Source organism: Ovis canadensis, chromosome 1, assembly GCF_042477335.2.
Source record: "Ovis canadensis isolate MfBH-ARS-UI-01 breed Bighorn chromosome 1, ARS-UI_OviCan_v2, whole genome shotgun sequence".
In the NCBI taxonomy this organism is placed as follows: Eukaryota; Metazoa; Chordata; class Mammalia; order Artiodactyla; family Bovidae; genus Ovis; species Ovis canadensis.
This window is the reverse complement of record NC_091245.1, coordinates 86,265,800-86,326,747: the sequence shown is the minus strand read 5'-3', so window position 1 is coordinate 86,326,747 and position 60,948 is coordinate 86,265,800. Positions and strand designations below refer to the sequence as shown.

Genomic DNA, 60,948 nt, shown 5'->3' with positions numbered 1-60,948 from the left:
CTCTCATTTCTGTGAACGGAAAACAGATCCAGAGACTGGATCTGTGGAGATGCAGGGAAAAAAGAGATGTGTGCGAAACAAAGCCGGAGAAGGCCCAATTTCCCTGCGGAGAGAACTGTTTCTGGGCAGTTCACCAGGGCTACAAACCGTAAAGGGAGGGAGGGCTTGAAGTTAAGTAACCTGAGCGTCTGGCTGCCCCCCGACTCCCAACCCCGACACACGCTCACCCTCGCTCCTCTTTAACAGGCTGACGCACAACCCCACAGTCTCTGGGGCATCTCCGGCTGCTCCACTCAGATGGAGCAGCGCTCACTCGCCGGGTCCCAGTGCCCCTCCCGGGCCCCACCCCGCAGCCTTTGCACTTCCTGCCCGTCCCAGGCTGCGCCTGGCCCGTCCCCCGCGCTTCTCGGGGAGGCCGGCGCCAGCGAGCTCCTCCCAGAGCCGCAGCGAGAGCGGCCACTCCCTGTGCGCCGAGGCGGCTCGTGGGGTCTCGGCTCGTCGGACTGCAAGTGGCCTTCCCTTAGCCGCCAGGCCTTGCCCGCCCTGAGCTCCCTCGGCTGGGCGGGCCAGCACCTCCGGGACCATGCTACGCTGGCTGCGGGGCTTCGTGCTGCCCACGGCGGCCTGCCAGGACGTGGAGCCGCCGACGCGCTACGAGACCCTTTTTCAGAAACTGGACCGCAACGGGGACGGCGTGGTGGACATCAGCGAGCTGCAGGAGGGGCTCAAAAGCTTGGGCATCCCCCTGGGTCAGGACGCCGAGGAGGTGGGTCCCTGCGGGGCGCGGCCCGAGGGCCGGGAGGGCTGCAGGGACTCTGGGTGCTCCAGGACTAGGGCGGCGGCCCGCTGCTCTGCAGGAAGAGGCCGGACTTGAGGCGGCCAGCCCGCGAATGGTTCAGAAGCTCGGGGATGGGGACCGCGGCCAGGTACTCCGGAACGGATGCTCGTCGAGATCTGAAAGGCTACTGGTGTTTTTCCAGAAAAATGAGTGCGGCCGTGCTCTAGCTCGCTCCTAACAGTTCAAAATCCTCCCAGTACTTTTGGTACCCCTCCACTCCCTTTTTGTAGCTCTCAGCCTCTGCAAACATTTAATGAAGTTTTTTTTTTTTTTTCAGCTCTCACACTTCAGTGGCTCCAAGTTGTGTAAAAAGGCTCACATTTTGTATCTCTCTTCGAAGCTGCTTTCTTACACCAGACATCTTGCAGTTTTAGAACTGTTTGAAAAACCATCGTATTTCCCTCCCAACTTCCCGTTGAGGAGGAGAGGCAACATTCCATTGTTTAAGACATTCTTAATACCCAAAGTCCACAAGTTGACCTGAAGGGTTGGCCCGTCGTCTGAGCAATTTCGGCTTCTCTGAGTCATAATTGTGAGCCTGGGAGCAGCTCCTATAAGCAGGGCGGAGATATTTGGAACCTCTCCAGCCCCTCTGAAACGTGAGAGGTCACTTTGGCATTCTCTATCCCGAGAGGGAAAGTGAATACGTTCTGAGAGCCGACAACTGTTTTATAGTAGTATTTTAAGCTACTCATCCAATGCCTGTAGTAGTTACAGGTCTCTTCAAGTGGCTGTTTCTTCTTGAGTCAGATTTAGTAAGCTACAACTTTTAGGAAACTGCCCATTTTGTCTAAGGTTCATAATACTTATCTTCACTTACGGTTTTAAAGAAGTTCTGACTGTATCTCTAGTCGTTTCTTCTTCCTCCCACCTTCAGTCTCACCAGATCTTTTTTTCTTGCCAGTCCTTCTCCCTGTGGTGGCCAACTTTGGTATTTTTTGCTGATTGTCTGTTTTTAAATTTTCTCCCATTAGCTTTTGTTTATTGCTTTCTACTTTCTTTAGGTTTACTCATTTGCCCCTTCTCTGATTTCTTGAGTTGAATGTTTGATTCAGTAACTGACTCTGTGTGACCCAATGGACTGTAGCCCGCCAGGCTCCTCTGTCCATGGAATTCTCCAAGCAAGAATACAGGAGTGGGTTGCTATTCCCTTCTCCAGGGAATCGTCCTGACCCAGGGATCGAACCTGGGTCTCCTGCATTGCAGGCAGATTCTTTACCATCTGAGCCACCAGGGAAGCCCATTTTGAGCTACAATATCCCTTTGATCACTTTTTTCGTCTCATCCCATAAGTTTGTATTTTTGTCGTAACGTAGCTCCCAGTGTTTTCTAATGTCCAATATGATTTCATCCCTGACCCATGAATTATTTAAATGTGTGCTTTAAGTTTCAAAATATATGCTTTCTTTGTTGGTTCTTTGAAAGTATGAATAAAATAGATAAAACCTCTGGCAAGACTGCTTAAGAAAAAGAGGGAACTCAGGAATAAAAAATGTCTTCAGTTTTCTAAAATTTCTATAAGAATATATTATAAAATAAGTTGTATAAAACTATGTGTATGCAAACGTATATAACAGGATGGCATGTATTTGTCACATGCCTAATATACATATCTTATACATATACATAAAATATATTTTACACATACATACATATACATACTATCACTGTCTGTGCTCACGCCAGATATTAACTATTCTCAGTACTCTTTTTTGATTCTTCAATAAAAGTGTAATAATGATTGCTTTTGGATGGTAGGAGTTAAATTACCTTTTTACTTTCTTCTTCATAATTTTTGTATTATTTCAGTTTTTTAAAATGATCATACTTTATTATTTTTATGATTAGGAAAAAATAGAGGATTTTTAAAAAAATTAAATATCATCTCTCTGGGATGAGCTTTTCCGGACCACCCTCTATAGACGAGTTCATCACTGGTCTCTCCAAAAGGTATTTTTATTTATTGACTGTGTCCTCCACTAATACCAAACATCCTGAAGATGAGGATCATGTCTCATGATCTAAGCACAGTGATACAAAAAGATTTAAGGCTTGTGATTTGAAATACCCTAAACAAGGCAGTGGCTCATTTGAAATAATTAAAAGTTGGTTATTAAAAATTAATCAATTAAATATTCAACTGCAAAGCAGTTGTTAATGGTTTTATTTCCAGCATATATAGGACAGAAAGCCCAAAGTTCTCCTGTTGCAAGATGCCCAAAAATGCTGTATGCTGCTGCTAAGTTGCTTCAGTCGTGTCCGACTCTGTGCGACCCCATAGACAGCAGCCCACCAAGCTCCTCTGTCTCTGGGATTCTCCAGGCAAGAATACTGGAGTGGGTTGCCATTTCCTTTTCCAATGCATGAAAGTGAAAAGCGAAAGTGAAGTCGCTCAGTCGTGCCTAACTCTTAGCGACCCCATGGACTGCAGCCTACCAGGCTCCTCTGTCCATGGGATTTTCCAGGCAAGAGTACTGGAGTGGGGTGCCATTGCCTTCTCTGAAATGCTGTATAAGATAAAATAAACATATAAAAGTATTTTTTAGAGCAGTTTTTGGTTTACAAGAAAATTGAGAGGAAGGTACAGAGATTTCCCATACACCCTCTGCCCCTAGACATCACATACATAAGCCTCCCCCACTGTCAACATCATTTAACAGAGTGGTACTTTTTTTTTTTTTTTTTTTAACCAAGGATGAACCTACATTGACACATCATTATCACTTTAAGTTCATAGCTTACTTTAGGGTTCACCCTTGGTATTGTATATTCTATGGGTTTGGACAAATGTATAATGACATGTATTCATTATTATAATATCATATAGAGTGCTATTACTGCCCTAAAAGTCCTCTGTGCTCTGCCTATTCATTCCCACCCCCAACCACTGATCTTTTGTTTCCATAGTTTTGCCAGATAAACATCTTTTTGCACACATAGACAAACTTGTAAGAAAAGTCTAGCCAAACTATCTGGGTTTAAATCACGATTGTGCTACTTACTTGGTAACTTTGGGGCAAATTTTAAAATCTCTCCAGCCTCAGTTTTCACATCTGTGACAGAGGTGATATCAGTACTTATTTCATAGAGTTATTGTGAAGTATAAATGAATTAAAATATGTTAAATACTTAGAATAATACCTGGTACCTAATAAACAATCAACTAATTATAGGCTTTAAATATCTAATACTGTTTTTATAGTCACTATTAAAAAGAAGTGTCAGAGTCTCTGTAATTGTAGATTTGCCAACTTTATAATTTTGTCAGTTTCCCCCTTTTATAGTTTAAAAATAGACTATATAGTGGACTGTACACCCACTCCAGTGTTCTTGCTGGGAGAATCCCAGGGACAGGGGAGCCTGGTGGGCTGCTGTCTATGGGGTCGCACAGAGTCAGACATGACTGAAGTGACTTAGCAGCAGTGGACTGTACTACTGGTGAATTCAGATTTAGCATTGTTATATCTTCTTGGTGAATTGCTCTTTTTATGGTTTCTTGCCTACCCTTGTAGCATCAGTTCAGTTCAGTTCAGTCACTCAGTAATGTCTGACTCTTTGTGACCCCATGAATCACAGCACGCCAGGCCTCCCTGTCCATCACCAACTCCCGGAGTTCATTCAAACTCATGTCCATCAAGTCGGTGATGCCATCCAGCCATCTCATCCTCTGTCGTCCCCTTCTCCTCCTGCCCCCAATCCCTCCCAGCATCAGGGTCTTTTCCAATGAGTCAACTCTCCGCATGAGGTGGCCAAAGTACTGGAGTTTCAGCTTCAGCATCAGTCCTTCCAGTGAGCCCCCGGGCACAGTGCCTGACACACAGGCCAGAAGTGAATGCACTACAGTTTCTTCTTCTGATTGACCCTGCCTTTACATGTTTCCAAATTGCCTCATTATGCAATTAATGTTTTAGAAGAGATAAAATTCACATTAAGTTCTTCTAGGGTTCAGGAATTGCTTGTAGAAGGTAGTATGAGAAACAAGGGAGTTATTACTAATATTCCCACAAGAATCTAGTAATTCTGTCTGCTTTTTTTTCTTAGAATATCCCTCCTCCCTTTCCCCCTTCCCCTCCCCGCCTCCCTCTCCTTTTCTTCCTTCTGCCCTTCCTCCTCCTCCTTGTTTTTCATCAAAGGCCACATTAAAACATTCTAAAAGGATATTAATATTTGGATATGATTTGAGATACTCTGAGGAAAAAAATTCAAAACATCAAAGAGGAGAAGAAATAATCTGAATTTTAATTTACTGAAATGGAAATCAGAAAAATAAACTGATGAAGAGTCAGCAATTTTACCTGGAAGTTCTTATGTTGATTCAATTTAGGCTTGGAAAGCTTTGTAATAGTATAGGACCAAACAAACAAACAAACAAATCTAGATTTAGAATGAATAAGGCAATATAATGAAAAAAGGAAGATCTTGACTTTTTTTATACAGATTTTTACAGATTATTTTTTATTTCTCCTCAAATCGTGGCACCATTTAGTAGCAATTCTTTTATTAATAGCGGAAGGGAAAATGGGGCAGACTGTGTAGCATATGAAGATATTCCTGTACCCATGTTCACAGCTAACTGATCTAACAGTTGTGTTCAGTTGGCCTCTGAAGTCATGGACAATTTTAAAACTTAAGTTGCCTGCCATGTATTCACAGGCACAAACTCTTCTCTTACTGTAACCTTCTCAGGACAGACTTAGAATCATAAGAGGCATAGGACTCTTACAGCTGAGAGGATTACCAAGAGCTAGAAGGTAAGCAGCTCAAAGAATTTCATATTTGTTCTGGAGCCACTGCAGAAACCCAGTGAAGATAATGACCTGGCGTAGGGGCATGGGGGTGATCACAGAAGGAAAGGCCCATGCTGGCAAATTTTCATTCAGGTTCCTAGCATTTTTACAAGGATTCCCAAGTTCCTTAACCTTAGAAGAAGTCTTAAAAAGTGTGATTAAACAACTTAAAAAAAAGAAAAAAAAAAGGTAGACCAACACCACTAGTCATTACGACTCCACAGTCCATGTCTCAAAATTCCCCTACCCACTTTTCTCTAAAAAGAAGTTCTACCTTTAGAGACAGACCTGTGCAGAAGTCTTTCAGGAAGCTTCTGGAGAAAAGACTCTTCCTGGAGTGAGGTGGAAACAGGCTTTCTGATTGGATGATCCGGGGGTGGGGCGGGAACTCAGCGACCTCGCACGCCAGATCTGGCCCCCAACGCCGCGTGCACCGTGTGCCTCTGCTCTGGAGCCGTTGCCTGCATGGTCGCCTTCCTGTTCTGTACCTGGCAGAAGGGCTTTGGCTTTGGTAGCAGAGAGACAGCTGCTACTTCAGGTTTCTTCCATCTCGGCCTGCGGTGGGCAGAGATTGCCATCTTGCCTTTCACATTCACCTCGAGACTCACAGGGTCACAGTGTGGACCACTCTAGTCGCTTCTCTCGCCAGAGACATCCCAGATGGACGCCTCCTATGAAAAACTGTTTTCTCACCTAGACCATAATGAAGACGGGACCCTGGACATCTTTGAGCTTCAGGAAGGCCTGCAGGGTGTAGGGGTCGTTCAGGATGGAGAGAAGGTGGGCTTCAGAGGGGCTGTGATCGGAGAGATGTTGGGGCTGAGAATTCTGGCGGAGCCTTGGGCAGAGAAGCCTACTGTCAAATTTACAGGTTCCTAAACTTGATCTGGGCTACCAGTGTAGTTTTCAGGTCAATTACCAACGTTACTGTAGGAAGAATAACAATGTTACTAATAGTCTTCTCAAGCATTTTTCTCAGTTTCCTCCCTGGCTCTAATATGATAATTTAGGAATATAGTAAGGAATACAATAACTAATCATTATTAAGTGTTCCAAAAGTATCCAGGGAAGGAAAAAGACTTCAAGGCAAGTCCTGAGACAAAATAACTAACTAGAGATGAACTCGGGCTTCTGAATTCAAATTGCTCTCAAGATATTGGATGCAGACTGGTTTTTGGAGTCACCTTGTTCAAGGTACTCACCTGTTATTAGTAGCCTATGAGCATCAGCCCCAAGAATGCTCCCTCCCCTCTTTAGGGAACTGGCATAATCACTATGTGTGTGTTTTGAGAGTTGTGTGGTAGTTGAAACTTCTCTAATACTGGACTTTGAAGGAGGACAATCAGTCTGAATGGCTTGTAGTCTTGGGGTCTCACCCAAGCTAATATGTCCTTATAACTTGCTTTAATCATCAGACTTTTAAAAATGAGCTTGGGCATTGTTTGCTTTGCAGATCTTTCCCCCAGCAACCTAGGTTAGAGGATCCTTCTCAGTATGTGATGCCACATGCATTTTTGTTATTTCCAAGAAATTTTCTGTTTGGAAGTTATTATTGAGTATAATTATTGTTTTCTAATAATATTTGCTCTTTGGATGTTTAACTCAGAAGACTGGGAGATCCATGAGAGGTAAAGATTGTCAAATTCATTTGAAAATTTGGCACTTCATGCTCAAAAACCTGTCAGTTGAGTTCTGTCATGTTAAGATTTGGTAAAACTCTTCTTCTAATAAGCTGTGTGAGCTTTGGAAGTCTATATTTTAATCATCCATTCAGTCATTGATCAGTTGTATTTTGAGCACATTTTATATGCCAAGCACTGTGTCTTGATTTCTTCATTTGTAACATCGGAGGCCTGGACTGCATGTTGTCTATAGACCAGGCCAGTCGAAAATATTCTCTCTGTAAATTGCACTTGGATTTTTATGTTTTTCTTTTTAAACCTATTGCCCTTAATGCTTTTTTAAAGCTTCTCTTGTACTTAGATTTTCAAGTGTGACTTTTATTTATTTATTAGGAATAAACTAACCTTTCATAAGAAATTCTAGATTATGCCATAAACAGGTTCAGTCTTTGAAACACTTTACTTCTTTATCAAAACAAAAATTTTGTTTGTTTGTTTGTTGTTTTTCTTGGTAATAGATGGTGTGAGCCATATAAAAAGGCTTTTTGTTGCTGATGAGGGCTTGTGTATCAAAACTCCAGTGGACTCTGCAGTAACCACATCAGTTCAGTTCAGTTCAGTCACTCAGCCATGTCCGACTCTTAACGACCCTATGGACTGCAGCACGCCAGGCCTCCCTATCCATCACCACCTCCCAGAGTTTACTCAAACTCATGTCCATTGAGTCGGTGATGCCATCCAACCATCTCATCCTCTGTTGTGTCCTTCTCTCACCTTCAATCTTTCCCAGCATCAGGGTCTTTTCAACTGAGTCAGCTCTTCGCATCAGGTGGCCAAAGTATTAGAGTTTCAGCTTCAACAGCAGTCCTTCCAATGAACATTCAGGACTGATTTCCTTTAGAATGGACAGGTTGAATGTCCTTGTAGTCCAAGGGACTCTCAAGAGTCTTCTCCAACACTACCATTCAGAAGCATAAACTTTGGCGATCAGCTTTCTTTATAGTCCAACTCTCATGTCCCTACATGACTACTAGAAAAACCATAGCCTTGACTGGACGGACCTTTGTTGGCAAAGTAATGACTCTGCTTTTTAACATGCTATCTAGGTTGGTCATGACTTTACTTCCAAGGAGTAAGCGTCTTTTAATTTCATGGCTACAGTCACCATCTGCAGTGATTTTGGAGTCCCCAGAATAAAGTCTGCCACTGTTTCCACTGTTTCCCCATCTATTTGCCATGAAGTGATGGGACTAGATGCCATGATCTTCGTTTTCTGAATGTTGAACTTTAAGCCAACCCTTTCACTCTCCTCTTTCACTTTCATCAAGAGACTTTTTAGTTCTTCTTTGCTTTCTGTCATAAGGGTGGTGTCATCTGCATATCTGAGGTGATTGATATTTCTCCTGGCAATCTTGATTCCAGCTTGTGCTTCATCCAGCCCAGTGTTTCTCATGATGTACTGTGCATATAAGTTAAATAAGCAGGGTGGCAATGTACAGCCTTAACATACTCCTTTTCCTATTTGGAACCAGTCTGTTGTTCCATGTCCAGTTCTAACTGTTGCTTCCTGACCTGCATATAGGTTTCTCCAGAGGCAGGTCAGGTGGTCTGGTATTCCCATCTCTTTCAGAATTTTCCACAATTTATTGTGATCCACACAGTCAAAGGCTTTGGCATAGTCAATAAAGCAGAAATAGATGTTTTTCTGAAATTCTCTTGCTTTTTCAATGATCCAGCGGATTTTGGCAATTTGATCTCTGGTTTCTCTGCCTTTTCTAAATCCAGCTTGAATATCTGGAAGTTCACAGTTCATGTATTGTTGAGCCTGGCTTGGATAATTTTAAGCATTACTGTACTAGTGTGTGAGATGAGTGCAATTGTGTGGTAGTTTGAGCATTCTTTGGCATTGCCTTTCTTTGAGATTGGAATGAAAACTGACCTTTTCCAGTCCTATGGCCACTGCTGAGTTTTCCACATTTGCTGGCATGTTGAGTGCAGCACTTTCACAGCATCATCTTTCAGGATTTGAAATAGCTCAACTGGAATTCCATCACCTCCACCAGCTTTGTTCATAGTGATGCTTGCTAAGGCCCACTTGACTTCACATTCCAGGATGTCTGGCTCTAGGTGAGTGATCACACCATCATGATTCTGGGTTGTGAAGATCTTTTTTGTACAGTTCTTCTGTGTATTCTTGCCACCTCTTCCTAATATCTGCTTCTGTTAGGTCCATACCATTTCTGTCCTTTATTGAGCCCATCTTTGCATGAAATGTTCCCTTGATATCTCTAATTTTCTTGAAGAGATCTCTAGTCTTTCCCATTCTGTTGTTTTCCTCTATTTCTTTTCACTGATCGCTGAGGAAGGTTTTTTTTAATCTCTTCATGCTATTCTTTGGAAATCTGCATTCAGATGGGTATATCTTTCCTTTTCTCCTTTGGTTTTTGCTTCTCTTGTTTTCACAGCTATTTGTAAGGCCCCCTCAGACAGCCATTTTGCTTGTTTTGCATTTCTTTTCCTTGGGGGTGGTCTTGCTCTCTGTCTCTTCTACAATGTCACGAACCTCTGTCCGTAGTTCATCAGGTACTCTATCAGATCTAGTCCCTCAAATCTGTTTCTCACTTCCAATGTATAACCGTTAGGGATTTGATTTAGGTCATACCTGAATGGTCTAGTGCGTTCTAAGGAGTTCATGATTTGAGCCACAGCCACAGTCAGCTCCTGGTTTTTGCTGACTATATAGAGCTTCTCCATCTTTGGCTGCAATGAATCTATCTTTCTGATAGATGTGAAATCTATCTGATTTCAGTATTGACCATCTGGTGATGTCCATGTGTAGAGTCTTCTCTTGTGTTGTTGGAAGAGGGTGTTTGCTATGACCAGTGCGTTCTCTTAGCAGAACTCTATTAGCCTTTGCCCTGCTTCATTCCATATTCCAAGGCCAAATTTGCCTGTTACTCCAGGTGTTTCTTGACTCCTGCGTTTGCATTCCGGTCCCCTATAATGAAAAGGACATCTTTTTTTGCTGTTAATTCTAGAAGGTATTGTAGGTCTTCATAGAACTGTTCAACTTCAGCTTTTCAACATTACTCGTTGGGGCATAGACTTGAATTACCATGATATTGAATGGCTTGCCTTGAAAACAAGCAGAGATCATTTTTGGCATTTTTGAGACTGCATCTAAGTACTGCATTTCAGACCCTTTTGTTGACTATGATGGTTAATACATTTCTTCTAAGGCATTCTTGCCCATAGTAGTGTATATAATGCTCATCTGAGTTAAATTCACCCAGTGCAGTCCATTTTAGTTCACTGGTTCCTAAAATGTCAATGTTCACTCTTGCCATCTCCTGTTTTTTCACTTCCAATTTGCCCTGATTCATGGACCTCACATGCCAGGTTCCTATGCAGTATTGCCCTTTACAGCAATACAGTAACCACACAAAACCTTTTATTTCAGGGAATGCTATCTCTGGTGACAGTCCAAGAAGCTAAACAATGACTTAGGTAACAGCCCCAAATGGCCAGGAATTGATTGATCACTGACAGCTTCCCCTATTTTTGTCCCTGCTTCCAATTTAGGACCAACCAGAGAGAGCTAAATATGTCCCCCAGCCAATCACACAGGGTGACCCACTTAAATCCAAAAGTTTTCCCAGGCCAGCAGTCTCCAGTCAGGGCACACTGGGAAACTCCTTTTTCCCTACTATAAAGTTTCTCACTCTTCTTCCTGCCTCTGAGCCAAGACACAAGTGCAAATCTCAGTGCATGTACTGAGTAATCAGAAAATGATTTCTAGATGAAGATCATCCTTAATCTAATTTTGAAAGTAATTAAAGATTAATAGTTATTTTTTAGTGACAATAAAATGTATTTGCTTTTAAAATGTAATGATTGGTGGCATTTGAATCAAGACTATTTAGGTTGCAGATAAGAGAATTCTACTGATACTAGTTTAAACAAAAAAGACCAGAATTCTTTGTAGATACCCTTTATTAGTTTGAGGAAGCACTACTCAGAGTTTTTAGTTTGCTCAGAATTTTTAGTCATAATGATGTAGAATCCATCAAAACTTTTTCCACATTTACTGGGGTGATCATATGACTTTTTTATTCTGTTACTGTGGTAAATTATAAGATTAAAAAAACAAAACAAAACATGTTAACCTAACCCTACATTACTGGTATACATTTATCTTTTGTATATATGTGTGTCCATATATAGTGTTATGTGTATACATATTATAGTATTATATGTGAATATATAGTATCCATCTTGTGTTGTATTCATACAATTATATACATAGTATACATATTTTATTATTGTATCCATATACATTGGAAAAGACCCTGATGCTGGGAGAGACTGGGGGCAGGAGGAGAAGGGGACGACAGAAGATGAGATGGCTGGATGGCATCACCGACTCTATGGACATGAGTTTGGGTAAACTCCAGGAGTTGGTGATGGACAGGGAGGCCTGGCATGCTGAGATTCATGGGGTCGTAAATAGTCAGACATAACTGAGCGACTGAACTGAACTGAACATTATATATATATATATATATGTATATATATATATATATATATAGAGAGAGAGAGAGAGAGAGAGAGAGAGAGAGTGTATGTATATTATTGTTTGTGAAATAATATTTCTCAAAACAAATTATTTTTCTTGATAGAGAGAGACAATTTGATATGACAGCTTTTTATAAGGATCATCTTTAGGAAAAGGTCATGTAATTTTGGGAATTCAAAGGGAAAAAGACTATTTTAAACATTTAAATTTAGGTCAAGATTTTGTCTTCTATCTTAGAATTTATAAAATACATTTCTTAATAGGAAAATAGCCAATTTGCTTAAAGTTTTTGTACAAAAAATTCAGTATTTTTAACCCATATAAAATATCTCTAATTTTTTTCTTTTTTATAGAAAATTTTCACTACTGGTGATGTCAACAAAGATGGGAAGCTGGATTTTGAAGAATTTATGAAGTACCTTAAAGACCATGAGAAAAAAATGAAATTGGCATTTAAGAGTTTGGACAAAAATAATGATGGTTTGTCTTTATTTTCTGTTTATCAACAGCTATGAAGAAGCACTTCTATGCTTCCAAAAGTCTAAAAGAATGTATATTTTAGTCTGTCTTTTTAAGATGATAATTATTGCTTATGTTAATATTTGTTTTCCTTAGTATATGATTTTTATATAGAATGTTTTTAGTGGGGAAAAGTTATGTGTAGTTTTTTCCAATGAATCATAAACTGTGAGTAGGGCCTTTGGTAAAATATTAATTATGGAACCTTATACTGATTTGACTTAAAGTTATGGTTTAAAAATAACAATTATGTTTTCTTGCTCTCTGAGCAAGAGAGATTTATTTTTATTCATACTAAGCACAAGTGTTTTCCCTGGAGAAGGAAATGGCAAACCACTCCAGTATTCTTGCCTGGAGAATCCCATGGATGGAAGAGCCTGGTGGGCTACAGTCCACGGGGTTGCAAAGAGTTGGACACAACTGAGTGACTTCACTTTCACAAGTGTTTTATATTCTAAACTTTAAATAACTTTCAGATTATCTTATATCTGATAAGTCTTTTTGAAAGAATTACCTGTGATCAGAGAAGATACTCTCTGATTGTGAAAGTTAGAAAAGAAAATAGCAAATAGATATTTAAATATATACCTTCTGATTGGGATTAAGGTTTTTCTATTTATTACTAGCTTGGAGTTAGAGTCCCAGTCATGTAGAGCAAAAAGCAAGGGCCACAGTAGGAGAAAGGAAGCAGCTATCAAACTCTTATCACCAGAGGCAACCTTTGATAAGAAGAGGGAGTTTATTTTAAAAATATATAATGTAGCTTCAGACCCCTCCCTATGTATAAGTGGTTGAGGCCATTCCATTCACAGATTTATTATTCAAGAAACAAGTTAAACAAATAAACAGAAAATATGGTTCATACCAGGGTAGGCAGACTTTTTTTTTTTTTTTTTTAATAAAAGGCCAGATAGGAAATATTTAGCCTAGTGAGCCATATGATCTCAGTTGCAGGCACTCATCTCTGTTGTCACCCTGCAGAAACAGCCTTAGATAATATGTAAATGAGTGGGCATAGCTGTGTACCAATAAAACTTTATTTGTAAAAGCAGGCAACAGGCCTTATTTGGCCAGAAGGTTATAGTTTACTGAAAAGTGAAAGTGAAAGTCTCTCAGTCGTGTATGACTCTTTGCAACCCCATCGACTATGTGTGTGTTAGTCTCTCAGTCTTGTCTAACTCTTTGCAACCCCATGGACTGTAGCCCACCAGTCTCCTTTGTCCATGGGATTCTCCAGGCAAGAATACTGGAGTGCATAGCTATTCCCTTCTCCAGAGGATCTTCCCAACCCAGGGATCGAACCCAGGTCTCCCACATTGCAGGCAGATTCCTTACCAGCTGAGCCACCAGGGAAGCCTGAAGTGAGTCCGCTCAATCAAGTCCGATTCTTTGTGACCCCATGGACTATAGAGTCCATGGAATTCTCCAGGTCAGAATACTGGAGTGGGTAGCTGTTCCCTTCTCCAGGGGTCTTCCAAACCCAGGGATCGAACCCAGGTCTCCTGCATTGCAGGCAGATTCTTTGCCAGCTGAGCCAAAAGGGAAGTGCAAGAACACTGGAGAGGGGAGCCTATTTCTTCTCCAGCAGATCTTCCCCACCCAGGAATCAAACTGGTGTTTGCTGCGTTGCAGGTGGATTCTTCACCAACTGAACCACCAATGAAGCCCTGGTTTATACTGAACCATAACTTTAGTTAGATTCAAGGCAAGTTCCTTCAAACAAACAACTAAATCCTTTGAATGGTTTTGATGATTGTTCAAATCTGTGACTCTCAGCTAGGAAGAACTGAGTTTGTGGTGGAAAGTAGTACTGTTAGAACATTTATTAGCACCCATAAACCTTACATTGTATGCCCCAACTCTACCTTAGTCTAATCTTACAGCAAAATTCAATTCTTACAGTCAACTTAGTTTCTTCCCGCAAACTTTCATCCTAAGACTGTCTATATAGTGTTAGGTCAGGCAGTTCCTGGAGATGAAGCTAACTAAGGATCATCTCCAGATAAGTAGAGGCTGATCATCCAGTGTGTATGGTGTGCACACATCAATGGTTAATTTCAGAAAGTTCTAAATGAACCAGAAGAAATAAAGGTGAAGTATTTCTATTTTATTTTTTAATTGAAGTATAGTTGACTTACAATGTTGTATTAAAGGTGAAACTTATGATACATTTGTAGTAGATCAAACAGTTTCCTCTCAATTTATCTGTTTGTATATTTAAAAACACTTTCTCATTATAGGTTCATATTTGTGTTTATTAGACTTTCATGAAGGAAACTGGGACTTCCCTGGTGGCTCATTGATAAAGAATTTGCCTGCCAATACAGGAGACATGAGTTTGATTCCTGGTTTGGGAAGATTCCCTGGAGAAGGCAATGGCAACCCACTCCAGCATTCTTGCCTGGGAAATCCATGGACAGGGGAATCTGGCAGGCTGTAGTCCATTGGCTTGCAAAAGAGTTAGACACAACTTAGCGATTAACAAACAACGAAGGAAAGCATATATAATCTATCCTAATTATTCATGAATTCTGTATTTGAGAATTTGTCTACTTGATAAAATTTAACTCCAGAAGTAACCCCCAAATTATGCTCACAGTACTTTTGCAGTCATTCATGGATTTGCATAGAGAAGCCACAAGCTTCATTTGCTTGGTGAGCACATTTCTAGCTGAGACAGAATAAGGTGATGCTCTGCTTCCCTGTTGTAGCTTTTGTACTGTAAATAAGTCCTTCTGCAGCCTATTTGGTGCCATGTCTTTTGCATTTTTGTGTTTTTTTGTTAATGATTTCACTATTTACAATGGCTACCAAGAGCAGTGCTACAATGTTGATGTGCATTCCTAAATGTGGGAAGGCTATGAAGTGTCTTTGGAGAAAAATATATGTATCAAAACACTTTACTCAGACAAGAGTTATAGTGCTATTGACCATGAGCTCACTGTTGATGAGTCAGCATTAACTTTTATATATATATATATATATATATATATATAACTTAATATGTTAATAACATATATATATCAGTTTTTATATATATATGTGTGTGTATATATATATATATAAAACAAGGTGAATTTAAACAGAAACACACAGCAAACAAGTTTTTGTATTGATCAGTTGATGAGAAAATTGATGAGAAAACGAGAGGCTTATAGGAACCTAACCCCATATTTCCCTTAGGAACAATGGTTCCGTTTCCCTTAATTCTGTGTTCATAGTGACCTTATAGGAAGTAACCAGCTTGAATAATGAAAACCAACTGTATTTCTTTGAGAGGGCAATTATAAATGTGATTATTCAGAACGGTGTTGGAAGACTTTCATTGCTAAAAAGGCTGGCTGTTTCTGAAAGCCTCTGGCTGTCCAGATTCTCATGCTGCTCCTTTTTTCTCCCTAGAAAGTTCTCTCCCAATCCTATCATCCCTTCAAAGTCCTTCTCTTAAATGCAGTCTTTTCCTCTCACCACTAACAGTAATTTTTGTCTTCCTCTTTTCCTGGAGAACTTTGCTATTAATCCTGGTTTGGCATCAGACCCTCTCTTGTTTTGTTTCATCCTTTTCTATTCATACTAGTCTTAGGATCATTATGAGTCTGTGAACTGCTTCAGGGAAATGCAGTCTTACAATTTACTGCTTGTATTTTCTCTTTCTTCTTCTCTGTTTCTCCTTTCCACAGCATGCTCTAATTGCTCTCATCATAATAATTTTCCTTCTTCCATCATCCTGCTATCCCTGCTTTCTTCATTTTTATTGCCAGATCTCTCAAAAGAATATTTCACACTCTTTGGCTTCATTTAGTCATTTTTCTACTTTCTTTTAACTCAGTGCAATACATCTTTATGCATAATAAATGCTTCATCATTTAATAAATGCATACTTTATATTTAAGAGATCCTACCTTAACTGAATTTACTTCAAAATTTGAGTGTCTTGATTTGTACTTCAATTCTGTTGCTTCTTAATGTGGTTTCTTTGTAGGGCCATGTAAGCTCAGTCTCTTCTTTTGATGGAATCATTATTTACCTACAAGGCTGTTATGATTTTTGAATGAAATAATATATGTGTATTTATTTAATATATTTGTTAAAATTTGAGTTGGTGTTGCAGTATGTATTTAAGCAAATCTGTAACTCATCTAAATTCATAATACTACCTTAATCAGTTCAAGGCTTTCCCTTATAAAGTAAGGGATTTGAAAGTCATATTTCTAAGGTCCTTGTCACTTCTGAGTTTATAATTTTTATTTTTTAAAGGAAAAATTGAGGCTTCTGAAATTGTCCAGTCTCTCCAGATACTAGGTCTAACTATTTCTGAACAACAAGCAGAGTTGATTCTTCAAAGGTAAGCTCTTCACGTATTGACAACAGTTTTTTTTTTTTTTTTTAATTTTAATATCCTGTGTTAGAGATCTGCATTTGTAAGCATGGCTTAAAACAATTCTCTGCACCTTATCATTCCTCACAATATCTTTTCCTGCTTTTCTCCCTTTTCATTTTGTGTGTGCTCATGCACCTAAAGTATAGGAATGAGAAAACTCTCTCAAGGCCTCCAAGACTGGTGGAATGATAGGAAGGTGCTAAATCTCTACAGAAGGAGCCTAAAAGTTTTAGTGCTATCTTGTTTCCTATTTGGTTTCTAATGTGACAGTAGAACTCATTGTTTCAAGATGAGGAGTCAAGCAGATGCATCACTTCTTAATCTTATGCGTGACATGACTGGATAAGAGAGAAATCCCAAAGGTCTCCTCACTGACTGACAAAGAAACTGATTTCAAAAGAACAAACAAGTCGAATAAAAAAATGGCAGAAAAACTGAACAGACATTTTTCCAAGAAAGATATACAGGTGGCCAACAGGAGCATGAAAAAGTGCTCAACATTGCTAATCAGCAAAGAAGTGCAAGTCAGAACTACAGTGAGATAGCACCTCAAACCTGTGAAAATGACCATCATCAAAAAGATCACAAATAAAGAATGCTGATGAGGACATGGAGAAAAGGGAACCCTTGTACTTTGTTGGTGGGAATGTAACTTGATGCAGCCACTGTGGAAGACAGTATGCAGGTTCCTCAAAAAACTAAAAATAGAACTATTTGATCCAGCAATTTCACTCTGGGTATATATCAAAAAAAGAGAAAAGACTATTTCAAAAGATGCATGCACCCAGAATTCATAGCAGCACCATTTACAATAGTCAAAAAGAAGCAACCTAAGTGGCCATCAACAGATGAATGGGTAAAGAAGACATGGTAGATATATACAATGGAATATTACTCAGCCATAAAAAGGGATGAAATTTTCCCATTTGCAACAACATGGATGGACTTAGAGGGATTATGTTTAGTGAAATAAGTCAGACAAAGACAGATAAATACTGTAGATTATCACTTATATGTGGAATCTAAAGAACTAGTGAACAGGCTAGTGAAACAGACTCATAGATATAGTGAACAAACCAGTGGTTACTAATCAGGAGATGAAAGTGGGGAGGGCAAGATAGGGAGACAAGAGGTGCAAAGTACTATGTGTAAAATAAATAGGCTTCAAGGATATATTGTGCAGCACAGGGAATAAAGCCAATATTTTATGGTCACTATAAGTGGAGTATAGTCTATAAAAATTTTGAATCACTGTTGTACACCTGGAACTGATATATTATAAATCAGTTCTACCTTGATTAAAAAAAAAAGAAAAAAAGAGAAAATATCCCCCCAACACACATAAAAAGAAATACCTATTTCTTTCAGAAAATAGAGGTACAGTTTGAACATTATTGCCCAGGGCAGTCAGATTTAGTGTGTTATTTCACAGGATAGAGTGATAATTTCTGAAGTCTAAGTGTCCTTGAAGGCTTTTTTGTTACAAATACAGTACAGGGACCAATTAAAAAAAAAAGTGTAACAGAAAATAGAAAAGGGTAGTTACATTATATTAGTATTCTTGTCAGTGTTTTCAGTCTTCAACAGTACCTAAAAAGTTTCTTCCAAATGGCTTTATTGTCACATTTATCTCCTTTTGTATCTGTAGCATTTTCCTCCCTTCTGTCTATTCAGAATTTCCTCTGCAAGCAGCTGCTTAATAGGAAGGCCCAAATCTCAGAGCTATGCATTGGCATCACTTTTGTTAACATTGGATCGGAAAGGCTTTCCTGAGGAAATGTAAAGCTAAAACATGAAAAGGAGATAAACAGCAGTTTTAAAATTTTAATTTTTGGCCTCGCTGTGTGGTGTATGGTTTCCCAACCAGGGATCCAACCCGTGCCCCTTGCAGTGGAAATATGGAGTCCTAACCACTGGACCACCAGGGAAGGCCCTTAAATAGCATTTTGAAAGTGGAATATGGGGTATGCAATATTCTTCCCCAAAGCCACATTTTTCCAGGAAACTGAGAGTATTTCTCTGATTTGCTGGCCAGAAATCCTATTCCTATATTCCTTTTGGTAGCTTTAGGACCAATGCAAATTCTAGCCTAAGCTGCAGAATATATCACAGGTAATATAGAGGGTGGATTTTTAAATGACACTATATAATTGTATATATAAATATTTTATGACAACCTTATTGATAAGTAGTTTACATACAAAAAATTCATTCTTTTAAAGTTTGCAGGTCACTGGTTTTTACTATTTTCAGGGAGTTGCGCAACCATCACCATTATCTAATTTCGGAACATTTTCATCAACCTCCAGAGTAACTCTGTATTCACTAGCAGTCATTCCTTACTCCTCACCCTGCAAGCTCCCAGCAGCCACTGATCTACTTTGTCTGTTCTGGACATTCATAAAAAAATGGAATCATTCAGCATGTGGCATTTGTGTCTAGCTTTTTTCACTTAGCGTGTTTTCAAGCTTCATCCAAATTGTAGCATGCATCACTACTTCCTTCCTTTTTTAGACCAAGTTATATTCCATTTTATGTATATATTACACTTGATTTATCCATTCATCAACAGATGGACATTTGGGTCGCTTCCACTTCCAATATTTGTTGCTTCCAATATTCAACTATCATGAATATTGCTGCTATGAATATTTGTGCACACAGTTTTATGTGAACTTGTTTATAATTCTCTTGGGTATATACCTAGTGAAGAATCGCTGGGTCATATGGTAACTCTGTGTTCAACTGCTTGAAGAACCGACAGACTGCTTTCTGTAGTGATTGCACCGTTTTACAATCCCAGCAGCAGTGTGTGGAGGGCCTGAATTTCTCCACATCTTCCCTGATGTTATTTTCCGTCTTTTGATTTTAACCGTGGGTATGTGGTTATGAAGTGGTATGTCATGGTTTTTTTGTTTCCCCAGTGGCTAATGTATATTCTTTTGCACTGTTAGGCTATTACTATTATTATTAGCATTTATACTTTTTCAGTACAAATTTTAGAATATGTTTGGATTAGAAAAGAAGCTCAATTTTCCCTTTTACGAGACTTCTTTGTTACTCCACAAAACACTTTACTTCTGAAGCTTCTGGTCACTGAATATGTGGGTTTCCCCCCCACAACAGGCACTTCTCAGCGATGCCAGCTGGATGTCATACTGTATAATTCAGTTCTAACATTGTCGACCTGGAGGTAGTGTCAGATCCCACAAGTTCAGGGCTCAGTTTCACAAGACTGCTCTCCACTTCAGATGCCAGTCACAAGGAGTAGGAGGTCCCTAGGTTACCCACATAGTCTGCCTGACTTGGCTACAGATCAGAGGCTCCCATGACCTTCTCCCCACTTGGTTCAGTTATTTGCCAGACAGGTTCACAGAACTTGGGGAAATGTGTACTTGTGTTTATCAGTTTATGAAAGAATATTATAAAGGATACAGGTGAACAGCCAATAAAAAGATACACACAAGAGGAGGTCTGGGAGGGTCCCGAGCACAGGAGTTGGGATATATCACCCTGCTGGTGTGTGGATGTGTTTATTAACCAGAAGCTCCCTGAATCCTATACTGTTGGGATTTTTATGGAGGCTTCTTCACATAGGCATCATCAGTTATTAACTCCATTTTCAGTCCCTTTCCCCTTTCTGGATAATTGGGGGCTGGGGTTGGGAGGAAGGGGCTGAAAATTCCAAGCTTCTGATCATGGCTTAATTTTTCTGATGACCATTCCTCATCCAGGTGCCCAGCCAGAGTTGCCTCATTAGAACCAGAGATGCCCTAGGGCTTATATCACTTATAAAGTAGAAGGGCTATAGGGACTCTGAGGCAGGATCAGTGAACAGAGACCAAATTATACATTTTCTATTATCTCACAGTTGTGTTTTCAGTAGTATAAATCACAGATTTCCCCTTGAGGGCTCAGCCATCAGTGTGACTCATATACCTCCAAATGTCAGTTTCTTTTCTGCCATTTCACTCTCTCTTACCATTTCCAAGACTGAATTCATGGAAAAAGAAATGTGAAAGGTGCTGTTTGAAACAGCTGTGGCTGAATCATCAGAGTATGAGACAGGAACCATAGCCTATTGAAATATAGCCTCCTAGTTCTCCTTTTTCCATAGGAGATATGGTGGGGAGTAGCTGAAATAGGTGTCTATCCAAATATGTATGCTCCATGTATCTTTTATCTTCTGCCCCCAAGTAAAAAAGCCACTTTCCTTTTAGGCTCTCATCTCCATCCATCTTTCCTCTCATTCCCTTACCTCTAGTTCCCTCTCTACATCTATTGAGGACATTGGCACTTGTCAAATGGTCATTCTCTCTTTGTCCAAAGTCCTAGGAAGCTGCAGTATTCATGCTGGTGGTTCCCCTTACTTTCTAGCATTAATGTTCCTCACTTTCCCCAACACCTGAGCCTTTTATTCCATTTGCTTCGGTAGCCCACTCTCTCTCCAATTGTATCATAACTTGAAGCTGCTCCTCTTCTGAAGTCTTAAATACCTGTATCCTACCTTATGACCCTTCTTCCTCTAGATTCTACCCTGTCTTGCTCCTCTGGTACTTGCATTTTGACTTACAGACCTCTGGCCCCTTCATTTCCACCAGTTCATCAGTCTTCTCTTGGTTCTTTCACCATTCCTACTTGCTTTCTCCCAATCCTGAACTATCCTCTCAGTTGTTCTCTTTGCCCCAGCATTTGGACTATGAAGTATTTCCAGAGAAAAATGAAACTGTACAGATCCAGGAATAACCAAGACATTCTTGGAGAGCCATAAGGAGCTGGGGGCCTGCTCCATCAGATTATCAAGAGTTGTTATAAGCTATAATTAAGATATAGTGAGTGGTGTTGCTACACAGATAGACAAATTGACAAATGGAACTTACCCTCCCAGTAACAGACACATCCATGTTTGGGATTTGTCACATGAGAGAAGTAGCTTTGCAAATCCCTTTGAAAAGAAGAGACTATGCAATAAATGGTACTGGTGCTTCTGGTTATCCATGCAGACAGAAATACAGTTGGATACCTGCCTTATGCCATGCATAGAAATCACAGAAACAGAAGGCAAATTATGGTTACCAAAGGGGAAAGGGTAAGGGGAGGGATAAATTAGGAGTATGGGATTAATAGATACAAACTACTGAACATAAAATAGATAAGCAACAGGATTTACTGTATACCACAGGGAACTATATTCAGTATCTTGTAATAACCTGTAACAGAAAATAATCTGAAATATATACAACTGAGTCTCTTTGCTATATACCTGAAACTAGCATAATATTGTAAATCAACTATATTTCAATTAAAAAAAAATCAAACTAAATGTGTAATACCTCTAAGGGAAAAATAAGCAGATGTCTATATATCAGTATAGGGAAGAGTTTATTTTGAAAAACATGGAAGTCAATAGCCATAAATGAAAAGATTGATAAATTCAGCTATATTAAAATTAAAAGCATCTAGGAGATCAGACCAGTCAATCCTAAAGGAAATCAACCCTGAATAGTCATTAGAAGGACTGATGCTGAAACTGAAGATCCAACATTTTGGCCACCTGTTGCAAAAAGCTGACTTATTTGAAAAGACCATGATGCTGGGAAAGAGTGAAGGCAAAGGAAAAGGGGGTGGCAGAGGATGAGATGGTTAGATAGCATCACTGACTCAATGGACATTAATTTGAGCAAACTCTGGGAGATAGTGGAGGACAGAGGAGCCTGGCGTGCCACAGTCCATGGTGTCACAAAGAGTTGGACATAAATTTAGCGACTGAACAGCAACAATAATTCATGGATACTATAAATAAAGTGAAAAGACAAAGTACTTGCTAATTTATAACTTGAAGGATTAAATCAATTATGTAAAAAACTATATACATTTAAGAAAAAGACACAGCCCATTAGAAAAATGGGCAAAAGATATGAACAAGCATTTCACAAGAAGAAAAAAATGAATAGCAGGTGAAAAGGATAAATTGGTCAGCTGCGTTAGTCATTTGAAGAGAAATACAGTTTAAACCCACCATGGGACTATTTTAAGTTTGTTGACACTGAGGGTTCTGTGGCTGTAAGCTAGAGTTTGAATTTCATTTATTCATTTAGTTAGTAATTTGCTCTGTGCCAGGCACTGTTTAAACACTTTGGCCATATCAGTGAATAAAATAAACAAACATCCTTGCCTTGTAGAGGATGTTTGCATGTGGAGCGTTGAGGGGTAGGATCAGACAATAAGCAATTGCATTAAAATGGAAAATGATACTAAAAATAGAGTAATAAATATGGCAACCCTGAAGAATAATGTTATAAACATCAGTAGTAACTAGGGCTTAGGCAAATAGGAAATGTTAATACCTGTGTGCTAGAACAAATGAAAATTTAAGTGTAATTTCATGTATGCAGATCAAAGATAAAAATGGAGCTGGGAAATATAAAAAATATATGAAAATAGAATTTTATTTGTCTGATGTCTTTATGTATCACTTTCACACAATTCATAGAATAAATAAAAGAGGAGATGCTTAAGCTTTTTTTTCAGAGATATTCGTTAATTAAACAAATAATTGAGTACATTCTTTTTGCTGACCACTTTATGTCCAGGATCTCACAGTAGTGAACAAAACAGTCAAAATCCTGGGCAGTTGAGTCACTTTCAGGGGAAAAAAACAGGTACAAATGACATTATTGCCAAGAAACTTCTAAAACAAGCAAAAAGTTAATGAAAAATATTCAAAGCTACAATATATTAACTATAAATATTGAAGATAAGGTACTAGGATTTCTTAAGACTCAAAAGGCCGAATCACCAAGTTTGATTTTTTAAAAATTCTGTTTCTTTTTAATTGATTGATGGTTGCTTTACAATAGATTTTTTAAATATATGATCACTGCTAGTTTCTTAGCATAGAGAAAACTGGAGAAGGAAATTGATAGCATATATTGAGTATATTCCAAAGTTACATCCAAATGTTAAAATAGAACATTAAGAACTATCTTCCTGAGCCAGTGTAAGAAAAATGAATCATTAGTTTATTCATTACTACCCCCCAATTTTTTTTTAATTTTTGAAAATTTATTTCAATTGGAGGCTAATTACAATATTGTGGTTGTTTTTGCCATATAGTCACATGAATCACCCATGGACTACCCCCCAATATTATCTTTGTTAGCTCGTTGACTTGGAGTTTGATGGAGCACCAAAAGTAGCTTTTAGTGAGATATATAAATGTGGAGTCCTTTTTGTTTAAAATGGTTAAAACTAACAGATCATCAAATGCTTGTTGCCATTTGCCATTTCCAAAAACCTTAGAAGAATATTGAGTTGGAAGAAAAACTGTCATTCTGTAACATGGCCAATAATGTTATTTTTATTTAAAAATTATATTTTATTTTTTAACCAGCTTCGTTTTGTTTTCAGCATTGATGCCGATGGGACAATGACAGTGGACTGGAATGAATGGCGAGACTACTTCTTATTTAACCCCGTTACAGATATTGAGGAAATCATCCGTTTCTGGAAACATTCTACTGTGAGTCCATTTTATGTATTAATTGTCAATTATTTGGAGCTGTAAACCATTGGCATAGTTATCATCCAGGAGTACTCTGCAACACTTGTGGGTCAGGTGCCTAAGTCTCTGTAGCTAGCTCATTGACTTATAAGAATTCTACATACTCTGTTAGGTGTGGGAGCTTCCCTGGTGGCTCAGACGGTAAATCATCTGCCTACAATGTGGAAGACCTGGGTTCGATCTCTGGGTTGGAAAGATCCCCTGGAGGAGGAAATGGCAACCCACTCCAGTACTCTTGCCTGGAAAATCCCATGGATGGAGGAGCCTGGTAGGCTACAGTCCGTGGGATCACAAAGAGTCAGACAGGACTGAATATCTTAAAAAAAAAAAAAAAGCCCAAGACTTCATAAAGATTGCAGATGTAGTTCCTATGTTTGCCATTCACAACACTTGGAAGAGCTACTGCCTTCTGGAAATCTTGTGAGGATAAGCTGCTCAGCTTTTATAGGCATTTAAAGATTCTGCCTTCAGTTCAGTACAGTTCAGTCACTCAGTTGTGTCCGACTCTTTGCGACCCCATGAATTGCAGCATGCCAGGCCTCCCAGTCTATCACCAACTCCCGGAGTCCACCCAAAACCATGTCCATTGAGTTGGTGATGCCATCCAGCCATCTCATCCTCTGTCATCCCCTTCTCTTCCTGCGCCCAATCCCTCCCAGCATCAGGGTCTTTTCCAATGAGTCAACTCTTCACATGAGGTGGCCAAAGTATTGGAGTTTCAGCTTCAGCATCAGTCCTTCCAACGAACACCCAGGACTGATCTCCTTTAGGATGGACTGGTTGGATCTCCTTGCAGTCCAAGGGACTCTCAAGAGTCTTCTCCAACACCACAGTTCAAAAGCATCAAATCTTTGGCACTCAGCTTTCTTCACAGTCCAACTCTCACATCTATACATGACCACTGGAAAAACCATAGCCTTGACTAGATGGACCTTTGTTGGCAAAGTAATGTCTCTGCTTTTTAATATGCTATCTAGGTTGGTCATAACTTTCCTTCAAGGAGTAAGCGTCTTTTAATTTCATGGCTGCAGTCACCATCTGCAGTGATTTTGGAGCCCCAAAAATAAAGTCTGATACTGTTTCCACTGTTTCTCCATCTATTTGCCCTGAAGTGATGGGACTAGATGCCATGATCTTAGTTTTCTGAATGTTGAGCTTTAAGCCAACTTTTTCACTCTCCTCTTTCACTTTCATCAAGAGGCTTTTTAGTTCCTCTTCACTTTCTGCCATAAGGGTGGTGTCATCTGAATATCTGAGGTTATTGAGATTTCTCCCGGCAATCTTGATTCCAGCTTATGCTTCTTCTAGTCCAGCGTTTCTCATGATGTACTCTGCATAGAAGTTAAATAAGCATGGTGACAATATACAGCCTTGACATACTCCTTTTCTTATTTGGAACCAGTGTGCTGTTCCATGTCCAGTTCTAACTGTTGCTTCCTGACCTGCATATAGATTTCTCAAGAGTCAGCATAGGTTTTATATATATATATGTGTGTATATGTATATATATATATATATATGTATATACAGCATATAGAAACTGATAGGTTTCTATACAGTCAGCAAAAACAAGACTGGGAGCTGACTGTGGCTCAGATTATGAACTCCTTATTGCCAAATTCAGACTTAAACTGAAGAAAGTAGGGAAAACCACTAGACCATTCAGGTATGACTTAAATCAAATACCTTATGATTATACAGTGGAAGTGAGAAATAGATTTAAGGGACTAGATCTGATAGACAGAGTGCCTGATGAACTACGGACAGAGGTTCGTGACTTTGTATAGGAGACAGGGATCAAGATCATCCCCATTGAAAAGAAATGCAAAAAAGCAAAATGGCTGTCTGAGGAGGCCTTACAAATAGCTTTGAAAAGAAGAGAAGTGAAAAGCAAAGGAGAAAAGGAAAGATATAAGCATCTGCATGCAGAGTTCCAAAGAATAGCAAGAAGAGATAAGAAAGCCTTCCCCAGCGATCAATGCAAAAAAATAGAGGAAAACAATAGAATGGGAAAGACTAGAGATCTCTTCAAGAAAATTAGAGATACCAAGGGAACATTCCATGCAAAGATGGGCTCGATAAAGGACAGAAATGATATGGACCTAACAGAAGCAGAAGGTTTTAAGAAGAGATGGCAAGAATACACAGTAGAACTGTACAAAAAAGATCTCCACAACCCAGATAATCACGATGGCGTGATCACTCACCTAGAGCCAGATATCCTGGAATGTGAAATCAAGTGGGCTTTAGGAAGCATCACTATGAACAAAGCTAGTGGAGGTAATGGAATTCCAGTTGAGCGATTTCAAATCCTGAAAGATGATGCTGTGAAAGTTCTGCCCTCAATATGCCAGCAAATTTGGAAAACTCAGCAGTGGCCACAGGACTGGAAAAGGTCAGTTTTCATTCCAATCCCAAAGAAAGGCAATGCCAAAGAATGCTCAAACTACCACACAATTGCACTCATCTCACACGCTAGTCAAGTAATGCTTAAAATTCTCCAAGCCAGGCTTTAGCAATACGTGAACCGTGAACTTCCTGATGTTCAAGCTGGTTTTAGAAAAGGCAGAGGAACCAGAGATCAAATTGCCAACATCCGCTGGATCATGGAAAAAGCAAGAGAGTTCCAAAAAAACATGTATTTCTGCTTTATGGACTATACCAAAGCCTTTGACTCTGTGGATTCTGCCTTAGGGAAGGGTAAAGGTTACAGGCTGTTACTTTGTACAGATAATATATCACTGAGATAATCTCAGTGCCTCATGTTTGATATGGCCAAAGATCCCTTCTGAAACTTGCTTGTTCAGATTTATCTCTGGAATAAAGCATCTATCATAATAATCATTGTAAATTAAATAAATGTTTGGCTCATCTGCTCAGCACTGCACACCTATCTCTCTGTATTCCTCAAAACTTTCCCATTTTAATTAAATTCCATTAATATCCTGCTGAAATATCTTGACCTAAATAAAAATTCATTTCAGTGTGCAATCTGTTCCTGGAAACAATGGAAACTCTTTGAGAGAATTTTAATTTTTCTAATAGGCTTGACTTCTATACTTATTCCTGGTTTTTAGTACATTTTATATGTACTCAGTGAAGCCTAGCATTCACATTGCCACTAGTAACAATGCCTAACCTCACCTAGAAAATTGTAAAATGAATGGTGACAAATGCTGGTAGAGGATGAGATGGTAGATAGCATCACTGACTCAGTGGACATGAGTTTGAGCAAACTCCAGGAGGTAGTGAAGGACAGCGGGACCTGGTGTGCTGCAGTCCCTGCGGTGCAGAGTCAGACATGACTCAGCGACTGAACAACAGAAAATGATGCCTTTTCAACTCTGAGTGTAAATAATACTATATTAGTAGTTCAGTTGCCTTGATAAAATTTATGTATGCTTATGTGAAATCATATTTACATAATCAAATTATTATTTTATCTTTGGAGATAGTTAATAGTTGAGGCTATAACCGTATATCCATTTTTTGATAGTAAAAATGAAGTAGAGGGCTTCTATCATAGCATAGCTTCTAACCCTGGCATTCTTACTTATAAAATCTTTTATACTAGAACCATTTAGATAATAAAGCTGTAAAAATATTATTATATGATTTTGTTTCTGTCAAGTTATATTTGTTATCCGCTGTAATGTTTAGAATAGATTGAAAGGTAGATAATTTTAAACAGTACCTCCCTGTTAGCTAAATTTTTAAATGGCAAGTTAGATTTATAAAAATATTTATATACAGGATATAAGTTTAGGGGCATTCACATTACAGTTTTAATTTAATTTTCATTTATATATTTAGTGCACATATCATGATATAAAATATAATGTAGATATAATTTTGAGATAAAAGGAGTATCTTTGAAGAACTGACAAAATAATTCTTTCTATAGCTAGTAAGATTCTCTACATCTGATAAAACACTGCTCTTTCATTCTAACTGAGACCTAGAAAAGTTATCCTGAATCTGTTAAGAAAATTTGTAATAGTTGGTATTGTAAATTTGTAATTACTGTTAATTTTCTTTTCTTGTGGACTGATACTGTACTTTATTTAGTGTAAATAGGCTGTTTATAATCATAAATGCTCAGATTGGTTCAGTATAATACTTTCTAAGGATTGAAACTGATCGTTATAAAATAACACGTAATTCTCTAAAAGAAACAAACCTTGTGGAATGATCTATCTTTAATTGAAGGAGCCTGGGGATTTTTCTTCCATTTTAACAGGGTATTGACATCGGAGATAGTTTAACTATTCCAGATGAATTCACAGAAGATGAAAAAAAGTCGGGACAGTGGTGGAGGCAGCTTTTGGCAGGAGGTGTTGCCGGGGCCGTCTCTCGGACAAGCACGGCCCCTCTGGATCGACTGAAAGTCATGATGCAGGTGAGCTTTACGACCGTGTGTCTAAATGTGAACGAAATATTCTGAAATAGTGAGAAATGTGGTACTTTGAAAAAAGCTAAAAGATATCTCAGTAATAATCATACCTTTAAAAAAGAGCCTCTCATTTTTATTGCTATTAATCCTAAATTCAGCCCATGTAAGTATTTACTTTAAGCTGTTGGTACATAGGTATGTGCTCAGTCACTCAGTCGTGTCTGAGTCTTTGTGACTCTATGGACTATAGCCTGCAAGACTCCTCTGTCCATGGGATTTGCCATGTAAGAATACTGGAATGGGTTGCCATTTCCTTCTCCAGGAAGGTGTGATGAACATGTGTTTGATGAACTTTTAATCTTGGCATCCTGTGCCTATTCAAATGTTTAATTAGAAAGGAAAATCTCTAGCCATTGTTGTAGTACTCTCCTTAAACTACTTATATTTTTGTTCTATTTTATATACTTTCTTAAAAGAGGGTTTTTACTGAAATCTAGACTGTTGGAACAAAGATGTAATTTTAAAAGTTATTCTAAATCTGAGGTTAGTAGAAAGGACCTGGTTTTATAGATTGACTTTGCTATTTACCAGCAGTGTAACCCTGGCTGGTCAGAGTGGAAAGAAAGAGGAAAAGGAAAGGATTAATATTTGGTTTTCATTATGGTAACCCATTTAATCTTCTAATAATGCAGCCAGGGGATTTTATCCTCATATTACTTGGCTCAGAGAGTTGAATAACTTTTCCTTCACAACAAATTAGACAAGGAATGGAGTGTTTTTGACTATATTTCTCATACTGCATGAAACCCCTGAGGCTCCATTTTCTTTCATTCTAGAATGGGAGCAAGACTATCTAACAAGAGTGGTAAAAACATTAAACAATGTAAGTTATGGGAAAATGCCTAGTAGGCTGGAACATCCCACTAGAATATAGTAGTTGCTTTAAGAAGGTGTTTGAAAATTGTGTTATTATTCCTGTGGTCAATACTTTTGTATTTGTCCTTAGATTTCTGTACAGAATGATTTCTGACAATGTTTTCAACTAGAATTCTAGAATTCATCTAGAATATATCTACATCTCAAAATATATTTAGGGGTAATGATACTGCTTTAAAGAGAAAGGAGAGAGAATTGGCTTGTATTTTGTTTTTAGGAATGGTAGTAAATTGACTTTGAGAAATTTTGAATAAGGATTCATCTTTCCTTTGTCGTATTTTACTGTGCAGTTTATTTAAAATAGAATGGATATATTTTGACTTTATTTCCTACAAGTTCAGGAAGTTTCTCAAAGTACCTTCAGATTCAGTAATTCACAGAACTCACTTTAAGCTTTTATACTTATGGTTATGGTTTTTTAGAACTAAAAATACATATTAAAATCAGCCAAGGAGCAAAGAGCATAGGGCTGAGTCCATGGAAGAATCAAATGCAGAATTTCTGTTGTTTTCTCCCCGAAGAGTCACAGTGTATTATTTCTTGGCATCAGCCTGTGACAGCATGCACAGAGTTGCACACCAGTCAAGGAAGCTCACCTAAGTCTTTGATGTTGAAGGTTTTTATTGTGACTACATCACATACTGCCCTCATGGCTAACTTTTAATCTTCAGCTCCTCTGATCTTATTATTATTATTTTTTTAATGTAGTAGTGACTCATTTTTTGTAAGCTGAAACAATCAGAAGAATAGCTGACTTTTGATAGAGAAGGAGAAATATTGTATGACTTCCCTTAAATGTGGAATCTAAAAAGAAATGGTACAATGAACTTGCTTACAAAACAGGAAGAGATTCACAGGCTTAGAGAACAAACTTATGGTTGCCAGAGGGAAGGGATTGTTAGGGAGCTTGGGATGGACATGTGGTGCACTGCTGTATTTAAAGTGGATAGCCAATGAGGACCTACTGCCCCTGGTAGCACATGGAACTGCTCAATGTTATGTAGAAACCTGGATGGGAGGGGGATTTGGAGGAGAATGGATACATGTGAATATATGGCTGATTCCTTTTGCTGTTCACCTGAAACTATCACAACATTGTTAATTGGCTATATCCCAGTGCAAAATAAAAACAAAAAAGAATAGCTTATTTGGGGTTTATTATATGTAATCAGTTTTAGATAGAGGCAAGCATAAGGTCTAGTTTATTTAAACAACTATGACATTGGTATTATGAGTCAGGTAATTTATCGATACTCACTGGGTCCGGAGTTCACACATGATACCTCAAGATAAGCCATAGAATTTATTTTTGGTGTCAGGCTATGTATATCCTAGTCTCTATGGTTCTGATAAACATAATATCCAAATTGTTTTCAGTCCCATTTATATTTTATGTCTGTCTTATTTCTCAGGGAGGAGGAATAATATATTGCCTTCACTATATTTTTCTAATTTTTCTTACATTGAACTTGCTCATATGCCAAAGGGTGTTTCATAGCCTAATAAGTATTAAGTTGGTTCATTTTATCTTATGGGTGTTGTTCATGATTTTAATTTCAATCATGTCTTCTCTGCTTTCCCAAAATGAGGATATCAATTTTTCTTAGAGTCAGGCTCCTACAATGGTGGCAATAGTTCTTCCCATCATATATTTTCTCAACCTTCTATATTTTCAAATACATCTTTTTGTAGTAATAAACAGTATTGAAGGAAATAGAGTGGTTGTATTGCTGCTTTAGAAATAGTAATGATAACATCTTACCAGTATTTTATATCATTTTGCTTTATTTTTAGGTCCATGGATCAAAATCAGCGAAAATGAACATATATGGCGGCTTTCGGCAGATGGTGAAAGAAGGAGGTATCCGCTCGCTTTGGAGAGGAAATGGTACAAACGTCATTAAAATTGCTCCTGAGACAGCTGTTAAGTTCTGGGCGTATGAACAGGTAATAGTTATCACCTATGGAATTTGTTAATAAGTAGGAGTCAAACTGATTCAATAACAATTAAAATATGATGCATTTTAGATTATTTATTTTAATACTGATAATTTTCCACATATACTCTATGAAAAATTTCTGTTACAGAAGGTTAGATTAATTTAGAGATTCCGCACTAAATTCTGGGATTCTGAATTTCATATTACTTATATCAGAAAGGTTTTTGTGTTTTCTAAGTAGCTCTTAAAGGAAATGCAAGATTTTAGCTTACTCATTTTGAATTCAGAATAGAAGTTGCACATGAACATAAGTTTTTATGAAAGGGTCCCCATCCAGAATTTGGAAGGAAAACTTTTAAGTTCAGATCCTTTGCGTAATCTGACATTGCTATAAAACTGAGTTGAATTTAGAATGAAAGCTCCATCTGTTGGGGGCTTGGCTGCTTCTCCATGCACTCCAGCACATGGACAGAGCCTGGCATGTGATAAGTCTTCAATAAGTGTTGAATGAGTGAGTGAATGAGTAAATGAATGAATGTGATTTACTTCTGAATTAACCTTTCTGTTAATTTGATGTTAAGAGGAAATACACTAGTGGATTTTAGAATTGGCTTCTCTTTATGGTCAGTAGCAGAGTTGTCTAGTTAAGCATGCACAAAATTATTCTTTCCATGATTTATTTTGTCATTGTTAACCATAGATAAGAACCTTGAAATTTAACTCCACCTTATATGTTGTATTATTTCAAATAGATTTTTGAGAGTGTTTAGTTTTTTTTTTTTTTTTTTTTTAGTGTTTAGTTCTTGAGCAACAGAATACTCTTGAGAAGATTACAAAGTCTAGAGGAGTCTTTTCTTGGCTTAAAAGAATAGAGAAGCAAAGAAAAAAATTGAAAAAAATCTAGCCTCTATGACTTAAATTACAGCCTGTCATTGGGAAGGATATTTTCCCTCTATGAAATCATGAGTTAGTGCTTACGTTTTAGATACCTGTAGGTTATTCTGACCACATACTGGATTTTATGATAGGAAAGCCAGAACCTAAAACAAATGTTGAAGTATATTAATAAAACCATTATTCCATAGGCAGGAAGTCAATGTTTGTGGAAGTTTGTATTAGTGTAAGCAGTTATGTGTATTACACTTTATGCTACTTGGCTAATTTTCACCTTGGACACCACCAACGGGCATCCTCTGCTTCCATCCAGCCAGACTCCTTTCTGGGTGCTCTTCACAGTATTCTAATTTCTGCATGATAACTTTTCTTAGATCAGGAGACAGCTCTCTGCACAAGGTGATGCAGTGTCCTTGTGGTAGTCTCTGGGGCCTGTTTTACCTGTTTATTTTCTCTCCCTGGTGTAGGTCTGTTTATTCAGGGCTCTGTTAAGTCCAGCTTCCTATTAGAAGCATTTCCTAAGCATCCCAACCAAAATTGGTGCCTCACCTGCCTGACTTCCTTAGAATACTATATTATGGAATATTCAGTTTTCCACTGGATAATAGAAAACCCTTTCTTTTTCCCAATGAATTGTAAACTACTTTGGGATAACTATTATTCTCAAATTTCCCAGAGTACCTAGCTAGCTCCCTTCTGGATTCAAATAGGTTTTGTTTCATTGAAAAACTAACAGTTTAGAAAAATGAAGACAAGGATAGTGTCAGCCTGGTAGGTAGATCTCTTAAACACATCAACAGAGGATAAAGTGGTGGTCCATTTTGGTTCTCACTGGTGTAACAGTGCAGTTTTATCAGGATCAGGGAGGCAGTGTGGTGTTGTGTTCTCATGGTTTCAGCTGCCATCTGTATTCTAACTGCCTTCCCTTCTAGCATTTTTCTATTCATCTTGGTACCTACCCATCCACCTGTGCACTGCATATCTGTGCATCTCCACCTAGATATCACAGGGGTACTTCACAGTCATCCCTCCACCACCCCAACTCTAGTCACACAGACAGACACACACAGACACACACACACATATCCCATTCCTCTTTCTCTAGGTCTTATGGTGGTAAACATGCTTCAGCACTTATACTGGAGAGTTATTTCCTCTAGGAAACCTTCCCTTTGTTTTCCTCTGTGAGCGCTTTCATCAGAATTCAGTATTGAATTCAGGACTGTGAGCTTCCTTAGGCAGTATTTGTTTTCAGTGTATGTTCCAGTTCCGGAAAATCCCTGTTGAATGAATGAAAACAAAGAACTGCCAGAGCTGGGTTTGGAGCCCAAGGTTGCCCTCAGTCTTAAGTTCATTAAGATGAAGGGAAAGGTATTTTGAACAGAAGTGGCAGCCTGTGGATAGAAATGTAGGCACAGGAGAGCATCGTTCACTAAGGAAGCTAAAGTTTCACTGGGCTCAAGTGTCACGGAGTGTATGTCCAGGAAGATGATGATGAAAACAGGCTGGACAGATAGGCAGGAGCCAGATGTGATGGGAGTCTGGATTTTATCCTGAATGTGGGGAGGACATTATTGAAATGTCCTATGTAGGGAAGTAGAATGAGTATATTTGTATTTAATATCAACCTGGGAAGTAGAGAGGTGTTGGAAGAGAGTGAGGCTCCATTGGAGGCAGGAAGACTATGTAAGGAAATGATTCAGGGATTCAGGTAGGAAATGATGAGTGTCAGTATAAGGCAGTGGCTGCAGTGATTGGAGAAAAACTGATGTGAACTGAAAAATATTTGGGGAAACAGAAATAACAGAACTCACTGAGTGGATGTGGAGGTGAAAAAGAAGAATCAAGAATGATTTCTGATTTCTAACTTGAGCAACCAAATACACAGAAAAGACAAAAAGAAGAATCAATTTTGAGATCAAATGACAGGTTGCATTTTGCACAGGCTGGGTTTGAGCTCTTTCTGTAACATGTGGAAGGAGTAGACCATAGGACCTTTAATCTCTGATAGGTTGTCATTGAGGTGAAAGCTTTGGAATGGATCACTCAAGAAGAGTTTATAAGGCTCGGAGAACCGCACTCTGAAAAGGACACTCAGGGACAGCCTCTAGTGGACTGATAAAGTTTATTATCTAACTGTGCAGTTTTATAATTCTTAGGGAATAGAGCATAAGGCAGACTTGCATGTAGCCATTCCAGATAAACACTAAAGCATTCAAGCATAAAATACAGTTCCCATTGCCCAAGACATAACATAGCTTTGGCGAAACTCTAAAGGGAGTCTTATCATGAAACAACAGTCCTTGCTCTCAGAAACAGGTGGTCAGAAGGAAGCCTTCGAACGCCTCAAGGCCGGGTGTATAACCCTTCGTTGTCCATTCCCAGCCTCAGGCACTCGGTGAACGCTCATAACCCTTTGTTATGCTCGTTCCAGCTTCCAAGCTTCGTCATGAGTGGAGCAAATACATTTTCAGTGTTTGCTCAAAGCCTTCCAACTCCTCCACAGACTTATAGAATGTGATGAGTTCTGGGGATAGGCCCAGGGAGTAGACGGAGAAACCTGCAAAGGAGACTGAGACGGAGCAGCCAAGGGGACAGAAAGGAATCCATAGAAAGTGATGGCCTAGAAGTCAGAGGAAGGAGAGACTTTCATGAAGGGTAGGAAATATGATAAAAAGTTTTATCTTTTAGGATTTATCACCTCAGGGCTAGTAAAACTTGGTATAAATGTTTCAGAGAAGTAATGAGGTGAGAAACCAATTGAGATGAGCTAAAGGGAATGGGAGGCAAAGAAAACTGGACAGTAGACACGTTTGTTAGGAATTTACCTTCAATGAAAGGAAGGAGAAAAGACAAGGGAGAGAGTGACAGAATGGAAGGATGTTGGGTTTTGATATTTTGTTTTCATGGCATGCCTGTGGCTGAAGGAAGCATGTCAGTACAAAGAAGGAAGTCAAAAAATATAAGTGAGAGAGTTAGACAAGTATTGTAAGTATTCAGGCCAAGTATGTGTGTGGGGTAGGGAGTGGAAGGGCAGAGGAAGAAATGTCATCCAGACTGTGACAGGATTTGCCATTTGACTGCGTGGAGAACTGTTGTCATGTCAGCTTAGGAAGAAGTGAATGTGGGTGATTTTGTGGGAAGTGGACAGAAATACCAAGATATCCTTGCCTGTTGGCCTCTTTGTTCTTCCTTGAGTTCCCAAGAAAGGACTTTTCTTTTTTTGTTAGAATAAGGGAGGAAGTGGTACTGGAAGCTGGAGGAGAATGGAATGGAGAAGGTTGAAATAGATATTCTGACAAAGGGAGAGAGAGTTGACATGGATGGGGTGGATGGAAAGAAAAACAAATTGGAAGAAAGAAAGGAAAGAAATTGAAATCCTGAAAAGGTTTCAATGGCTTTGAGAGCCCATCTAAGCCTCCTTTGAAAAAGTCAAATTCTGTGGCCTTGAGCAAGCCTCTTAAAGCCTCTTTAACCTGACACCACATCCCTGGGGTAGAAACTAAGCTTGGGTGACACAGGGTTAAGCCCTTGTCACTTTGCCTAACCCTGTATCTCTGTCCTCAACTCTTCCCTTTGTGCATGGTATGTTTTGGGGTGCAAAAGTCCCAAACCCATACTCTTAAAATGTTTATTTTCTACCAGTCACTAAGTATTTACTGAGTACTTTTGATGGGTGCTTTGGGTTGGGGTACAGTATGTAAAAGATATGTCTTCAAGGTTCCTATTCACATGCAGGATGGCTTTCGATAAATTGTATTTTTAATGATTGTGATGATCTAACATACAGGAAAATTAATAGGGCCTATGCAGAAGAGGAGTTTTGGTTATTAACATTATGATGTAGTTCAAGAAATAGAGCCCATAGAAACATTGACTTTTGGGGGAGACAGATATCTGCCATTTGGGGAACTTTTTGAAATTGTATTCAATTTTCATCATGAGCAGAGAAGCACAACTTTACTAGGACAAAGTATTCCTGTAATTTTGCACTAAGTTATTCTGATTTTAAGGACTTGAACTCTGGCTGGCTCAGGAAAGCCAGGTGGGGGTGGGGGTAGGGGTCGCTGCGGGGATGCCTGGGGCATTAAGGGGAGGAGCCTTAGGGAGTGCAGAAGTGGAACCTCGCTGACCTGTCCCTTCTCCATGTGTCTGCTGCTTTGTCACTTTGTCCATTTCTCCCTCTGATATCAGTGCCTAATTACACTTACAGACCCATGTCACAATTCTAGGAGAAAGAATCTGATTTGCTTGGCTTCTAACCACAGTCTAATTTGGGCAGAGGTTTTCTCGCCAAGCTGTATACAGATGATAATGATAATAATAACAACAACAACAATGTTTATTGAACATTTGCCCAGCACTGTGCTAACTGTGTTATGTGTATTACCTAATAACTCTTTCATCAAGCCCGTTTGGTATAGGTCTTGTTGTCACAGATGAGGCACCTGCAGTTTGGGTATGTTTGTGAACTTACTCAGAGCCATATAGTTCTGGGGTTCCATTTCAGGTCTGCCTGCCTTTGGAGCCCATGATATTAACATCCTGCCCCATCGGTACTTTGGCTGCACTTGTGCCAGACTTCCAGCCGTGGCCAGATCAGCCTTGTCACTTGCTTTAGTACTGGTGGGCCAAGGGGTCTGGGGTTGTTTTGTTAGTGTAATCATATGTATTATCTACAAAAACTGTTTTTCTAAGTTGTTTTATTATGTGTTTGATTCTGATTTATTTGTACTGGTGAAAACCATGGGGACAGTGTCTAAAAGCTGTGAGCACTTTATTAACCTGTGCATCTGGAAAAGAATGCTGTGATTCTGTTTCAGCAAAGGAGCTACAGGGTCACCTCTGTGGACCATCTGTGTTTTGTGGAATTCCAACTTGAAAATCACTCTCCAGTAAATGAGTCTATTAGCATTCAAGCCTTGCTTTTCTGTTAGATACTGTTAATGCAGTGTGTGCATTTTGAGAAACATCACATTGTCAATTAATTGATTTCTAGGAGCTGATTTGTATTTTGGTATTGTCTTAGCTTGGGCTGCCGTAACAGAGCACCATACGCTGGGTGGTTTAAAGTATGGAAGTTTATTTCTCATGGTTCTAGAGCTGGGGAATCTGTCATCAAGGTGCTTTGGTTTCTGGTGAGGGCTGTCATTTTGGCTTGCAGATGGCCACCCTTTCACTAACTGTTCACATGGCCTTTCCTTGGTGCATGCATGTTGGGTGAGGGGGGAGATAGAGAGAAAGGAAGAGGCAGAGAAAAGTGAAGGGGAGGGAAGGAGGATGAGATTGAACATGTATGTGGGAGAAAGGTAAAGAGAACTCTGATGTCTCTTGTAAGAACACTAACCCTGTCATGAGGGCCCAATCTCATGATCAGTCCATAATTTCTCCCAAAGGCCCCATCTCCAGATACCATGCATTGGAGGTTAATGCAGTTTCAAAATATGAATCGGGGCGGGGGGGCAGGTGGGAGGGAGAAATGGGGAAAGAACACAGTTCATTCTATAGCAATATTAATGTGCACATTTAAAACTTCATTCATACAGTACAAGAAGTTGCTTACTGAGGATGGACAGAAAATAGGAACCTTTGAGAGATTTGTATCTGGTTCCATGGCTGGAGCAACTGCACAGACTTTTATTTATCCTATGGAGGTAAGTACTATTATGAAGTCTATTGTATTAGTGGTGTTTGTATTTTTATCTATTGCTGCATAATAGGTTATCCCAAAATTAATAGTTTAAAACATATTTATCATCTCACAGTTTCTGTGGGTCAGTAATCTGGCCTCTGGTTCAGGATTTCTCACAACCTGCAGCCAGGGTGTCAGCCAAGGCTGCAGTCCCTGCAGGTATCAATGGGGGATGGACTTCCTCTTAAGTTTATTCCTGTGTGTATTGCCAGGGCTCCATAGCTATTGGTTGAAGATATCTCTTCCTTATTGCATGGGCCTCTCCATAGGATGCTTGTGTATCCTCATAAAATGGTAGCTGTATTTTTTTTCCAAATTAGTTATTCAAGAGAACACCCAAGATGGAAATTGCACTCTTTGGTCACATCTGCTCTACTTGTAGGTTGCACAGACTGCCCCTGATAGACTGTGGAAGGGGATACACATGGTATAAATACTAGGAGGCTGGGAGAGTTGGGCTTTATCTTCAAGGCTGGTTGCAATAGTGTTAATAAGAATTAGAACACCCAATTCTCTCTAAAGAGTTTCTATACCATAAATTTTATAATGGAACCTTAGAATTAGATTAGGTGATGGTAATCCTAACTGGACATCCTTCCATTAGGGCATAGATTAGCAAACCATGGATCTGTGAACTATTTTGTACAGCCTTTTTTTTTTTTGGTTTTTGCATTTTTACCTTTCAGAGGTGGTTTAAAAAACAAAACAACACAATACAAAACCAAAGAATTTGCAAAAGAGACCTGGTATTTTAGTCCTGCAGAAACTAAAATATTCACTTTATAGAAAAAGTTCACCAACTCCTCCTTTAGGGTAAAAATAATATTATAGATGTAGATATCTTTATTGATATGACAAAGGGTTTTTTAATAACTGAAAAGACCTAAGAAATACTTTTAATTTTCATCTTTATGGTATGTATGTTAATATAGCTTTCCTTTCAAGCATCTTAATATTATTGTTCATATTACTCCACACACCCCTCAAAAGATATCCTAATTAATATCTAAGCTTCCTCTTACATCCTCCACCTCAGTTAATAGCATCACCTTCCCTCTATCCTGCTGGCCACATCCTGAGTTCCATGCTAGAAACTCTTGAGTCATCCTTCCCCCACCCTCCATATCTAATTTGTCACAGTTTTGTTAAGGTATCAATAGATTACCTTCTGTTTCCTCTGCCACTGCCCTAATTCAGATTCTTTTTACAACTAAAGCATCTTCTTGACTCTGATCTTAGACCCTCCAGAGAGATACTGTGTAAGAGTTTCTTACACATCAACAAATTGGACAGTCATTTGAGTGACAATATATGCTAGGTATTTGTTCTCTGTAAAATTACTTCTTTCAAATTCTATGATGATAGCATTAGTGTTAATAATAGTATTTGTTATATTCTTTCATAACCAGGTTCTGAAAACCAGGCTGGCTGTAGGCAAAACTGGACAATACTCTGGAATGTTTGATTGTGCCAAGAAGATTTTGAAATATGAAGGCATGGGAGCTTTTTACAAAGGTTATGTTCCCAATTTATTAGGCATCATACCTTATGCAGGTATAGATCTTGCTGTATATGAGGTGAGTTTGTAGCAATCTTTTGAATCCAACAATATAGTTAAGTAGTTCTCATTGTTAGAATTTGACTTTATATAGAGAAGTACATGTCTGTCAGGAAACAGTTTGTAAACGAAAGTAAATTCAAGGGTGTATTCTTTGATCTTTCTGAGACCCCATATGCCTGTGATCTTTTGTGTTAGATTTCCCTGTTAATTATTTTTATTAATGAAGATAATAGACTCATATTCAGATACAGTTGTTTAATTCTCTAATACCATATACAAAAATAAAATAAAAATAGATTAAAGTGCTAAGGCTGGATACCATAAAACTCCTAGAGGAAAACATAGGCAGAAGAAATCTTCAACATAAATCACAGAAATATTTTTTTGGACCCATCTCCTAGAGTAAAGGAAATAAAAACAAAAACAAATGAGCCTAATTAAACTTAAAAAGCTTTTGCACAACAAGGGAAGCCATAAACAACATGAAAAGACTACATGTAGACTAGGATAGAATATTTGCAAACAGTGCTACCAGTGAGGGGTTAATTTCCAAAATTCACAAACAGCTTAATATCAAGAAACAACCCGATCACAAAATCAGCAAAAGGCCTAAACAAATGATTCTCCCAAGAAGACATATAGATGGCCAACAGGCACATGAAAATATGCTCAATATAACTAATTATCGGGAAAGTGCTGATCAAAGCTACAGAGAAGCATCACCTCACAGCAGTCAGTTGGCCATCATTAAGAAGTCTAAAAATAACAAATGCTGGACACAGTGTGGAAAAAAGGGAATCCTTGTACATTGTTGGTAGGAATGTTAGTTGGTACAACCATTATGGAAAACAGTATGAAAGTTCCTTAAAAAAAAACTAAAAATACAGCTACCATATGCTTCTGCAGTTCCATTCCTGGGTGTGTATCCAGAGAAAACTTTAATTTGAAAAGATACATGCACCTCAGTGTTCATATCAGCACTATTTAGCCAAGACATGGAAGCTACCTAGGGTCCATCAATAGATGAATGGATAAAGAATATGTATTTATACACAGTGGAAACTCAGCCATAAAAAATGAAATAATGTCATTTGCAGCAAGATGGATGGACCTTGTTTTGTTTGGTTGCTAAGTAGTGTCTGACTGTTTGCGACCCAGTGGACTTTAGCCTGCCAGGCTCCTCTACCCATGGGATTTCCCAGGCAAGAACACTGGAATGGGTTGCCACTTCCTTCTCCAGGGGATCTTCCCAATCCAGGGATCAAACCTGTGCCTCCTGCATTGGCAGGTGAATTCTTTACCACTGAGCTACTGTATAACACAGGAAACTATATTCGATGTCTTGTAATAACCTATAATGGAAAAGAATCTGAAAAAAAAAAAAGACTGTATAACTGAATCACTTTGCTGTATACCTGAAGCTAACACAACATTGTAAATTAGTTATACTTTAAAAAAATTATTACAGATGTAGTTGTTCAGCTTGGAAGATGATACTAGGGCTTTTAAAGAGAGAGATAATAAGCAAAAATGGCATATTTTCTTTGGTTTGTAAAAATTTCATTTTGATAAAGCCAAGAGACTGATGTGTGAGTAGCACAGATTTATTCTTTGTACTTGCCAGCCTGAAGAAACCTAGCAGGAAATAATCAAACACAAATCATTTATTTGGGATCAAAGAATTGCAATTCAGTGCACCCAGATTTGGGTAGCAATATCAACATTGCCTGCTAGGGAGTAAAAGGGGTTTTTAATGGCAAAGAAGGGAGGTTTTCATTACAAAGAATTTTAGAGGGAGCTGAAGGCAGAATTTAGTTGGCTAAACATGATTGATGGCTAAGGCTATCACTGGAGGGAGATAAGAATTCGTTACTGTGACAAGTTGTCAGTGTTCTTGCAGAGTCCTTGGACTATCTGTGGTGTGGCCCAGTTCTTAAGTTCATGGTTCCACCTGGTGAGATGTACATAAGGTCTAACTCTTGAATGGCCTTTTGGCTTCATTTTAAAAGCCCTTGGCATAAATGACTCCATTTTATTTCACATATCGCCCTTTGGATCAAGATCATTCTCTAAAAGCATTGCCAAACAGTTAAGAGGTTTACTTTGTCCCATATCTCTGGGATGGACCTGTGCCATAAAATCATGTTCCTTGTTGTGGAGAATTTTTAATCTCCAATGCTTATTTCAGAGAGTCAGTGTCATAGAGTTAGACCACATTTGAGCAACAGGGAGATATTCAGCAAATGACTCTTGGGCAGATTTGGTGACTCATAAGGAAGTTGTAAGTCACTGCTAAGGGTTGATAACTGACCAGTTAGGATCAGACAGTAATGAGTAGTTTTGCCACTATGTAAAGGGAGAAGAGTTGCAAGGTTGAGCTTGTTGTAGCAGGAAAGGGTTATGTCACAAGTTAGTAATGATATTTCATATGGGGTAAGACGGCTTGCAGAAAGGTATTGAGTGTGATGAGAATTGAGCAAGCCTCCTGTTGCATGGGGGAACATAGATGATAAGTGGAGAGACTGTAACCATTTTCTCAGTTATGTTGTAAGGGCTGCTGCTTCTGAAATAGCTGTTATGCATGGAGGCAGACCTCTGGCCACAGGTCCAAATGTTGAGTGTCATAGCCAAGGGATTGGTGTTGATTTCTGTGCCTTTGGGTAAGCAATCCTAATGCATTTCTCTGCTCTTGAACATGAGGTAGAAAAGGGGAAGCTGATAATTAGAATGTCCTAAAGCAGGAGACAACAAACTCCACTTCTCAGGTTCTGGAGCCATAAAGATGTCTTCTTCCTACTCTAAAGGATCTTGTCTTTGAGCTTTGAGCAATGAATAAAGAGGCTGGGCAACTAAAAGTGTTCGGTCAGCTCAAGATGTTTTATTTATTTATTTTAGGCTGGTGGACTTTATTTTTTAAATTAATTAATTTATTTTGATTGAAGGCTAGTTACTTTACAATATTGTGGTGCATTTGGCCATACATTGACATGAATCAGCCATGGGTGTACATGTGTCCCCCATCCTGAACCCCCTCACACCTCCCTCCCCATCCCATCCCTCAGGGTCATCCCAGTGCACCAGCCCCAAGCACCCTGTTTCATGCATCAAGCCTGGACTGGCAGTCTGTTTCACATATGATAATATACATGTTTCAACGCTATTCTTTCAAATCATCTCACCGTCACCCTCTCCCACAGAGTCCAAAAGACTGTTCTTTACATCTGTGTCTCTTTTGCTGTCTCACATATAGGGTTATTGTTACCATCTTTCTAACTTCCATATATATGTGTTAGTGTACTGTACTGGTGTTTTTCTTTCTGACTTACTTCACTCTGTATAATAGTCTCCAGTTTCACCCACTTCATCAGAACTGATTCAAATGCATTCTTTTTAACGTCTGAGTAATATTCCATTGCGATATGTACCACAGCTTTCTTATCCATTTGTCTGCTGATGGACTTCTAGGTTGCTTCTGTGTCCTGGCTATTGTAAATAGTGCTGTGATGAACATTGGGGTACACGTGTCTCTTTCAATTATGGTTTCCTGAGTGTGTATGCCCAGCAGTAGGATTGCTGGGTCATATGGCAGTTCTATTTCCAGTTTTTTAAGGAATTTCCACACTGTTCTCCATAGTGGCTGTACTAGTTTGCATTCTCACCAACAGTGTAAAAGGGTTCCTTTTTCTCTGCACCTTCTCCAGCATTTATTGTTTGTAGACTTTTTGAGAGCAGCCATTCTGACTGGCATGAGATGTTACCTCATTGTGGTTTTGATTTGCATTTCTCTGATAATGAGTGATGTCAAACGTCTTTTCATGTGCTTGTTAGCCATCTGTATGTCTTCTTTGGAGAAATGTCTGTTTAGTTCCTTGGCCCATTTTTTGATTGGGTCGTTTATCTTTCTGGAAGTGAGCGTAGGAGTTGCTTGTATATTTTTGAGATTAATTTGTTGTCAGTTGCTTGTTTGCTATTATTTTCTCCGTTCTGAAGGCTATCTTTTCACCTTGCTTATAGCTTCCTTCGTTGTGAAAAAGCTTTTAAGTTTAATTAGGTCCCATTTGTTTATTTTTGCTTTTACTGCCCTTACTCTGGGAGGTGGTCATAGAGGATCCTGCTGTGATTTATATCAGAGAGTGTTTTCCCTATGTTTTCCTCTAAGAGTTTTATAGTTTCTGGTCTTACATTTAGATCTTTAATCCATTTTGAGTTCATTTTTGTGTATGGTGTTAGAAAGTGTTCTAGTTTCATTCTTTTACAAGTGGTTGACCAGTTTTCCCAGCACCACTTGTTAAGATAAGATGTCCATAGGTGTGTGGATTTATCTCTGGGCTTTCTATTTTTTGTTCCATTGTTCTATATTTCTGTCTTTGTGCCAGTACCATACTGTTTTGATGACTGTAGCTTTGTAGTATAGTCTGAAGTCAGGCAGGTTGATTCTTCCAGTTCCATTCTTTCTCAAGATTGATTTGGCTTTTCGAGGATTTTTGTATTTCCATAAAAATGTGAAATTATTTGTTCTAGTTCTGTGAAAAATACCATTGATAGCTTGATAGGGACTGCATTGAATCTATAAATTTCTTTGGGTAGTATATTCATTTTCACTATATTGATTCTTCCAATCCATGAACATGGTATATTTCTCCATCTATTTCTGTCCTCTTTGATTTCTTTCATCAGTGTTTTATAGTTTTCTATATATAGATCTTTTGTTTCTTTAGGTAGATTTATTCCTGGGTATTTTATTCTTTTCGTTGCAATGGTGAATGGAATTGTTTCCTTAATTTTTCTTTCTGTTTTTTCATTGTTAGTGTATAGGAATACAAGGGATTTCTGTGTGTTACTTTTATACCCTGCAACTTTGCTATATTCACTGATGAGCTCTAGTAATTTTCTGGTGGAGTCTTCAGGGTTTGCCATGTGGAGGATCATGTCATCTGCAAACAGTGAGAGTTTTGCTTCTTTTCCAGTCTGGATTCCTTTTATTTCTTTTTCTTCTCTGATTGCTGTGGCAAAAACTTCCAAAACTATGTTGAATAGTAGTGGTGAGAGTGGGCACCCTTGTCTTGTTCCTGATTTTAGGGGAAATGCTTTCAATTTTTTACCATTGAGGATAATGTTTGCTGTGGGTTTATCATATATGGCTTTTATTATGTTGAGGTATGTTCCTTCTATGCCTGCTTTCTGGAGGGTTTTTATCATAAATGGATGTTGAATTTTGTCAAAGGCTTTCTCTGCATCTATTGAGATACTCACATGGTTTTTATCTTTCAGTTTGTTAATGTGGTGTATTACGTTGATTGATTTGTGGATGTTAAAGAATCCTTGCATCCCTGGGATAAAGCTCACTTGGTCATGATGTATGATCTTTTTAATATGTTGTTGGATTTTGTTTGCTAGAATTTTGTTAAGGATTTCTGCATCTGTGTTCACCAGTGATATTGGCCCGTAGTTTTCTTTTTATGTGGCATCTTTGTAAGGTTTTGGTATTAGGGTGATGGTGGCCTCATAGAATGAGTTTGGGAGTTTACCTTTCTCTGCAATTTTCTGGAAGAGTTTGAGTAGGATAGGTGTTAGCTCTTCTCTAAATTTTTGGTAGAATTCAGCTATGAAGCCATCTGGTCCTGAGCTTTGTTTGCTGGAAGATTTCTGATTAGTTTCAATTTCCATGCTTGTGATGGGTCTGTTAAAATTTTCTATTTCTTCCTGGTTCAGTTTTGGAAAGTTATACTTTTCTAAGAATTTGTCCATTTCTTCCAAGTTGTCCATTTTATTGACATATAGTTGCTGATAGTAGTCTTTTATGATCCTTTGTATTTCTGTGTTGTCTGTTGTGATTTCTGTGTTTTCATTTCTAATTTTGTTGATTTGATTCTTCTCCCTTTGTTTCTTGATGAGTCTGGCTAATGGTTTGTCTCTTTTATTTATCTTCTCAAAGAACCAGCTTTTAACTTTGTTGATTTTTGCTATGGTCTCCTTTGTTTCTTTTTCATTTATTTCTGCTCTAATTTTTATGATTTCTTTCCTTCTGTTAACCCTGGGGTTCTTCATTTCATAGTTGCTTTAGTGTAGAGTTAGGCTATTTATTTGGTTTTTCTCTTGTTTCTTAAGGTAAGCTTGTATTGCTATAAACCTTCCCCTTAGCACTGCTTTTACTAAATCCTATAGGTTTTGGGTTGTTGTGTTTTCATTGTCATTCATTTCTATGCATATTTTGATTTCTTCTGTGATTTGTTGGTTTTTCAGAAGGGTGTTGTTTAGCCTCCATATGTTTGTATTTTTAATAATTTTTTTCTTGTAGTTGACATCTAATCTTACAGCATTGTGATCAGAAAAAATGCTTGGAATTATTTCAGTTTTTTTGAATTTACCAAGGCTAGATTTATGGCCCAGGATGTGATCTACCCTGGAGAAGGTTCTGTATGCACTTGAGAAAAACGTCAAATTCATTGTTTTAGGGTGAAATGGCCTATAGATATCAATTAGGTCTAACTGGTTCATTGTATCATGTAAAGTTTGTGTTTCCTTGTTAATTTTCTGTTTAGTTGATGTATCCATAGGTGTGAGTGGGGTGTTAAAGTCTCCCACTATTATTGTGTTATTGTTAATTTCCCCTTTCATGCTTGTTAGCATTGCCTTACATATTGCAGTGCTTCTATGTTGGGTGCTTACATATTTATAATTGTTGTATCCTTTTCTTGGATTGATCTTTCTTTGTCTCCTGTCACAGCCTTTATTTCAAAGTTTATTTTATCTGAGTATTGCTAATCCTGCTTTCTTTTGGTCTCCATTTTCATGAAATATGTTTTTCCAGCCCTTCACTTTCAGTCTGTATGTGTCCCTACGTTTGAGGTGGGTCTCTTGTAGACAGCATATATAGGCGTCTTGTTTTTGTATCCATTCAGCCAGTCTTTTTCTTTTGGTTGGAGCATTCAACCCATTTACATTTAAGGTAATTATTGATAACTGTGATCCCATTGCCATTTACTTTGTTATTTGGGGTTCGATTTTATACACCTTTTCTGTGTTTCCTGTCTAGAGAAGATCCTTTACCGTTTGTTGAAGAGCTGGCTTAGTTGTGCTGAATTCTCTCAGCTTTTGCTTGTCTGTAAAGCTTTTGATTTCTCCTTCATATTTGAATGAGATCCTTGCTGGGTACAGTAATCTGGGTTGTAGGTTTTTCTCTTTCATCACTTTAAATATGTCATGCCATTTCCTTCTGGCCTGAAGAATTTCTATTGAAAGATCAGCTGTTATCCTTATGGGAATCCTCTTGTGTGTTATTTGCTGTTTTTCCCTTGCTGCTTTTAATATTTGTTCTTTGTGTTTGATCTTTGTTAATTTGATTAATACATGTCTTGGGGTGTTTTGCCTAGAGTTTATCCTATTTGGGACTCTCTGGGTTTCTTGGACTTGGGTGGCTATTTCCTCCCCCATTTTAGGGAAGTTTTCAACTATTATCTCCTCAAGTATTTTCTCATGGCCTTTCTTTTTATCTTCTGGGACTCCTGTTATTCACATGTTGAGGCATTTAACATTGTCCCAGAGGTCTCTGAGGTTGTCCTCATTTCTTTTAATTCTTTTTTCCTCTCTGCTTCATTTATTTCCACCATTCTATCTTCCACCTCACTTATCCTATCTTCTACCTCTGTTATTCTACTGTTGGTCCCCTCCAGAGTGTTTTTGATCTCATTTATTGCATTATTCATTGACTCTTTTTTTATTACTTCTAGGTCCTTTTTGAACATTTCTTGCATCTTCTCAATTCTTGTCTCCAGACTATTTATCTGTAAATCCATTTTGTTTTCAAGATTTTGGATCATTTTTACTATCATTATTCTGAATTTTTTTACATTTAAACTCCCTATCTCCTCCTCTTTTGTTTGGTTTGGTGGGCATTTATCTGTTCTTTTACCTGCTGAATATTTCTCTGCCTTTTCATCTTGTTTAGATTGCTGTGTTTGGGGTGGCCTATCTGAATGCTGGAAGTTTGTGGTTCCTCTTTATTGTGGAGGTTCCTCCCTGTGGGTGGGGTAGGACGAGTGGCCTGTCAAGGTTTCCTGGTTAGGGAAGCTTGAGTCAGTGTTCTGGTGGGTGGAGCTGGATCGCTTTTCTCTGGAGTGCAATGAAGTGTCCAGTAGTGAGTTTTGAGGTGTCTGTGGGTTCGGTGTGACTTTTGGCCCCCTGTATTTTAATGCTTAGGGTTATGTTCCTGCATTATTGCAGAATTAGCTTGGTATGTCTTGCTCTGAAACTTGTTGGCTCTTGGGTGGAGCTTGGTTTCAGTGTAGGTATGGAGGCTTTTGGATGAGCTCTTGTCAATTAATGTTCCCTGGAATCAGGAGTTTTCTGGTATTCTAAAGCTTTGGATTTAAGCCTCCAGCCTCTGGTTTTCAATCTTATTCTTACAGTAGCCTCAAGACTTCTCTATCCATAATGCACTGATGATAAAACATCTAGGTTAATTGAGAAAAAATTCTCCACAGTGAGGTACACCCAGAAAGGTTCACAGAGTTACATGGAGAAGAGAAGAGGAAGAAGGGAGATAGAGGTGATCTGAAGGAGAAGAGGGGGAATCAAAAGGGGAGACAGCAAGCTAGTCATTAATCAATTCCCTATGTGTTCTCCACAGTCTGGAACACTCAGAGAGGTTCACAGAGTTACGTAGAGAAGAGAAGGAGGAAGGAGATAGAGGTGGCCAGGAGGAGAACAGGGGGAATCAAAAGGAGAGAGACAGATCTAGCCCATAACCAGTTTTCTAAGTGTTCTCCACAGCCCAGAATACCCAAAGAGATTCATAGAGTTGGGTAGAGAAGAGAAGGGGGAGGGAGGAGATAGAGATGACCTGGGGGAGAAAACAGAGTCAAAAGGGGGAGAGGACAATTAAGCCAGTAATCACACTCCTAAGTAAAAATGGGTACTGAAGACTGGATTCTTAAAGGTACAAAATTGATAACCAATACCAAAAAGCAATGATTAAAAATCTAGAGTAGAGGTTAGACTCCCAAAAATACAATATTAAAAAAACAGCAAAATCACAAAAATTATTAAAAATGAAATTTGCTTTAAAATAGGGTCTTTTTTTGCAAGGTAATAGTAGGTTATAAAAGTGAAAATTAAAGGAGTAATAATGATCTTAAAAATTAAAATTTTTAATGATAATAATAAAATATATCTAGGAATTTCTCTGGAGCTGTTGAGGGCAGTGTGGGGTCAGTTCAGTTTCAGATAGTTCCTTGTTCCAGGTTATATTTCTTCTCCAGGTCTATAGGCCCTTTCCAATGTAGTCGGTGCTAACTACAGAGTTTTAATCTGTTGCACCTGTCACTTCCAAAGCGGTTCCCTCTTTGTTTATTTTGGCTTCCTACAGTGTCTGATTTTCACCCTGACACAAGGTGGCGAAGGTGGTCACTTATTTAGTCTCACTTGTTCAGTTGTGCTGTTGGGAGGGAGAAATACTGCAAACAAATATCACTGGCATGTGTGAGGAGTGCTCTCAGTGTCTGGGTCACACTGGGTTGGCCCCTGCTCATGGTGTGCGTGCTTTCCCAGTCTACACTGCTCAGGTTCCAGGTTGCTCTGCAGGGGAACTATCTAAAGCAGGCCCTGGGTTGCGTGCACTTCCCAGGTCTAAGCCGCTCAGGTTCAGGTTCTTGGGTACTCCACAAAGGCACAGACTTGGTTGGGCCTGAGTTTTGTGCCCTTCCCAGGTGCAACCAGCTCAGGTGACCAGGTGCTTGGCGAGCACACTCTCCCCAGGTGGGGGGTGCATCTTATCACCTCCCCAGTCCCAGCCGCGTGGTTTCTTGGGTGTGCAGTGGGGGCATCATCTCAGGTGTGCTGTGTGTCTCCTCTGGGGAGCTGATCTCTGGCTGTGGCCCTCCTGGCAGATATCAACCATCCAGGATCCCAGGAAGACTTGGTTAGCAACTGGGAGCCTGATCGCAGTTTGATAGAGGATGCTGTCCCTGGGACTGAGATTGCCCCTCGCCTTCTGGCTCTGGGTGTCACCTGCCTGCCTCTCTGCCTCCAGCACGGGATGGGCTGGTCCACACCTGGCTAGCTGTCCTCTGATATTCACTCAGTTCTTTGTTCTGTGAGCCAGTCCGGCAGTGCCTTAGGTTAGAGCTTTTCATGGGAAAATTCTCTCTTTCTCTCTTTTCTCTCTCTTTCTGGCTATCCCACAGTTTGGGTTGCTATCTCACATTAGCTCCCTCAGATTGTCCTCAGGGCATTCAGGCCTGGTCCTTACCCTAAGCAGTGCAGCCTGCGCCTCCCTGTTCAGCCCCCATTTGCTGCTGGTGATTGTGAGCGTCTGAGCTACTTCTCTGCTGGGAGTTGTGGTTAGGTACGTAACCTGTGGCTTTTTTTTTTTTCTTCCCATTTATGTTGCCCTCTGAGATTCCAAAATTCCCCACAGACCCACCAGTGAGAGGGTTTCCTGGTGTTTGGAAACTTCTCCTCCTTCACAACTCCCTCCCCAGGTCAGGTCTCTGTCCCTAACTCTTTTGTCTCTCTTCTTATCTTTTATGGACTTCCCTGGTGGCTCAGACAGTAAAGCATCTGTCTCCAGTGCAGGAAACCTGGGTTCAATCCCTGGGTCAGGAAGATTCCCTGGAGAAGGAAATGGCAACCCACTCCAGTACTCTTGCCTAGAAAATCCCATGGATGGAGGAGCCTTGTGTCCATGGGGTCCCAAAGAGTCAGACATGATTGAGCGATGTCACTTTCACTTTATCTTTTATATTTTGTCCTACCATCCTTTGAAGAGAATGGGCTGCCTTTCTGGATGTCTAGTGTCCTCCGCCAGCATTCAGAAGTTTTTTTGTGGAATTTGCTCAGTGTTCAAATGATCTTTCGATGAATTTGTGGAGGAGAGTGGTCTCCCTATCCTATTCCTCTGCCATCTTAGGACCGCCCGCTCCAGATGTTTTAAAGTTGTCTTTTGGTCTGTGGCTGTGGGAAATTTAACACACTTTAAATCCTAGTAGGGTCTAAAAGGAGTCCTTAATCTGAGGTTGGGTGTCCTAGGTATTTGACCTGTGTTTGAACAAGTTGTAATTTCTCTTTGGAGACCTTCATGACCTTCAGTTGCTAACCAGCTTGAGGAGATGATGCTGACTTGCTCACTTGCTTCCTTGGAAGATAAGAAGAGAAGGTCATCAACATATTGCAAAGAGTGGGCACTTATGGAAAATGACAGATGCTAAATCTGCTTTTAGTATCTGTAAAAAGTAGAGCTTTCAGTCCAGACTTCTGACATGTCCAGGTGTATTGTCCTTCCCACATGAAAGCACATAACATTTGACTTTCACAATCCACAGAGATGCTGAAAAAGGTGCTACAGAGATCAATTATGATGAAAAACTACTCTCTGTAGGAATTGCCATTAAAAGAGCATGAAAGTCAAGGGCAACTGGATAGCAATTAATGACAGTGTTATGAATAGCTCTCAAATCTTGGGCAAATCTCCATTCTTTGTGGGATTTCTTAATAGGGAGAATGGGTATATTACAGAGGCTAGCGCAGGGAACTATGAGGTCTTATGTCTTATATTCATGTATGATTGGTTGAATTCTTGCTAAGGCCTCAGGACTTAAAGGACATTGTTTGATGTTAGGAACAGGCTTACCATGGTCTATTTGAATTTGAATTGGGGGACTCAGATGAATCTGCCCAATGTGGGTTGTGGATTTTGCCAAGTTTCTCAGGGATTTCTTTGAGTTTCAAGTTTTTGTTACCTTCTGAGCTTGTCTTAAGGGCAAAAACTGCTGACAAGGCTGAGGAACTTGGAATGCCACTCATTGTTGAGGGGTTGAATTAATTTCAAGGATAATTTCCCCTTTTGAGAAAAAGGGATACAAATATTTCTTCAAGTCCCCGATTTCAGTTCGTTTGGGTGTATACCTACCAGTAGAATTGCTGGGTCATGTAGTAATTCCATGTTAAGCTTTTTGTCAGTTCAGTCACTCAGTCTTGTCTGACTCTTTGGGACCCCATGAACTGCAGCACACCAGGCTTCCCTGTCCATCAGCAACTCCTGGAGCTTGCCCAAACTCATTTCCATAGAGTCGGTGATGCCATCCAACAATCTCATCCTTTGTTATCCCCTTCTCCTGCCTTCAATCTTTCCCAGAATACGAGTCTTTTCCAATGAGTCAGTTATTTGCATCAGGTGGCCAAAGTATTGGAGTTTCAGCTTCAGCATCAGTCCTTCCAATGAATATTTAGGACTGATTTCCTTAAATTGACTGGTTGGATCTCCTTGCACTCCAAGGGATTCTCAAGAGTTCAAAATACCACAATTCAAAAGCACCAATTCTTTCACGCTCAGCTTTCTTAGTGGTCCAACTCTCACATCCATACATGACTACTGGAAAAACCATAGCTTTGACTAGATGGACCTTTGTCAGCAAAGTAATATCTCTCCTTTTCAATATGCTGTCTAGGTTGGTCAAAGCTTTTCTTCCAAGGAGCAAGCATCTTTTAATTTCATGGCTACACTCACCATCTTCAGTGACTTTTGGAGCCCAAGAAAATAAAGTCTGTCACCTCTTCCACTGTTTCCCCATCTATTTGCCATGAAGTGATGGGACCAGATACCATGATCTTAGTTTTTAGAATGTTGAGTTTTAAGTCAGCTTTTTCACTCTCCTCTTTCACCTTCATCGAGAGGCTCTTTAGTTCCTCTTCGCTTTCAGCCATAAGGGTGGTGTCATCTGCATATCTGAGGTTATTGCTACTCCTCCGAGCAATCTTGATTCCAGCTTGTGCTTCATCCAACCCAGCAGGTCACATGATGCACTCTGCATATAAGTTAAATAAGCAGGTTGACAATATACAGCCTTGGTGTACTCCTTTCCCAATTTGGAACCAGTCCATTGTTCCATGTCCAGTTCTAACTGTTGCTTCTTGACCTGCATATAGATTTCTCAGGAAGCAGTTAAGGTAGTCTGATATTCCCATCTCTTGAAGAATTTTCCACAGTTTGTTGTGATTCACACAGTCAAAGGCATTACCATAGTCAATGAAGCAGAAATGGATGTTTTTCTGGAATTATCTTGCTTTTTTGATGATCCAATGGATGTTGGCAATTTGATCTCTGGTTCCTCTGCCTTTTCTAAATCCAGCTTGTACATTGGGATTTTCTTGGTTCATGTACTGTTGAAGACTAGCTTGGAGAATTTTGAGCATTACTTTGCTAGCATGTGAGATGAGTGCAATTGTGCAGTAGTTTGAACATTCTTTGGCATTGCCATTCTTTGGTATTGGAATGAAAACTGACCTTTTCCAGTCCTGTGGACACTGTACCCTTTTTCATTCCCATTAACAGTATACTTTTCTACATCCTCACTAATATTTGTTAGTTTCTGGTTTTTTTGATAGTATCCGTCCCAACAGTTGTGAAACAATATCTCATTGTGCTTTTGACCTGCATTTCTCTGATGATGAGTGATGTTGAGGATCTTTTAATATGCTTGTTGTCCATCTATTTATTTTTTTGGAGAAATGTCTATTCAAGTCTTTTGCCCAGTTTTTAATTAGGTTTTTAAAATTGTTGTTGTTTAGTTTTAGAAGTTCTTTATATATTTTGGATATTAACTACTTATCAGATATATGGTTTGCAAATATATTCTCCCATTCCGTAGGTTGCCTTTTTTTCTCTCTCATTTCCTTTGCTGTGCAGAAGTTTTTAAGTTGATGAAATCCATTTGTCTATTTTTGCTTTTGTTGCCTGTGCTTTTAGTATCATATCCAAGAAATTGTTGCCAAATCCAATGTCCTAAAGCTTTAATTATCCTGAGTTTTCTCCTAGGAATTGTATACTATTATGTCTTATGTTTAGACCTTTAATTTATTTTGAGTTAGTTTTTTGTGTATATTGTAAGAGAAGGGTCCAACTTTATTTTTCTGCTTGTGGATATCCAGTTTTCCCATTTGAGAAGAGAAGTTATTTCTGGGTTCTATTGATCTATGTATTCATCTTTATGCCAGCATGGCACTATTTTGATTACTGTTGCTTTGTAGTATATATTGAAATCAGGAAGTGTGAGGCCTCCAACTTTGTTCTTTTTCAAGGTTATTTTGGCTAGCTGGGGACCCTTGAGATTCCATTTGGGTTTTAGAATTTTTCTTTTTTATTTCTTCAAACAGTATGATTGAAATTTGAATAGTGATTGCATTGAATATGTAGATTGCTTTGGGTAGTGTGCTAGTTTGTTTGGACTGCCATAACAAAATTCTAGATACCAAGAATTCTGAGGTGGTCCAGTGGTTGCGACTCTGCGCTCTCACTGCCCAGGGCCCCAGGTTCAATCCCTGATTGGGGAACTAAGATCTCACAAGCTGTATGGGATGGCCAAAAAAAAAAAAAAAAACCACACACACAGAAAAACCAAAAACCAAAACAAAAAAATGCCAGAGACTGGGTGGGTTAAACAACAGAAATTACTTTTTCACAGTTCTGGAGGCTAGAAATCTAAGATCAAGGTTCTGGCTGATTTGGTTTGTGGGGAGGCTGTCTAACTGGCTTGTGGACTGCTGTCTTCTTGCCATGTTCCCAGAGGGAGAGAATGAGTGAGTGAATTTTCTGGTGTTTTCTTTTTATAAAGATACTAGTCCTATTGAATCAGGACCCTGTTATGACCCTGATGTTGCCAGAGAATCTTCATAAGGAGATAAAATTTTGAGGGGTACAGAGCTAATGAAGAAGGAGAGACAGACAGAAAGAAATAAAAATAAATAAGTAAAAAAGTTTAAAAATATAGCATGACCTGAGAGATAGGTAATGATAACGGCCCTTAGCATGAGAAGAAAATGGATTATGGAATAAACAGAGAGGACTGCAAGATCATATATATTTTATGGAACTTTAATTGTTCCAAGAGTATGTTTTCCTCCTGTTCTAGTCTTCACAGTGTAAACAGTTGATTAGTTTCTAGTTAATCACTTCTTTTATTTCTGCAGTTCAGACATGATTATCTTTAGCCTTCATGACTCTATTTATTGTCATATATTATAGTACTAAGTGAATATTAAATAAACACTTAAATGTAATTTTTGCTCCCAAATATATAAAGCTCTTTGTATATATAATTGTGAGGTCTCTTATATAATTGTGAGGTCCAAGTATGCAAATAAATTTTTCATTAAAATATTTTAAGTAGTGTATGATTTCTCCCATATATTAGCATATATTTTAAAAATTAAGATGGTTTTATTTAAAAAGTAATTTAGCATGTATATTTTATATAGTTTCTCTCAATTATGGCCCGCTCATGGAAGTACAGGGAGCCAGGATAACAGGGAAAAAGTGTGGCCTGGGGATCAGTACACTTGATTCTACACCCTTGTTTAAAAAACACTCCACTGAGTCTCATTTCTAAAATCAGAAGAATAGCTCCACCTTTTGTAGAGCTTTTGTAGAAGAACTGAATGAAATAACATATATGTAAAGTAAAAATCAGATGTACTTCATAGTATTATGTTATTTTCATTGATACTGTAGGAAATATTGTTTAGATCCTACATTGGTATGCGATTGATCCTCACATTTACTCAGAAGGAAGGGAGCACCCAGTGCAAGTTGTTGGTGTTTTGAATCCCTGGTGGCTTCCTTGCCTCTCTACAGAACTGCTGCCTCTGCAGTAGCTGCTGCTCCTGGGAACAGGTTGCCCAGCGTTGCAGAAGTGTAGCCTGCTGATTCTGCCAGGATGAGAGCTGCTGTGGGAATGTCCCTGTTGAGTGCAAGCAGTTGTAAGTAGCTGTTTATTATTTTTCTTTTCTGTTTCTCTGGCAGCTCCTAAAGTCTCATTGGCTAGATAATTTTGCCAAAGACTCTGTGAACCCTGGAGTCATGGTGTTGCTGGGTTGTGGTGCCTTATCCAGTACCTGTGGTCAGCTGGCCAGCTACCCCTTGGCTTTGGTGAGAACACGCATGCAGGCTCAAGGTGAGTTTTGAATGAAAGCAGGACACTGCTTTAAAAGTATGGCGTCAATAACGTGCTTCTGGAACTCTCAAGTTCCACTAAGACAGCAGAGTGTGGTTTTAAGATAATATTTCTTAACCGTTTTTTTACGTTATTGCCTCCCTAGGGAAGCTTTTTAGAAATTCTTTTCTAAATCAGTTCTTTTTCATGAAATCTTAATAGCACAGATACACTATGCATATACTGAATGTGTGTCTGTGGTTTCTTCACAAATAGAGTAAGATTTTCATGCTTATGTTGAGAATGCATGTTTTAAGAGTACAGTTGGCTGTCCCCATTCGTGGGCTCTGCATCTGAGGATTCAACCTACCGTGGATTGAAAATACTCAGGGGAAAAACTCCCAAACTCCAGAAAGTTCCAAAAAGTAGAATGGGAATGTGCCATGCAGTCCACTCCTTACATTGTATTTACAAATCATCTGCATTGGAAATGCTGGTTAATTAATGATTGACTGCTTGGTTGGGGGATGTGTGGTTGGTACTTGGAAGAGAGATTGCGGATAGAGGTGTGGATGTTCAGGGCATACTGTTTAAAGAAATGATAGTGGATGAGATAGGCCAGGGATGAGATGAAAAGAGAGGCACAGAATTCATGCTATTTAATATAGCAATGCAATGCATTCATGCATGTGTGCTTGGTCGTATCTGATTCTTTGTGACACCATGGACGGACACCAGACTCCTCTGTCCATGGGATTCTCTAGGCGAGAATACTGGAGTGAGTTGCCATTTCCTTCTCCAGGGGGATTCTTCCCAACCCAGGATCAAACCTGCATCTCTTGCATCTCCTGGATTAGCAGGCGGATTCTAGTCAGCAAATTGTGAACAAAGAGAACAATTAGATGACAGGAGATCCAGAAGGCATGGTGTAATCAAAGCCAAGGAGACAGTGTCACAGTGGGGAGGAATCACAGTTCAAAAGTGTTAGGTCCTATAATAATAAAAATTCTAGCCTCCATTTACTGAGAATTTGACAAATGCCAGCTGATTTACATAGCTGTTACTGATTCTTACAACACTGTACAGTTTTCATTCCATTTACAGAGGAGAAAGACCATCAGCTGTCAGCTCTCCTACTTGCTGGCTAAGTGTGTTGAGACAAGTTTCTCTATCTTTCTAAGATTCCTTACTTACTAAATGGATATAATAACTCTTACCTTGGAGGATTGGTATATCAAGTAATTAACCCAACATCTAACACAAAGTGATAGTACCATTGTTATTCTTACCAGAGCACTCACTCTTAGGTGCTATCCAGGGAGAAATATATAAAGGCACACTTTTTGAGGGCCCTTGGAATAAATTTTATCTGTTTATTGTATTCTAGAGTATCATTCTGAATCATAATTGCATATAGTCATAATAAAGTGTGTGAATATTAAATTAGCCTGATTTCTTTTCTTTTTTTTTAAATTTTCTAGCCATGATAGAAACAAGCCCACAGCTGAACATGGTTGGGCTCTTTCGACGAATAATTTCTAAAGAAGGACTACCAGGACTTTACAGAGGCATCACCCCAAACTTTATGAAGGTGCTCCCTGCTGTAGGCATCAGTTATGTGGTTTATGAAAATATGAAACAAACTCTAGGAATAACTCAGAAATGACATGTTGAATTTTTTGCTTTAGCATGATTACTGAAACTTTCAACTGTCTCCAGAGTGACATTTTCTCCTAGAATTGAAACAAATCTATGGCAAAAAGAAGCTTTATTTATTTTTTTTCATGAAAAGGAAGAGCATATTAATGATAATTTCAGACATTTGGACTCAATTTTATATATTCAGAAATATATAAAAAATCATAGTTTTGATAAGCTCATACAATCTTGAGAAGGCCACAAAATTATAGTTTATCTTTTCTTATTAGTTCTTTCTACAATCTCTGCCCAGAATCCTAAATCTGAAGAAATGTACTTGCTTGAACTAAATTTGTGTGCTAGAATTTTAAATCTTTCATCTTTATTTTGGTTGGCTCAAGTTTATGCCAGTTCCTTTATACTTAAATATCATTTTCTTAAAAACAAAATGATCAGAAAACTTGGAAACTTAAATTGCTGATATATTTTGAATTTCTTAAAATTTCCTTGTAGGATCATTAATGGAGAATCATTGCATGAAAACATACCTTACAGCAGCCAAATAGGTATAGAATTTATATTCTTTCTTTAAGCAGAATAAGAATGAACGTTAAATGGCAGAATTTCAAGGCATGTGAATACCCTAGTCCACTCATATAATTTTTGTGTAAGGAGGAGTGACAAAATAATATTTATTTCAGTGACCACTTCTCCATTTTGCTTGTACTATTGTTTGGTTTTCAGGACCACACACTGATTATTAGCATATCACTGGTAAATTGCCCACACGAGGCAACTTATTTGAGAGATTGTTTATTATCATTGTTTTGAAAAGCATCAGGAAACAAAACTCCTTTACTTATATCAGTCTCTAAAGAGCACCTCTCTTCTGTTTGTCCTTTGTCTCCTACTTGAATCAAACTCCTGTTTTCACCAAGAAGCCTTCTGGAGGCCATTCCTGGTTATCTGAAATTTCTTAATTACATGAAATAGGTTGATCATGGGTGAATGGCATTCTCTTTACCCTCTCACCATTTATTTGACCCTGCAATTCTCAACTTGGGCAGTGCAAACCTAGCAGAATAGTATGTATTAAAAATAGTATATATTAATTCTGCATATTTGGGGCCTATAATGAAATGAAAGGCCCGGTTTATAAACAAGTACATTCATATTTTCTCTCGCCCCCAGTTTTAGGAACATGTTTTGATTTAGAAAACTTAAAATGGAGCGAGAGCATGATTTTATTTTACTGAAGCCATGTTTATAATCAACTGTCTTTTCTGATTTGTGTGATTAGGACTTAGACAACTATTTAGTAGTTGAAATTATTCTTATCACTTTTCAGTGTAATTCTTAAACTCAAGTTTGATTTCTAGCAATTTCTGTCATAAATTGTCAACATTTTAATGAAAATCTGGTGACATAGTAGGCATTTACTTTATTTGAACCTACCTCTCATGTTTTCTAAACCAAAGAGAAATGTTGAACTTGTGTTTGTGAAACGTATCCTAACATATAGTTTTCATTATATTTGTTATGCCTGATAAATATCTCAATGTTTTTATAATACGTATAATAAGTGTGAAACTCTGTCTTCAGGGTGTTTGTACTTTTGAGTAATGCATAAATGATAATATTAAGGTACTAGATTAGCTCTTTTTTTTACTCATAAAATTATAGGATGAGTAAAATTTCAGGCTACTGAAAAAATTCATTGTTCATTATGAATTTAAATTGTTTTCTATTTAACATTTGTAAGGTATGAATGTGATTTATCTGTGTATCTTGTATCTTTTGAAAAAATCTTGTATTTTTTGAAAAGAGCCCAGAGTCAAGAATAGTTTATTTCTGGCATTACTGCATATTTGCTTTACATTTATAATTAAAAATACATATATGTTTGTTTTTGAAATGTCTTGTTTCCTCATTAAAAAAAAATAGTGTAACTGAGACCAAAAAAATGGCTGTTATATAGTTTATATCACTGGCAGCAGTTTGAATAATGTTTATAGTATTATTGGGTAAGACTTATTATAGTCTTTCCAAATATTTTGCCCTTTTCTGAACAGCTGCAACAATTGTTAAATCTGTCATACATTTTGGTATAAGATGATGTTTTTTGTGATGTCCAAATTCCACATTTACCAATAAGGGTGATACCCTTGGGGGTCACAGGCTTCCCTGGTGGCTCAGATGGTAAAAGAATCTGCCTGCAATGCAGGAGACCTGGGTTTGATTGCTAGGTTGGAAAGCTCCCTAGAAAAGGGAATGGCTACCCACTCCAGTATTCTTGCCTGGAGAATTCCATGGACAGAGGAGCCTGGCAGGCTGCAGTCCATGGGGTCACAGAGTCTGGTACAACTAAACAGCTAATACTTACCTACCTGAGGCTCACAATGCCAAGGAGAATCTGAAGTCACAGTCTTCTTGGTACATTTGGTGGAGTATCAGTTTGTCTTGAAGTTGTGGGAAACAAAACTAGGTATGTTTGTGTGTGTGTTAGTCGCTCGGTTGTGTCCAACTCTTTGCAACCCCATGGAATGTACCCAACCAGGCTCCTCTGTCCATGGAGTTCTCCAGGCAAGAATACTGGAGTGGGTAGCCATCCCCTTCTCCAGGGGATCTTCCCAACCCAGGGATCGAACCCAGGTCCCCTGCATTGCAGGCAGCTTCTTTACTGTCTGATCCACCAGGGAAGCCCCCAAGTAAGTTTACTGGTAAGTAATTAAGCAATTATTTAATTCAGATTTATAAATTTTGCTTAAAAAGATAAAACATAAGACTGCAAAGAAATTCTGTGTTCCAACCTGAATGTTCCCCAGCCTCCTGGAAAAACCCCTTAGCCCTCTTTGACTCTCAGGGACCCTTTCTTAGAAAAATGCCACCAGTTTTTTTCTTACCTGTCTGTCTTGTATCCCCATCCAGAGGGTAAGTTTCACAGGAACAGACACTGTATTTTGACTATTTTGTACTTTGAGCTTTACATCAGGTCCCTTGTGTAAAATCGTGGCATGGTTTCCCTATCCCCAAATAAGAATATTCCTGGTTCTTTTGCTCTCATGGAATTTCTCTGTTTTGTGAAGAGCACCAAGGAGTAATTAGGTGTAGAGGGGAGTGACCGACAACCCCCCATTCACCTCCTTTGCCACATGCCCCACTTGAGAGACACACAGAGCAGGCTGAACTTGTTTAGACCGTTATCTGGGACAGCACACCCTGCACAGAGCCGTCTGCCCTCCTGCTTCCTTGCAGGACAGAGCTGTGCCGAGGTCCAAGCTGCCTAGGTCTGAGCCTGCTGCTGCCCTCTGACCACAATTGAAGACACCTATTCACAACTTTCTGTGTATGTGTTTTTTTTTGTTGTTGTTGCTTGTTTTGTTTGTTTGTCTGCTAATGTGCCCATTCTCTGGTTGTCACTGGGCTCCACAGCCCTATATTCAGATGCCCGGCCACAGCCACTGCAGCACTGTTTGCTGTGAAAGCGGTAGTGCTCCAGGCCTGGGCCCCTTGTCATTTATTCCATCAATATTCACTTGCTCTTTGATGCTTTCGAGGAGTGTTTGTTAACTGCCTACTGTATGCCAGACACTTTTTGGTACTGAGGTCACAACACTAAACAGGACTTTATGCCTTGCCTAATGGAGATTATCCAGTGGAGACAGACAACAAAGTAAGTAAAAT

The 60,948-nt window shown here is 38.8% G+C and overlaps 1 protein-coding gene across 1 annotated transcript; it reads left to right on the top strand.

Annotated features, from left to right (window-relative positions):
- The first annotated feature begins 265 nt into the window (after positions 1 to 265).
- Positions 266 to 59,335, top strand: LOC138445347 (mitochondrial adenyl nucleotide antiporter SLC25A24). The gene is made up of 10 exons (XM_069599271.1): positions 266 to 766; positions 12,177 to 12,303; positions 16,597 to 16,684; positions 24,131 to 24,242; positions 28,525 to 28,683; positions 31,408 to 31,560; positions 37,994 to 38,101; positions 39,549 to 39,716; positions 55,497 to 55,647; positions 57,108 to 59,335. Exons 1-10 carry the CDS (start codon positions 584 to 586, stop codon positions 57,290 to 57,292), a joined length of 1,434 nt encoding a protein of 477 aa, XP_069455372.1. The 5' UTR covers positions 266 to 583; the 3' UTR covers positions 57,293 to 59,335.
- Positions 59,336 to 60,948: the final 1,613 nt, after the last annotated feature.

What these genes read in the sequence shown, in the direction of transcription:
- LOC138445347 (XM_069599271.1), top strand. Translation starts at nt 584, where the DNA reads ATGCTACGCTGGCTGCGGGGCTTCGTGCTGCCCACGGCGGCCTGCCAG. An exon ending in GCAGAGTTGATTCTTCAAAG is followed by an intron (nt 16,685 to 24,130) that starts GTAAGCTCTTCA and finishes TTTTGTTTTCAG; the next exon opens with CATTGATGCCGATGGGACAA. An exon ending in AGTTCTGGGCGTATGAACAG is followed by an intron (nt 31,561 to 37,993) that starts GTAATAGTTATC and finishes TCATTCATACAG; the next exon opens with TACAAGAAGTTGCTTACTGA.